Source organism: Sparus aurata, chromosome 22, assembly GCF_900880675.1.
Source record: "Sparus aurata chromosome 22, fSpaAur1.1, whole genome shotgun sequence".
In the NCBI taxonomy this organism is placed as follows: Eukaryota; Metazoa; Chordata; class Actinopteri; order Spariformes; family Sparidae; genus Sparus; species Sparus aurata.
This window is the reverse complement of record NC_044208.1, coordinates 20,972,706-21,041,982: the sequence shown is the minus strand read 5'-3', so window position 1 is coordinate 21,041,982 and position 69,277 is coordinate 20,972,706. Positions and strand designations below refer to the sequence as shown.

The window sequence follows — 69,277 nt, the reverse complement described above, 5'->3', positions numbered from 1 at the left end:
TTAAAGAGTGATGGACGGATTAGTGCAGGGCGGGGTGCCGGAGCATCCCCCCCCCCCCCCCCTCGTCGAGAGATAACTCTAGGCTCGCACAGAGAGAGCGCGAGAGAGACACACAATGGAGGAGGGAGGAGGTGCAAAAAAGGGGGTAAGATTTATGCCACGATGAGTAAAACACGTGATGACACGTTACAGAAATGGAACCTCAAAATGGGCGGATGTGATTTTTCTGATAACGTCCGGGAACATTGTGCTGCCGCGACTAAATTGTCTGTGTTATGAAAAAAGTTTTGAGTTTTTAGAATTTTGAGCTTGAAACACAAAAGTTCATTTTGTTGTTTAACTCAACGACATTCATTAAGGCTGTTTAAATACAGGTGATAATCGTCATAAGCAATAGTCTAGACTTAGAGACAAATGAGTCCAAGCAATATCTGTTGTTGACAAGGTAAGAGGGAAGGGAACTATGGTTATTTGCTTTCCTGCTGAGGGGTGGATTAGAAGATCAGCCCCACTCTCAAAAACCACAAGCTGCTGATACATTTACATATTTGTGTGTGTACAGCTTGAACAAATGAGGTGTTCATTTAAGAGCTTTACAGATGTAGGTTGACAGATTTTTGTGACTTTGGATAAAGCCATCTGTTTATACTAAGCCAGGCTCATGCAAAGACGTGAGAGAGGTACAGATCTTCTCCTCAAGTTGCTTTATGTAAGAATCGACCACCTGCTGAATTTGTGCTTCAAAACAAACAGAGGGCCACCAGCGCAACCACTAAATGATAATTTTTGATAACAATCAGCCGCTAAATGTGTCACGCCATGTCCCCCCTTCCTCATGTTCCAACACCGCTGTCGTTCAAATTATCTGCCCCCTCGAGTGGTTGCCAGTTTCTGCACTAGTTAACGTTGCTAATGCTAGCTAGGAAACATTAACATTGCTTGTGCTAGCTAGTTAAATTAAGGCTAGGTAGTTAAAGGTCCCATATTATACTCATTTCTGCTTCTTGACATGGGTCCTTGATGTCTAAATGGAACGTTAGTAACATGGTTTGGTCGAATAAATCGATGGATTGAGCACAGCAGGGTTCTTTAAACACCCGTTTCACAGCCCTGCTCTAAGTGGCCAGTTTGAGTGCCTTTCGCCTTTAATGCTAATGAGCTGCTGCGTGTGCCGCCCAAAGACGGTATTTGCACCGCCCACCTCTTCCTGCCTTGCGGAAGACATGAGGACAACATCGTGTGACCATGGCAACGGTTGAGTTTGTGGAAGAAATGGCTGCCGGAACAACAAACTGGGGTGGAACCGTACATGTTCGAGCCGGAGTCCGACCCAGAACAAGAAGAGGCTCCAGAAGAAAGTCAGCAGCCAAGAATGAACATGAATGTTTCTCAGTGGTTAGTAGTTAAGTTTGTTACCTCGACATTACTTTTATGTTACTGCATAGACTAACGAAAGTTTTACGGGCTTACTGGCCGCCTCCCTCATGATGTCAGTGAATGATGCCAAATTTGACTGGCTCATCTGGAAACTGCAGGGAGACACTGTCAGAAATCTGTATCTCACTCAAAAAAGCACAGATTTATATGCGTGTGGCAGCACCATAGACCCAAATAACACCCCAAATCCCAGAAAAAGTGCGTTTTTCATAATATGGGACCTTTAAGATTAGGCTGCAGTATGCTGGCTGGATACTGCAGAACTCAGCCATTGTGTTTTTTTCCCCCCCCAAACTGGCAACTACCAAGACTATCAATCGCCGACGAGACTTAGCTACCACGTGACGCCGGCGGTGTTATTTACTTTGGTTGACAAACCTTGTTAGAAGTGCAGAGATAAAAAAACAATCATTTTGTACATACATTGTAAAATTATTCATTCACAATCATGATAATGTTTTTATTCTGAACCTTTCTACAAGCTCTGTATATGTATTTTTTTTATGATTTGTCTACATAAAAATGTTATCAACATGACCTTTTATCTCTACATTTGTACAAACTGTATTACACACTGTGTGATTAGTTGACCAGTCGCCTACACGTTGCTAGTTGGCACCAGAATTTACTAATCATTATTTGTTATGATTATTTTCTCAATGAATACATTTCAGTTACATATTGACATAATCTGCACTAAAAGGCAGGGTGAAATATTAACTTTTGTTAAGACACTTTGAACACTGCAGTTCCATCATTGTGGGACAACTAGGAGAGGAATCTCTCTGCATCTGTGTAGACTTCGACAGCACCAGCTGTGACCCCATGTTTGACCCCCGTGACCCTCCTACAGACATTTGACCCCTATGCCCACATCCAGATCTGCAGACAAGACGTGGTAAACAAAAACGTATGTATGTATGATACGATTGATGAAATAAATGTATGATACAGCCCATCACCACCAGTGAGAAGGCTAATACATATTTTCAGTCACTCAGATGAAAATAGTGTGTTCTGCACGGACACAACACAACTAACATGAAACCAAAACAAAGGGGGATATCCTGTTTTTCCAGAGCCCACTCCCTCCCAGAATAGCACAGCATGGCAGGGAGGTTGTTATCGCTCTTATCCCAGCCTGCATTATAATGGCCGATGTGGCGAGGAAACATCCCTTATTGTCCTCTCTGGGGCTTCCTTTCAGACAGGGGGTTGAAGTGGTCGAGAGGGTCCCGCATTAATGGTATCACTGCGGTTCTCCTCCCACACTGCCTGCCTCATTAAGACATTGTATCTTTGTGTACTAATGTTACACAAACCCCAACCCCCACATTATCTCAAGCGTGCATGGAGGAGGTGTACTGTGGGAACATGTACATACACACATCTATAATCTCATCATCTCCCACTTTTCCTCGTACAGTGGCACGCATATCTGCTTTGGTTTGGAGTGTGCTTGACTTGTGTCAGCAATGTTACAGGAGCTATAAGTAAGTAGCATAGCAACACACGAACTGACATGCCCCATGTGCACACGCAGTGCATACCTTACCGAGAATCCTGTGAATCTATATGCACTGCAGATTGCTTACACTCAGCTATGGTTTGTGTATCATAAACACACACACACACGAGACACATTCATTACCATCAGTTACACCCATATCTGTGTCACTCCCCCGAGCGTGCCACTTCTCGTATCCACACTCACTGATGGTTTGGTATGCGAAAGTATCGCAGCCTCATAACAAGCAGCTTTACGCAGCAGCTGCTGCCCTGCTGGCACACCTTACTCCATAAGTAAACCCACGCTCCAGGTATTTGCGGCATGCGATCCGGCCCAAGCCGTGGGCATTGTGCACTTGCGCGAGGGGTCAAGGCAAACCTCAGCAGGGGTCGAAGAGTCAGCAATTTGAACACCAAGGTTAAAACTTTCAGCTGGAGAGCAGGTTGGGCGGCGGGTTTGGGATGGGATGGTGCTACAGCTTCATTCCTTCCCAGTGGAGGAGATTCACTCTCTGCAACAGTGTGTGTGCTCTGCCAAGGCGAAAGTGTGAGTTTGCTGTGTTGTAAAGTTTGTTCTGGTGGGACAATAGAGGCTCTGGCGTTTGCTCCATTTGGCTCATGGTACATTTTCTATTTGTGGCGGTACAATATTTGCCCTCTGGTCTAGTAGACCCGCTGATGCCAAATTGGACTGTTTCCAGTGTGCCTATACACAATGTCCTCTAACCCTACGTGCACATTTGCAGCGGAAACAAACCGCAAATATCGCTTGAATTTAAAAAACACTGTGCTTTTCTTCAGGTTGGACCTTGAAGGATGTTGCATCACTGCAACACAACACAGGAAAAAAATAGGATTCTATTTTTTTAGCTTAAAGCAGCAAGTCATAGCTGGCATAGCTGCACTCTAAGACTGTTTTGTTTTTTTCAAATTGCAGTCAATGATGGTGTGTAATTTGATTTTTGGACAGTAATGTGTCTCAGCTGCTGTCTGAACATATAGTGGAACCCTAACCTTGTTAATCTTCAGTACATACAGGAACAGACTTCATAATCCTTGTTATATTTGTCCCCCAGAGCAAAGCTGAAGATCCAGACAGACCACACAATGACAGCTAGTGAACGCCTTCGCGTGCAGACCCTGTTCAAACACACTGGTGTAACTAAAGGCTAGCATTGAGTCCTGTAATTTTCCAATGTAAACATACATCGATTTAATGTGAACGCCTGTATATGCACACAGAGAGGTCCTCCCCGCTCACAAGTCAAGGTCATTATGGCGGAGCCGCTCGAACACCGAATGCACAGCATAGTGAAAGACGTGCACCTGTCTTGCTAACTGTCAGGGCCAACTGTCGAGGACAGACGGTCGTGGGAAAACTCGGAGCACGCCGGGCTGTGATGTTTTCGTTAGCCGGTCTCAGCTGAGTGAAGAGATGATTTGGCAGCTTAGAGACGTGAGCTAAATTTACCGTCCAGTGGAGTGCTTGACTTGCCAAATGTGCCATAGCAAGAATTATATTCTAATCTCGAGAGAGTATTTTTAGAAGAACTAATTTAATCAAAGAAGAACATCAATTGAGACACATATCTTAACAAAGTTGTTCCTGCCTCCAGAAGCTGTCCAATTATGATCGCAGGGGTCATGTGAATCTTAAGTGAATGAAGAAAATGTGTGCCACATTTACAAAACAGCGGAGGCCAGAAGAAAAGGCTATATTGTATTAAAGGTCCAGTGTGTTGAATTTAGTGATAACAAACTTAAAGCCCTGGTCTTACCTTCCCCACTTAAAAATGGTAAAGGATCTTCTCTAGAACCAAAGGTTGGCTTGTCCCTTCTGGGCAACTGCAGAAACATGGTGTTGCGACATGGCGGACCAGTGTTGGGCATTGAGTGTTGTGTACCAAACTTTAGTGTGTCTAAAAACTTTAATATGAAGCCAATAGTACGTGAATTGCATACTATTTATGTGGAAGTATTACAGAATAGGACAACAACACGTCAGATAGCGCCGGTGTTTCTTCTTCTTCTTATTTGGTTTGCGCAGAGTTGACACGGCAATGGCATACTGCTGCCCTCTACTGTTATTAATGTGCCTTTTGACATTTTTTTTACATGGTGCGCACATGTGCTGGTATTCCATCAGTTTCTTCATTTTAATCCAGTTACACAGGATTGAGGGACTTGCACAGAGTACAGTTCTTCGTCTTTGAACAGCTTCCTACGTTATTTTTTCACTTTTTTTATTAGAAATGTTTGATATTACAGAGGTAGTAAAGTTCTGTACTAACAGAACTGTTGGCATTACAGGTATCAGTACCAGTGTCATCAACTGTGAATGGTACCTAGCCAGCTGTGTATTTAAAAAGGTAATTTTAAAGGTAAAAAAAATTAATTATCAAAATAATCTCTGCGACCGTCAGCCCTCCGGACCGAGACTTCAGTAAACTTTCGGAAAACAGCCTCCGTCCCACGAGATTGACAGGGGGGTACACGTTACCGTCAGGCCTCTTTAGGAGCCGCAGCGCCGGCTTTCTGTGTGAATTCACGGCGGAGAACTTTCGCTCTGTGTGAATCACCATCGGCGGAGAATTGGCGAACGGCGACTGCGGCTTTTATGCGTCTTCTCCTGGTTCCTCTTCACTCCGGCGATGCTTCGCTCTGAGTGAACGACCATCGGCGGAGAATTGGTGAAACACCTGTGGTGTTAATGCGGCGTCTCTGTGTGAAAGGGGCTACTTATTGTTACTCATAGGGCTGGATCTGGACAGGAACTTGTGTTTGCGATTCTGCCTTCTCACACCGCGAGACAGGTTCGTGCATCTGAGTGTCCCGATTTCGGTTTTGATACGTGTGTCATTACAGCCCTATCTAAAACAGAGCTGAATGAGAAAAGGGATTTCCTGCACTTTTAATGTTGCCCAACACTTGTTATTTTCATTATGAGAATTTCTTTGAGGACAAGCAGTAATTGTTTTATAAAAAATGATAAAAGATTAATGATAAAAACAAATTACTTTGGTGTTTGCTGGGCAGAAACTACCTATTGTGCAACTTCTGTTCGATGTCAATTATTGTGGCTCAGCCGAGGACTGCCAACACGGTTTGGCACGCCACGTCTCACACTTTAACCACACTGTCTGGTGCCCTGTTTGGTGAAGGAGATCTCAAGACTGAGTTTGGCAGCACGTGGTCCACCACACCTTTCTAGCGAATTGTTTACATCTCAGCGGTGACGTGGTTTGAGGAACTCGAGAGAACTTTTAGGAGGCTTTCATGTTTGGTAACACTTGCGTGCACATGATGATGTGAAATAGTGTGTGTGTGTGTTTCTAAGGGGAAGTGGCCTGTTGTGTGGGCAGTTTTGTGTGGTCATGTTGTTTAAACATACAGCTCCACATTCTCACTCTCACATTACGGAGCAATATACATTCCTCCAGCATGAACAGATTATGTTACTGTGGTGTGTATCGACCCCCAACCCTCTAACTGATGCTGTGTGTCAAGCGTTATATGTGATCATTTTTATTTATTTGCCATGGAAAATTCAAAAGCAGAGAATTGCAATGATGTAAGTCAGAGGTGGCTAAAAGGAGCCTCTAAATTCTAACCGTCAAGTAGCATCCTCACCGGTAGATGGTTTATGTATAAGCCATGAAAATAATATTTCAAAGTACAAACAGGGTGAGAGAAACTAAAGAGATTAAAAAGCTACAAAGGTACTGAGCTCTGAGCACATTGTCTTTTAGAGGAAGTCCTTCTCTCAGGTTTCCTGCACAGGCATGAGTATTGATGTAAGGGGGAGATAGGCGCTTGATACAGGTTGGGCGCAGTCGCGAGATGTCACCACAGCCCACTTGGAGACAGTGTTTGAGCAAGGCATAGCCATACTCTGGAATAGGTCCATCACAAGTGCGGCTTAGCAGTAAAACTGGTGATGAAGGCAAATTGGCGCGGCTCGGTTTGACTCGGCACGGCCCAAAGTGCTAGTGGAAAGTCACACCGTCGCTTTGCTCTCTGGTAAGCTGGTTTGTCAGAAGATTTGAGCTTATGTTACAATGAATAAAAACACCTTTATATCCAGTCCTTGCACTATGGCTCTTGTGTTTTTGGCTCTGATCGGCTAAAAAAACGCACCGCCCTCAAATGGACATCCAAGTGAACTTATTGGCAAGGCAGCTAAAACAACCTGAACTTCACTGAAGGTGGAGGTCAAGGCAGGTCTCACAGCCTTTGAGATGATCTGTGCTTTCAGTATCACACTATTATTCATAAATAGCAGTGAGTCAACACGTCAGATCTGGCAGGAAGTAGGTGAGAATGTGAGTAACTAACTAAACGGCTTCATTAGTGCCAGTTCTCTCCATGGATCCGACAGAAAAAAAGTTTAATCATCAGAACCAAAGGTTATCACTTACGTGGCTTCAGATTGTTTTTTCTTTTTTTTTTTTTGTGACAGTATTTCTTAATTGGTCAGGGTGTGATGCCAAGACTAAATATGAGAATGAAGAGGTGAAGCGGTGCCAGCAGAATAGCCAGGCCGCAGGGGGAAGGAGTATTGTTCTTGGCACGGATCAGAAGGGACCAAATCCAAGCACCCAGATGGACTCCAACAGGCTCCAGCAATAATACACACACCGAGATAGAGTAGAGGTCACCTCAGGATACGCACACAATAAATCCATTGTGACTGGCTGTCTCTTTTCAAAGATATTTCACTGCGAGCAGACCTTATCTACCTCGGCTCCCCTGAGGACAACTACTTGATGAACAATGAGTTTAAAACCTGAGCCAGGCACTCAAAAACAGCATAAGTGGGGGTTTTTAAAGAACAGCGAGCTGAATGCATGGCTGTGCAGAGCTTTGACTGGTCTGAGTGGACCACAAACACACAATAACCCCTGCATTCAGGCAATCTGCTGCCTTATTTTGCAGTGTGTAAGCATTATTGAGCTTAAGTCATTGTTAGGCTCCTGTCCAAGAACCACTTCGGTGCCTCTTGCTAAAACTCATTATGTAAGTACACCAGCACTGCACTTTGTGAGCTTGAAAGACGCTTCTGTGCACTGTGAAGAAGCTGGTGCATTGGAGAAAATGTAAAAAGGGCTAGCATTATGGTGTGAGGCAGTCTACCATGCAGATCTGACTCATTACATACAGTAAAATAAATATTAGGTAAAAAGTCCGCTCCAGTCTAAAGTCAACAGCTCCGCAGGACTCTGTGTAAACTGTTAACGGGTTGCCGTTCATTCGAACGACACGTGTTTGTCAACACATTAGCAGACTGACCTGATAACAATGCAGTCAAATGCTCTTATCCCACAATATCTTGGCACCCTGTGGTTTTTATGTCTAGACAAATGGAGACGTACTGACAGATGAGTGCTTGCAAATATAAAAATAACATGAATGTGCAAAACCGCAAAAGAAGAAAGGTGCAAACTCCGCCCGTGCAAATTCACACGTTAACCCACACGTCATCTTCAAATATGACACGTTCACGTTCGTGCAAGCCAACAGTGGACGCGCTATAGTTCACATGTAACTGTACATGTGCGCATTAAAGAGTGTAAGTGAACATGTAGCCGATGCAAGCTGTACTGGACTTTCTCTGACTGAGAGGAATGTATCTCTCCATCTCTCTGTGACTCTCCTCTCTCCCTCTACCTCCGGGTTGTTTCTCGCAGGGAAAACAAAAAAACGCAGCAGCCATAGCGACAGAGAGCAAAGGAAGACCTGGCCCGGGCCTGTCACCTTTGGAGCGTCCTGATTGGTTGAGGCCTGCTGTGTGAGCTTTGTTGCCGTGTGGACGGCGAGGCAGGCAGTTCTCTGAGCGTTGCCGTGGACGCAGAGCTATCTCAGCAGTCCTGTCAGGGTGGATTTACGCCGCAGCCTCCGAGCTGATTTTTTCACTCCTGTGACACATTTCGTGGCTGGATAAAGGAAACCTCAGTACCACAGTTCATATTAATCACAACGACAGGGTGGGAGAAACAATCTGCTGACTTATAGACTGTTTATTGACACTGGAAATGTCACAGAGCCTTTTAGACTTGAGGGAAAAACAGACAGACTTCTTTTCATTTTTACATACAGAGTGAAAATACTCAGTATTCTGCGTGGTAATAAACCTAATGAAATGTCACGATTTAAACTAATTATGCAGAATGTTTTTTTGTGACAGTTGTGTTTTACTTGATTCACTTAGCAAGATAGCTTTGACCAGAAACGTGTCACCAGCAAAACCATTGTTTTTTTAATGTTACTGTGCACCATCCCTATATCTGTGATTACATCATTGATACAAATAGATCTGGTGTTATCTCCTTATCTAGCTGTGCCATATGCAGAAATTTGGCATTTATGGTGCTAGATTAGCTTTGCGTGTTGGCTGTAGGTCAGGGGGTAGAGTCCTTGAGCAAGATACTTAACCCCAAATTACTCCTGATGTGCAGTTGGCACCTTGCATCAATGTATGAATGGGTGAATGTGGCAAGTGTTGTAAAGTGCTTTGAGTGGTCAGTAGACTGGAAAAGCGCTATAGAAATGCAAGTTCATTTGGAGTCGTGTTTCATGGCCACCCATTGAGTCCAACATTTCACCTTTTAGCTCTGTTTTTGTTCTCCACCAACGCTCTCAGAAAAATACCTCGCTCTTTGGCTTCTTTGTTCATCAGCTAATTAAGTTTTTGTCTGTGAAGGTAGTGTACAGTGGGTTTATCAAGGTTTTTCACCGAAAACAGCTGCCTGCCGTGGCAGTGACTGATAAGACTGCTGAGTTGAAGAAACACAAAACCAAAACGAAATGCTAAAACGCAACGTAGCCTTCGGGAGAACAACAGAGTTGGGTGACAACTCTCCGCTGATTTGTCAACACAAGCGACCGTTTTTTTAAATTACATGTAGTCATTTTACCAGTAGTCAATATAAAACTATTGATGAGTGAAGCTCAAGCTGTTCCAGACAGACCCATTATTCTGAAAACCTTAATGGTAAGAAAATTGTCCCATTAGACCCAAAGCCTATTTGTCCAACAGCTGTTATCTGTCCCTGAGTGTCTGGCGATGGGACAATCCATCACTCCCTACTGATTACTTAGAGGAAACGGCCAATGTGAACTTATACCCCTTTTCCACTCGTCAAAAATCCCACTTAAACCTGCTAAAATTGAGCTTTTGTGTGCAATAGTAATGTGTAAACTTGGCATTTACGGGTGAACACAATAAATTCCGCTGCAAGAAGTTGACACATTATCTACATCCAGTGGTGGCCCGTAAACTAAGAAGGAAGAAGGAATTTCGGATGCGGTCTATTCAAGGACGTTTTATTACCAGCATGTTCTCCGCTTGACTCCCTGCTATGAAAGTACCTGGATCGGCGACCGAGACGGCAAACTTCAGGATAAGCGCCTGGCTAACTTGAAGGGGGATAAAATAATACTGTAATCGTGCGGCTCTTCTAGACTTTCCAAATGTTATTGGACCGAGTGGCTCAAATTGCGATTGTGAAACAAGTCATTTGCTGGTGCTGGTGCTGGTACGGAGAACTTTTTTTAGCCCGTCTGTGCTGTCTCATGGTGTCATGGCAGCGCAACTAAAGGTGTTGGATATCTCTTAGACAACAAGGCCTGATGATGAAGACACAGGTATGCTTGTAGCTTCTAGACAATTTGACCTTTACATATAACTCACAGTGGTGGCAACAACAGCTGTCTTGACTGATTTATCAAGCGGGGCTCTGTTACATGGTGTCTTAATGGTTTGAAAGCAGTCGCAGAGTGTGCAGAGCATACAGGCTAACCCGCCGAAGAAAAACATGTTTTTTAATCTTATGTGCCAGTGTCAGGAAATAACCACTTCAATCTAGAATTGAATTCCCATCCATCCATTTTTCATACATCCATATCCTGCTTAGGGTCACAGAGACCGGGACGACCGACCGTCATCAGCTCATCAAAGCGCTGCCTCTCATTCTTCCACTAAAGTTCAGGTAGGAAGCGTTGCAGATGTGAACCTGCTTTCATCACCATTGTTAGTCATCCTCCCCTCATTTGTTATTGCCCTGTGGCGAGGTGTTGACAGATGAGGTTAAAATACAGTGAATAACCACTGACAGTCGTTTCCTTCATAGGAAGAAGACATACAATGAGCTCTCTGATTCTGTTGTTTCCCAGACGGGGTCCAGATTGAGGCGATGACTTCCTATGACTCCTCTGACTCACTCGACTGCATCGAGGATCCACAGTATGTCGACCCGGGCCCCTTGTGTCTGCTGCAAATACCAGCCGGTGGCGAGAGGACTGAGCAATCGCCCTGTAAACACGATGCACATGTGATTCATGTGCGCACAAAGAACAACTAGTACACTTCGTTGCAAATGCTGAGAGAACGCAGCTGATCCTATATCGAACAAATTAACGTGAGGTTATCCTTTACATTCAATTCAGTATTCCTCCAAAGTCAGTGCCACTTGCAAAGGAACGGCAAAGAAAACCAAAACACGGCATGCAGAATATGATCGTATGGTGAAGTGAGTAATCCCGCGCTGGCTTGGCCGACGAAGCCAAACATGACAAGAACTGAACGTGCAACTCGGAGCGATCATCAAACAACACTGTTCCTCTTACCCTTTCTTATCAGAGACCACACATTCGTCACATATAGTGCACTTTCTTTTGTATTTTATGGATCAGAATGCACTTGTACAACATCCCTATTCGTGGCCGGCGTGATAAATGCACTTGTAATCGTGTGGGTTTTGTGTCCGCGTGCAGAGGCATGTTTCATACAGCTGCAGAGTATGTGGCCTGTAATTACCTGCTAATGTGTCACAGCATTAGACAGAGCTGTGACCCCTGGTGCTCGGTAGATTCCCCAGAGAACGGCCCGAGGCGTTCTCTCACCGCATTTCGAGCTGAACTTTCAACTCACATCAGCAACACAAAGGATAATGGCGACACACACGCAACCATACGCAGGCACACACACACACGTGCGCTCTATTCACGTGAACTCATAAGCACATGCATACAAAAACTCTAAGTAGTTACGACAATTATAGCAGCGACTGTTATTGACAGAAATGGCCAATAACTTGCTTTGGCCACAGGGGGCGGCAGGAACAAGTTGTGAACGCCACACTGACATAGCAAACTGTTGCTTGTTTACACACCCAGAAGTAACGCAGCAACTTTGTGTCAAGCTTCTGGCCATCTGGCAATTGTGAGTCCACCATCATTCTCTTTTAACCAGCCCAGTCACCCGCACATAATGTGAGCAGTTAATGTTTCTGCCGCCACAGATACATCAGGTTGACATTTGTAACGCAATTACAAGCCACAAGGCTGCCGTGCTGTTGACCACAATTTGACTCTGTTTGGAGATTTCTAGCTGGTTTTGCGGCGACCGAAGCAGGCAATTTGTTACGGGAAGGCGGACCATCTCCAGATGTTTTAGTAGCAACAAATCAGGTGTTTGTTTAAGAAGACCTGGGGACACTTCAAGACGTATTTGCGGCGACAAGAACAGGTAGGCTATTTAAGGCCCAACCATGATGTTTACCAAACCCTAACAAAGTAGTTTTTGTACCTAAACCCAAGCAGACCATAAGCACAGCTTTGTTACTAGAGAGGAAGAGAAAGATTTAACCTAAACAAATGTAAAGTAGCAACATAAAGAAAAACTATGTTTAACATGTGGCTTCGCTGAAATGTGCTTGGCTAACATTTATTCGAGCAGTTGGGTTGCTTTTGACTCTGTTTTGGTCTCCACCAACTTCTAAGGGAAATATGTGGGTCTTTAGCTGCTAAATGCTTCACTATGATTAGCTTTTTACTGTTATATAGCTGCCTGCTGCAGCTGAAATTGACGCTATGAGGCTGGTTAAAGATGAGGCGATTCCCTGTTTTATGTTGAAAGTTTTACCTTCATATGCCATGTTTTACTTTCCACTTCCTGTCTTTGTGTGTGTTTCCTGCTCACCTGTGTTCTGTTAGTTAATCACTCCCTGTGTATTTGAACCTGTGTTATCCCCTCACTCTTTGATGGTTTGTCTGTTTTCATCCCATGAATTTCATCTGTTCCTTGGTTATACTGGTTCGTAGCCTCCTTTGTTTTTCATTTTAACATCCTGTTTTGTTGCCTGCCTTTAGTTTTGGATATTGAATTTTGGACTTTATAGACTACAGATTTGGTTGCATGGAAGCTGACGTTCTGTTATGTTACCTGCCTGCCTTTGAGTCTCTTTTTAGGGGGTTCCATTTTTTGCAAAATCTTGACTACGGGTTCCTGAGGCCAGCTAGTGGCTTGCAAGACAAAAATGATAAGTAATGGTAAGTAACCCTAAACTGCTAAACAAGCTAGCAGCTGTTACCTTTTCTTTTGCAGGGATGTAGCCATTCAGTTCCTCACCTCCCAAAACGGAGATGTTACACCAAAATAAGTGCCCCCAAACACTATTTTGCAGTTGTATCCCTAGTTTTATTCCATCTAAGCACATTGTGATTGGTTTGAAGAAATGCAAAGAGTGTTTTCCCTACAGCAGAATGATAATGGCTGCAGTCAGTCCTTTCTCATGGGCTTAGCTAGACTTTGTCACGGTGTGACACCAAAACCAATGATAAATATTACATTATTAAAAAAAAAAAAAAAAATCCAAACTATTACTTTAATGTAATAACGGCTTTTGATGGTCTTTTTTTTTTATCTTTGTTCAGCCAGAGCAGGTATTCAGATGTGATTTATGTCCGGACAACTTGTAACAAGCTAATGAAGGAATTCCCCACTGAAGTCCCTTAAAATTGATTAAGCTAAAGAGTCCTGGGACTGTCCCCAGGGGGATTTCTTTTCTGAACATGAGACCAGGATAAAGGAATCAGGGGGACATCAGAGACATCCTTCATGGCACTATATGTAAGATTCTGTTATTAAGAAGTGACCTTTTGTAACAAGATTAGAGGGAAACGTCAGAGCGTATCAAAACAATTCTAAAGTTTGCAGAAGGGCCACGTGCACTGTCACTTTGAGGATTAAATGACGCCAAGCTAATGAATTATTTTTGAAAATATGTCATCAAAAGTAGAAGCCAGTCAGAACACACAGTTATTCTGTTATTAGAAATAATTTAAAACCCTGACAGAGTTGAGGTTGTGTCAAAGGAAACTGTCATTTCTGCTGTTAATAATGGCCGCTTGAAATAATCACTCACACGCCTGTTAAAAGCATGACCTCCATCATCAATTCGTAGAAATCCAACCAAACAGCAAGTTATTAAATCAACTATGTGTCGAAGTGGAAAAACAAAAAAACCTCTGTGTCACCAGACTCTGTTCCTCATCATTTAGCACCCGTAATCTCCCGAGGCGTGTCTAACCCTCCGAGATAACTGCGGCTCGTCAGCATTCGCCTCCCCTTCTCCCAGCCGTCAGGTGTAGTGTGTCCGACAGCTTTATTCATGCAGTAACACCAGCGGTGAGGTTCACGCAAAGGTAATTAATCTGGAAACCTAAGGCTGCTCCCCATTCACAGTGCACTCGCTAGATAATTATAGCTACAGGCCTTCGGGGCTACAAGGGCAATGAAAGTGCTGAAAGACAGGCTTAAACGAGAGGCTGAAAAGTTATATCTAAAGTTTTTTTTCTTTTTGTTTTACCCTCTAGAGTTTTCATTTGCTCCGTTGAACCAGCTGTCCTTTGGGGAATGGGGAATTATCATACTGTGAGGATAGAATGAAAAGCAGCGCTGAACTTGAGCTTTTTTTTTTTCATAACACAACATAAAATCATTACAAAGAAGCAGATCACCATATTCCTCCTCCTGCGCCTCCTGTGTTTGTGGCGATGCAGGTGTGGAGCTGCAAATAATGGTGCTGATGGATGAGTTAAGAGGACGAGGTCATAGATCAAATCTTTAGGCCATGGCGGCAGAAATGACCACCTTAACGATCGTGCTGTTTGGACAGTCCGCGACATCTGTGGGATTCCAGATCAGCTCAAATCCATCAGAAAATTCCAGACCTCTTCTGATTGCTGTTTTGTCATCACAACCGATTTAGTTTTCTCTTGCTGGTATCCAGCCACTGCAGCCTCCACAGCCTCGGCCTCATCATGTATAATGGCCATAGACTTATGCTCAGGCCTGACCGGGGACGATCATTGTTAAACCACCACTGAATTAGCCATAAATATTGAATGAATTGAGCTCATCAAATGCTTCCCCCAGCTGCACCACAAGGTCAGAAAAACACTGCTTTAACTTCATCGTGTGGGCTTTTCCTCCTTGGTCATGTGCCGACTTGTGGCCAGGATGTTAAATGCTTTTTTTATTATTATTACGAGTGGCTAATGTACCATAATGTAGGGGATTAAAAAAAAAAACTGTGTGGTAATTTAGGTGAATGCATAATTTATAGGCCACTCCTGAATACATTTATTACCACTGAGTGATTCTTTTATTTTTCAGACATGAAGCTTTTTCTTTTCACATTCTCTTTTAATCATTGCATGTAACAACATGACAGTTTATAATGGTACATGGTGATGTTAATGTGTGGGGTTTATTTAACTAGCAAAAGTGATTGCTGCACTCATGCACACAGCAGATTCAGAGAAGCCGTGACTACATGCGATGAGAAATGTGTTAAAGGGACAGTTCATCCAATAATCAAAAAGACATATTTTTGGAGGGATCTTATTAGCAGTAGAGATGTCTGCCTTCTCTCAAGTACAACCGAATTAGATGTCACCCACCCTGTATTGCTCAAAGGCAAAACAAAAAAGTGCAACAATAGCGTCTCTTTTCAGAAATCATAATCTAGCTACTCAAACTAATCCACAGACCCAGTTTTGGCCAGTTTTATGTCGGAACTATTTTCCTTCTACTGTATCACAGCGAGAGGCTTGTGGTCGTGACAGCATGCATGACTAACGTTACTTGGTTTCAGCGTTGTTTCCACTCTCTCCAAACTGCAACAGCCAATGAGGTTGGTGTGTTTACTGGGGAAACTACAGGTCACGATACCCTGTATTAGCACTGCAGCTGGAAGAGAAGCTGAAAATTGTCAAAGGTACGTTGGAGATTCAATGCAGAAGATAAATCAAGCTTCAGAAGTGATGCTTCAGGTACAGAACCACCCACCATTAGTAAACATATGAACAAATGATTGCTGCATTCTGAAATACAAACATGACTGTAACCGTATATATGGAGAGCAGGAGGGTCCATTAGGCTAGACAGTAGTCTATATGTAGATCTTGTTGTTAAGATAGGTTAAACATTAAACACATAGAAAAGGTGATTATCAGCCAAAACTTTGGATTTTGCGATGACAATGAGGAGTGTGTGTTCAGTGTGCATACAGTGCTTGAATACGTGTTACCACATCTTTCTCTGTGGTTTTGGAAGTTTGCAGAAATGTCTCTGTATTTACAGTGAGTCACTCGCAGTCAGATACTTCACACCCACGACCTGTCTATATTAATATTTCCTGTTGCAGGGAAAAGTCCTTCATGTGGGTGTAGTGCATCTCCATATGATTTAGTAGTGTTATAGTTCAGGATAATCAGGATCAGCTGTGAATAAAACACAAGTTACAGGACATAATAAACCTGTCAAACGCTGCTAAACCCATCAATAATGAATCTCTAGCCAAACCAGAAACACGGGTCGTGTTAAACTTTTTGATGAGAGCAAAGAAGGGACCACATACCGTCAACCATGTGCTGAGATATACTTATTTTGCAGCATAACATATTCTAAAGTAACATGTTAATTAGTATAAGATTTTCATTGAATATCATATCTCAACATTCACGGAGGAGATTAGTCTTATCAACATCAGTGATAAACGAGCTCCGCAGGGTATCTCATTGTGCAACTTCTCCCTCCTTTGGTCCTCTGATGAAAGGCAAAACTCGGCATCCTGCTAATACTCTAATTAAAGCCAAACAGCCGCGCAGCTTGCTCCACCACATAATCAGTCATCCCCTTCACCAAGATTCATTTTCACAATAGCACGCTTTATCTCCCTTATTCTGTCTTTCTAAGAAGATTATTAGTTAAAATAGCCTGAACGTGGTGTGCTTCGTAATGAAAGAAAGGCTTTGTTCAAGAAGGTCAAAGAAAACCTCTGGTTTAATCTTTACTGAAACTATAAAACAGTTCTTGAAAAAAACACTCTTGAAAGCTGCACTAGATGATGATGTTACTGGAATAATTTCTGATGTGTTATTTCAGATGCTCACTTTGTGTGATTTTATAAAATATTAGGAACCTCAGGACCAAATGTCAGGGGCCTTAGACAAATGTAGAGTGTAGAGAAAATCTGTGGTTGGACCACAATAAAAAAAAAAAGAGACACTCCACATATGTTGTCTATTCAAAGGGGAAAATGCACTTGTTGAAGCCAACCAGCTGCAAATGCAATCAGAGGACGTTGTTACACGACTCGGTGAGGTGTGCCAAGATGTGAAGGTTTTTTAACGGGCTGCAGCTGAAGTGTCTTGAGTGGCTGCAAACTGAACCTGGCACTGCTATTGATTCAGAAGACAATATATCCTCAGCAAATGCTCAAGTATACGTTTAAGGAGCGGGGTCAAATCATGTCCCAGAGAGAAGAGCATGTGGAAAAGTTGATACACTTTTAAAACATACGATTATCCTTGGCTTTTTGCGATGCATGTACTTGTCCTCAGACATGTGGTGACAAGGTAACACGTTCTTAAAAAGTACAGATTGAAGCATCAACCGAGAGAGGGGCATTCACACTGTGCTGCAAAACAGTTTTGTATTTTTAGAGAAAGCAATAAAAACTGAGAAAAACCACATGGTGAGCTTTAACCCGCGGGACTCTCTTAATTACCACACATCTAGGACACAAATGATCTTGTGCTCTGGCTGTGTTTTCCATCCTGTCGACCTGCTGCAATCGACAGTGCTGCTGTCGCCGGCTGAGATGACGCCTCATTATCAGAGGATTCTTTGTAATTTACAACCTCACTGTATGCATCTTCAGTCGGCAGGAGCAGCATGTAAATATGTGGTATTGTTGGTGTCTGGTTTCCTGTCAGGTCTCATTAACATGTGCACTTAAATTTACCAGAATTTTCACAGCGTGTCTTTCCACATAAACATAACAGATGCACCTGATGTTTTTCCTTTTAACAAGACTTGATGTGGCTTTTGCATCTGAAACCACTACATTTGTCAGACGTACTCTCTGTGCCCCCTGACCTTGCATTTTGCTCCTTAGATGCACATTTTTTATTCTATGCATTGACATTGCAATGAGTTTCTGCCAGACGGACTTTTCATTTTGCAATCTTCCTCTGCAAGCTAGAGTGTTGATCATTTACACATAATGGCTCAGAAAATGGTGGTGCTGGTTAACACAATTTATTGGGCCTGCAGCGTCAACACAAGCCAAGCCATAAAAAGAAAACCGCAGATCTTTTCTGTGGAAAAATGGTAAAATCTGATAATCAGAGGGGCCACATTTGCTTCTTGACAGCTGGGAACTTACTCTGTGAACACTCTGTTAGCCTCAATGTTAAATGAACAGTGCAACATTTGCTTTCTTGCCAAGAGTTAGCATTAAATAAAAAGAAGGAGACAGCTAGCCTGGCTCTTCCCAAAGATAACAAAATGTGTACTGTGGTTTAAGGGGGGGGGGGGGTATGTAGATTGTGTTTGATTCAGGCAAAGTTACTCTAGCTTTGCCCTTATCTTTGGTCTTTATGCTAAGCTAAGCTAACTAGCTGCTTCAAATTACAGCGTACAGACATGAACATTTTAAATTCTCGAAAATCAATAGGCCCAATTTGCGTCTTGTCAACCAAGAGCTTGCTCTGGCAACATTCATGGAAAATAGCTTATTTGCCTTCTTGACGGGAGTAAGCTAGTTGCTGGTTAGCCTAGCATAGAATAAACCAAGGGTAAGTAGCTAGCCTGGCTCTGCCCGGAGTACACAAAATGTGTACAACACACCCATTGTAGATTTGTTACCTTTTGGCGGAGGCACGCTCGCTGTTTCCAGTGTTTCCCGTCTTTATGCAAAGCTAAGCTAACCGGCTGCTGTCGTAGCTTAATAATGAAGCATACAGACATAAGAGTATGGTATCAAACTACCCATCAAACTCTCAGCAACAAAGCACATACATTTATTTCCCTGAACATTAAACAATTTCATTAAAACTCACTGTCTCTGTGTCCTCAAGAAACAGTCACGTCTGATGGCTACATAAGATCACAATGATGTTTAGGTAGAGATTATGCAGACATGTTCAACAACCAGCTCATATCTCTTGAAGAAGCTACTGTACCAAAACATACCCAGTGTGTGTGTGTGGGTGGTTGGTGTGTTAAAAAAAAAATAATAAATAAAAAAAAATAGGAAGAAGGTTCATAAAGACAAACAAAATATTCAGTCCTTACAAATTATGCTAAATTCTATCCTGCGGGCCAATTAATGATCAATCTTACAAATCACAGAGTTAACATATTACAGAGTGCAGTTCAAAAGGTCCTCACAGTTACTGTTTTCCAGGTTGCATTATCCTCTCAACAGGCTGTCAAAACTTGACCCGAACTCCTACACAGCCCAAAGATTGATATTTGAAAATGTTTCCAGCTGTGCAACCCGGACTCATCCGTGCTCCGTGCTGGGGAGGGCTGCAGTGACCCAGGTTTGGAAACAGTGATTCGACCAGCTGTAAATCTTAGTGGGCTTTCACTTCCTTTCCAGACTAACAAGTGAAAGCTTCGCCACTCCAACTATGTGCATCAAAACTGGGTAAAAACCCTCCACGGTCTGGGTGTAGTCAAACCTTGTCCTCGGATAACCCATTTGGGATTTCCTGATTTACTGCACTGCACAGAAGACAGTTGAAGGGACTTGCTGCATATTTGGATGATGCAAACGAGCTTTGATTGCGCTCGTGACTTGCATGTGCGTGCCTTTGCAGCGCCTGAGTTTTATTCTGACATCACCTCTGTGTCTGTGTCTCTGAGTGTTTGTGCACAAAAATCTGAGCGGCCGTCCTGCGTGATATGCATGTGAGTCTTCCTTTTCTGTGTGTGTGCAGGTTTATGAACATGCGCGTGTGTGTGTGTGTTTGTGTGTGTGTGTGTGTGTGTGTGTGTGTGTGGACACCCAGCTGCAGCAGCTTCATTCATACAGGTGTCATCCTGTGCAGGAAAGCCTGTATTAGGTTTCTGGACATTGTGAGAGCAGGTGCAGTGAATTATCTTCCTGTGCACGTCTTTGTCAAAAGCCCTTTTTCTGTAATCTTCTACCTTTCCGTCCTTTTCTTTTCGCCTTTACAACCCCAAGGCAGGATTCTTGACTTATCCCAACTGTAACGTGACACTAAAAGCATATTCGTTTTCTTAGCGGTGAGCAGGTTTCGGAGGCGACGCTTCACTTTGTCTCCAGGTCAGGCGACTCGTTGGCAGAACTAACGTCATCGCGGCACATGCGGTTGAAGAATTCGCGGAAGTTTATCAGCTGATTCACAACTGAAGTCTCTTCGTTTATGACAACATTTCACAGAAAGGGGAAGTAGAATTACCACAGTCCTCTGTGTAGGTGTGGGGGGAGACCGAGGCCGGCCGCAGGATGGTGGATTTGCGGTCACATACAAACAGTGCAGATGGTGTCTGGGTGTACTTGCTGTTGGAATAAACAGCAGATTTCTCAGAAATGTTTGTCTCGTGCTCTCTTATCTTGTGTTGGGTTGGACTAAGTGTCCATGCAAATGCACAATGTGTTACCTGGAATATTCTACAAACTGAAACCCCAAAACATTTTTTAAAAAGTACAGAGAGAAGTCCCAGGAGTGACAAAGCGTGCAAAACTGTCACATACCAGGACATCCACATTCAAATTACTGCAGGTTGTGAAGTGTTGTGAAGAGTGAATGTGCCAAATGTCACATCTTCAACAGATAATCATTACATGTTCTTGCTTAACTAGATTAAATGCAAGTAAACAACACAGATGGACACAGCACAGAGACCTGCTCCTTAAAACACGGCTCTGAAGCACCCCTAGAGGTCAAAAACTTCAAACTGTAGCTTTAATGTTATCGTTTCATGAGATATTCGTCCATTCCTTTAAAGCCAGACTTGCATGACATTTAGTCGAGTTGGCAAACTGCATTCCTCGGTGGTCTAGTACTTAATGGTTAAAAGAATTGTTCACATTTCGGGAAATATATTGAATCCCCTTTCAAAATTTGACGAGGAGACTTGACACCAACTCATGCCTCTGCACTAGGCAGGCAGGAGGAAAGAGCTAGCCTGTGTCCAACATTCAACACCTGTAAGTGCATGTTTGTCTAACCTACACTAAAACAGTGATGTAAAGAAGACAGTTTGGTTTCATTACGGGGAGTTATGTGCGGTAACCACTTTTACTTCCAGATGTTAACTTGTTTATTTCTGTTATCTGTCAGCTTCACATGGTCTGACCTATCCGACGTCGCTGATGTGCTCTTGTAATACACTGTGTTGCTTTGCATCTTTGATAAACCAAATGTACCAACCAATGATATCTCACCGCCACTTGGACTGAAGGCCCAGACACAGCGGGCTGACAATCAGCTGCCGTCCATTGTCAGGGCTGTCGGCGGCTTTTTGTCTGATTGAACGTGTAGAATCGGCGGCGCCGCGATGGCGAGACATCACTGTGACTGGCTGTTCAGGTAAGAAGATTAGTAAATGAAAAGAGAGATAGAAAAAGAGAGGGAAGTGTACTGCAATATCCATGATTTCACCCATGCAAGCACAACTTCTCCATATTTGTCTTCTCTGTCTCTTCGCCAGTGTTTTATCAAGACACAAGGTAACACTTCTGTCATTTTTTAAACAAGGGTTTATTAAAGTAAATAAAGTTTGTCCTGCTACATGACATTGGAGTGAGGAGGATAAGTTCATGAGTCTCACAGCCTGGGGTATAAAGCTGCTCCATAGTCTGGTGGTAAGGCACGGGGGGAACAGATTGGCTGGGGAGGGTGTATCTGCAGCTGTTTATCAGAAATATTCTTGATCAGAAGAGGGTATATAGGAGAACGGTGTCAAAAATGCTGGCCAATCATAACAACTGTGTGTATATCCCATGAGAGATATTTCCTTTCATGCAAGCGCAAGAACGTACAAGCTTGTTGGCCTGTTGGCTGAAGTCTATACGGAGTGTTCAAGTGCAGCCAAGACACAGGAGAAGTGAGTTCTTCAACCTTACGTAAGTAAAAGTGTTGTTAAAACATGAAAACATCAAATGTGTTTTTAGATGAATAACATGGACACACTTTTCAAAATAACATAATCAAAAAAACACTAAAAATCACACAATAACATTGAAGAACAGCGTACATGTTGAGAAATAAGCACCACCATCATGTCTCAGAATGCGCAGCAGGGCAGACTGGCTGTGTTCACTCTGCTGATGGATGTTATTGCAATACTTGTGTTACGGGGGTCGCTGAAGAGGTCCTTCCTCTGCCTTGATCATATTTAACAATCGTGAAATGAGCCACAATGGGACAGAGCACCTTTCTGCCCTGAGATAACATTTTTTTCCAGAGTTTCTATCAACGTGCTGCCCTCTTCACACACTCCAACTGATCCACTCATGCTTCCTCTTGAAGGTAAATGGAAAATACAGTAAGTCATGGTGCGGACGGCAAATTAGTAAAGAGACCATTAGGCTGCGGTTTGTGGGAAAGGCTTCCCAGCGGCTCACTTGGTTGAACCACAAGTGCCCATCAGCACATAGATTTGAATAAAGACATTTTCAGTAGAAAGGGTACATCAGTGGTGATTATATCACTGGTAATCATAAAGAAAGTATTTTGGAGATCCTTATATAACTGAGGCTTGACGTGAAGTGTCATAACATTTACGAAAAAAAAGATAAAGTGGATGTTATTAAACATTGAACGTAGTGCATCAGCATGACCTCGTGAACAAAGCAAGAAAGACAGACAGAGCAGGCGGCGGCGGCAGTTGAGAGTGTGTGTGACGCTTGTCTAGACGGCGAGCAAGATCCTTCCCGTCATTGTTGCTTGGCATTGAGGGGCTACAAAACAGGAAATAATCTCTGAGGGAAAACACACAGCGATGAAAATTAGAAAGCCAGAGACGCATGCTCTAAAATGCAGCGTCGGAAGATTCTTTCAAACCAAATTCAGTTTGAATGATCACACTGACAGAAATGTTTTAACAAAGCAGAAGCTGCACTGGTTCATTCACTTTTCATTGTCTTCATTATTCAAGATTCAAGATTTAAGAGGTGTTTTATGTCATTCCAGCCATATACACAGCCTTTTATGTGACCCATTAAAAAATGATGGACAGTATAACATCAATGATTATGTCAATTTAACAAAATTAAAACAGGAATATTACAACTTTAATCAGTTAGGTCTACTTTTTGTTCACCACCTTTTATTTAAACTGCAGGTGAGTTCAGTATTTTAAGGTTTGTCTGTGATTCCAGTTGTAGGTCTCCAAATTAATTCCAGTCATTGTTTACAGCAGTAAGTCGTCCATTACTGGACTATGACATTCCCTCTTGGTGGGATTTGTTCCCACAGTGGTGTGTACTTACTTTATGGTCTCTTGCACCATCTGGTGGCTAAGGCAGGTTTGAAATGGCCCAATACCACAGAAACGCTTGTTTTCTTTTCTTCACAAAAAGAAATGTGAACATATCAGGAATGTAATATAACATTTCTGGAACTGTTTCTGAAGAAATGTGGGTATCCACATTGTACATTACAACAAATGCCATGAAGAGATTATTGTGTCGTCTCAGTAGAATATCTTTCTTTAGTATAATTACTCATTTCAAAATACAACAAGGTCATGATGGTCCACTGCCCTAACAGATGTTTGCAATTATTCTGGCTCTTTAGACCCTGCTCAGGTTGAAGTTAGCAGAGCACTGCAGCAAATTACATGTCACCAATCACAATGTAACAATAAGATTAAGAAAAGACGTCAACTTCGGTATTTCAAGAATTAAATGATATAGTGGAAAATGGCTCCATCTTCTGATAGAATGGTTGTATGTCTAATTTTATGTGATGGCTTTATCTAATTCAGGAACACTCAGTATTGTTTCAAGCATACTAGAGCAAACTGATTTATCTCAAACCATAAAACTGTGACAGAGGACTGACACTGCAATATGCAGGAGCTTAATACTTCCTTTGCAATGTTTTGATATTTTTGAAATATTCTTAAAATGTTGACACAAAAAGTAAGGAGTTGATAAAGGGACACTTGTGACCTGGCAAAGATGAGGAAACATGATTAACTGTGTGGAGCTTGCAGAAAACACCAAACTGTGAAACACCTACGACTGGAATTCAACTGTTAAATGGACAAAGGACAAACAGGCCTTTATCCTGCAGAATCACAGCTGGGCATGAATACGGTTTTCACGAACAGCCTGCTACTTTACTGAGAATCAGTCAAGGATTAAGGCAGTCCTTGAATTTGTCAAGTAGTGTGGATTATGGAAATTAAATCGATCCAAACTGCAATCCAATGCTGCCAGAAAACCAAAATAAGAAGTCCTTGGCTACCTGAATTTTTGTGTAATAATACACATTTTATATAGCCTGCACAAATGTATATTTTCTAAAAGTTGCTCCATGTAATTAAGAATAGCTTGTTTTATTTTGATTTTAAAAAATAGGAAAACGAGGTTACATAGGCTTATGATTAAACTCCCCTAAAGTTAAATATATTTTTGTTCCAGTTTTATTCCTTTTGTGTTTTTTCTTCCTGTTTGTCATTTGAAGGGTGTTTAATAAAGTTTTTTTTTCAAAAAGCACCAGGCAACCGTTTTCGTCGACCACGTGATCAAACGTCATATTTGTCCCTGCTGTTCTTGCTAACGGTGTAGCCACAAAAACAGTCCCCTGCTTTTATAACTTTTTTAATTTGAATTAAACGAGAGCCATGGAGATTGGGACAGAGATAAGCAAGAAGATACGAGTGAGTATCATTATGTGGTGAACATGGGAGATATGTTCCAGCCTTGTCTAATGTCGGTGTGGCGGGGGAGTTGCTAGCTAACGTTAGCATGCTAGCGACAGTTGCGCTAGCGGCAGAATGGTACCTAGGTTTTTATTTACAAGGCCGAGGGAGGTGTTTTTTACACAACTTAACGCTGTATCCAGCAGGGATGTTTACAGACGGGTTGGCAGCTTTGTGTTTGAGTGTTGAGTCAACTTTTGCTGTAACGTTACGTGCGTGCTACGTTGTTGGTTGTTGAATAATGACGAATCAGTGTAGACAGCGTGCTGTCCACAACATGTTCAACCAGGTGTTAGCTATCATCAAAACTCTGCACTTTTCTGTCTGTTTCAGGCTGCTATCAAGGGCAAGCTTCAAGAGCTCGGTGCTTATATTGGTAAGTGAACAAAGTGCACATCTTCTTGATGCCATGTACTCTCTTTCAAATCAATCAATCAAACATAACATGCTGAACGCGTTTCATTGTTATATCCCCCGGTTTAGATGAGGAGCTTCCTGACTATATCATGGTGATGGTAGCGAACAAGAAAACCTCCCAACAGATGGCCGACGACCTTTCACTCTTCCTGGGAAACAACACCATTAAATTCACAACCTGGTATGATCAAAACAAACAAACAAAAATACACCTCTGTCTCATTAGATTGTGTTATTCTCAACACAACCCTCTATCTCTTCTTGCTGTGACTTGGGTTTGTTTGTTTTATTTTAGGTTACAGGGTGTCCTAGAGAAGTTGAGAACTGTTGCAGTCGGTAAGTAGTACTATGTTGAATATGTTCAAGTTTTTTGCCATGTTACAACCAACTGTAGTGGGCATTTATGGATTTAAATGGATCCTTGTAATGGTGGGCAACCTGTGATGCCTTCTGGGCATGCTGCTTTATTTTCAGTGGCATTGATGCTTGAAGTGAAAGCTTAAATGTGACCTTGGAGATGTTCCTCACTCCTCAGATTACAGTCATTGAGAAACAAATTGACTGAGAGTAATGCACATTGTTGTTTTTTTTCACCTCTGTGGTGACAGGAATGCACGTGATTCCATATTAGGTGTGACATATTATATAAGGCTAGGTGAATGCAACAAAGTTTTGTGTTATTGACTGTGTCCATGCGACCAGTTTCTCTCTAACATCAGATATGTGTTGCAACAAACTTACATAAAGTAAGGACAACTGAGGCGCATCAAGTAAATTTTTTTTATTATTAACGAAAGACTGACCAGAAGTACGCGTTTTTCCACACCTGAAGGGGTAACCGATTTATACTACTTTGAATGCATGTGACCTGTGGTATTAGTGCCTCAGAAAAACTCATATTTCCTTTCTCCACTTGTCTACATGGTTGTTACAGAGCCTGCATCCATGAAACATCAGCTCCAGTCTGACAGTGGTGCGGTGGCTGGGAAGAGCCGGTCATCTGTGAGTGAAGACATCAGAGCAGAGGAGTTGAAGGTGCTGACGGTGTCCAGCTCTCGCTCGGATAGGACTGAAGCACGTGTGTCCAGTTCCGCTCATGAAAACAGGTGCCTGATGCAAAGCTAGATATATTTCCTTTTCATATTTACTGTTAAAACATGTGTATTGTCTCTCATTGAGAATGTAAAAACACTTCCTCTGTTTGTCATCAGGAGAGGCACCATGGAGAGGAGTTCCTCCCGACTCACCTCCACTGTGAAGCCCCTCATGGAGCTGCTCCCCTCAGAGGCTATCATTGACATCAAACCGGAGATGGATGATGACTTCATCGCAGAGGACCCAGTGGAAATAGGTACCAGCCATGGTCGAACACGCGGCGCTGCTGGTAGACCCACAGCTGAAATCTACAGACCGGGTCAGAGCAAGTTTGCAAGCTCCGCAGACACATTTCGAGCCACAGAAGGATCCTCTCACAGCAGGCAGCAGGACAGCAGAAGCAGCAGAACCTCCAGAATGGGTTCCAGTAAGGTATGATTCAATGAGATGGATGCACAAACCAACAAAAAGTCAGAAAAGTGTAGGTAAAGTGCCGTAATGATAATGTTCTGCGTGTTTGTTCAGCAGGAGGAGTTGTCACGGAAACGTAAAGCGCCAGTCGCGAGTTCGGTGGTGCGAGTAAACCGAGCGGCAGACGAAGACAGCGATGATGTTGAAGAGGAAGAAACAGGCTACGGAGGAAGAGGCGTTTCCAGTAGAGTGTCCCTGCCCTCCAAACCAGAACGCAAGTCAGTGTTAACACCTCATACAGGATATGGGAACATAACATGTAGAGATGGGGGAAACAAATTGTGTTCTTAATTTCCTATTCTTTCTTTAAAGATTATTTTTCGATGTTGAAAAATCAATAACTGGAAATTTAAAAGCCAGATGCTGACATGATGTAACAATTTTGGAAAACTGAGCTTTAAATCACAAACGACTGACATGTTTTCTGGGCTTTAGCATTAATGTGGTTTCTGTTGTTTCAGACCTACTCTCCCTCCAGCCAAGCAAGCCAACAGGAATCTGATACTTAAGGCCATCTCTGAGGCTCAGGACTCAATCACCAAAACCACAGCCTACCCCACAAGTATGTTCAACATGTGACTATAAACAACTCAGTTGTTTTTATCACTTTCTTACATTGACCTCTCTTTTTCCTTCGACAGTACCACAGAGGCAGACTGTTCCCGTGGCACCTCGTACTCGCCTGGCCAGCAGTGAAGAGATGACTGCAGCCATCCAGCTGGTCCAGGATCACCTCCACAGCCTGGCCCCCAGGGTTCCTTCCTACAACTCCACAGAACTACCTCCTTCCAGAGCACCTGGTATGTGAAGAGTATTTTTACTATAGCATGTGGAGTGCCAGCAGACAAGGCTAACAACTCAAGAGTTTGTTTTTAGCTAGCTGCTTGTTAGCTTAGCATTGTGGCTACTTTCTAGACAAATGAAACAGCTTGAAAGTGTCAAAGAGCAAACGGATGTCTCTGAGGTGCGCCAGAGGAGTCCTGTAGACCACAAAATCCTCGCTCACCTAGCCATAGCAACCCACATGAAGGCCAGTAAGGTCAACGACCCACAGGTTGCCCTATCAACTCTTAAACTCAGAACTCACACGTGTCCTTAAACGATTGTGTAAGGACACTCCCACACAGAGTTTAAAAGCCTGCAACATTCACCTCCATTTAGTACAACTGAAGAAGCCTCTTGGATTAGAGAAACTTCAAGAAACTGAAACAAGTACAGTTGCCTACAATACAGCACCTTGAATTAACATGACCTGGATGACTGAGAACCTTCATCAGCATCACTTGATCTCATCTGCTGTCAAATTGCATATCTTTAACGTTGTTTACATTTAAGACCATGGGCCAAACTTTGTCATTTTAAGTGTGCTACACAGTAAATTGGAGGCAAAGTTAAGTATTCCTTTTTTCCAAGATTCAAAACGGTGAAATGATCCGAACGGTGGGTTTTGTGACCTGTTGCACTGCTAGTTCAATTAGGTCTAAACTAATTGTAAAGAGAAGAGTTAGACAGAATATACTGAGTCTATCATTTCAAGTGAACTAACATAAAAAATTGAGGGACATGGCAATGTTTTCAATCTCCCCTAGAAGAAAAGTCTGGTGTTTTTGTTTGGTGTTGTTTTGTTTCTGTTTTGATGCATGATATTACGCTTGCCTCCTCAGCTCCAGCGAGATCTTTAGCCTCCCGCCTCCAGTTGGACTTAGCAGAGAGAAATGACGGAGGAGAGCAAAGTCACTATGGTGAGTCATTTTTGCTCAGTAATGCATTTGTGTGGCAGTTTTAGATAAGTGTTTCTTCTGCAGATTTTTACACAACTTGGAACATTTTTAATGTAGTAACTGATCATAAACAATCCCAAAGATCTCACTTTGTTGCCTCCTGCATAATGTACCTCCAGGCGCTGAGGTTGCAGCAGGCAGTGATTCAAAGACATTTGACACCCGCTCCTTCATAATGAGTCGATCACAGCTGCAACAACCTGCAGCCGGAAGCCAGCAGCGTCTTCAGGCAAGAGAGGAAGTCCATTCTGCTATACCACGCACTGTCCAGGCCAGGTACACAATATGAGAGATGCTCTCAGATCTGTCTATCTATACAAAAGCATAAGCGTCAGCTGTTGTTGATTTGCCAGATGTTCACTATTCTCCCCCGTGCTCTGTGGATTTTCCCATTCAATAGTAAGGAGCGTGGTGACACTGCCAGCCCCAAGTTTATAGTGACATTAGATGGGGTACCAAGCCCGCTGGGGATTCTTGCTGACTGTGAAATGGAGTTGGATGACGTCAGACCACCCACAAAGGTCACAGAAGCAACGGTTCAGGTCAACAGGGAGCCCAAAGTCAGCGTCCTTCAGAGACTACAGGGAGTAGTCACACCATCAGAAGGTTTGGGGTCTTGGCAGAGCTATTCTGTCCTGTAAACTGGGGTTTTATTTTGGTCATGTTCCTCATGTCCTGATACTTTCTGTCCTCTTCTGACAGATGATGTGATGGACATTGATATGTCGGAGGAGGACGCTGTCCCTTTAAAGAAACAGAAGGTGTTGGAGCGTTGCAAGTTCTGGCCTGTGTGTAAAAGTGGAGACGAGTGCTCGTACCATCACCCTACTACACAGTGCAAGTGAGTATTTTTGTCTGGTGATGGAGTTTTTGCTCAGTACATACAGTATACAGTCATACATCATGATTCAAGATTTTTATTTGTTTTTGCTTTTCAGGACTTTTCCCAACTGCAAGTTTGGGGATAAATGCCTTTTCGTTCATCCTAATTGTAAATACGACGCCAGGTGTAGCAAGCCGGAGTGTCCCTTCACTCACGTCAGCCGCAGAAGCACAGCTGCTCCTCCACCCAGGCCAGGTATGCTCTGATGAACACACATTGTTCAGCCTCTCCCTGACCATAACACTGTTTAGAAAAATGATCTCTAACTTGACTCTTTGTGTTCACAGCGATGCAGCCAGTGCAGAATACTACTGTGTGTCGCTTCTTCCCAGACTGCAAGAAGATGGAGTGTCCGTTTTATCATCCCAAGGTAAAATAATGTGACGTGCAGGTGTGGAGATTCGTTTCTGTAACAGTAGAGTTGTAGTCGAGTAAAGGATTTAGATTAAAGCATGCACTAAACATTCAGGCATTGTGATTCGCAGGTCATTCTATCATTCAGGACATTCAGCACAAGCCCTACGGTGCAGTCTTTCTAAATGTTGTTCCTCTCACCTACAGCCTTGTCGCTTCGCGGGGCAGTGCAAACGAGCCGGATGTACCTTCTACCACCCGACCACATCTGTGCCTCCGAGACACGCCCTGAAGTGGACAAAGACACAGAGCAGGTGAACAGATGGAGATCACACAAAGTGAATTTCACATAATAATATTCCATATATCCTCCGTCCTGCGATGAGCTGGCGAATCATTCAGGGTGAACCCTGGCCTACGCCCATAGAATGAAACTGGATTTGGCCCCAGTAAGCCCCACAACCCCTTAGGGGGGAAAAGCAGCAACATCCCGCGACCCTCACGGATAAGCGGAAAAGAAAACGGAACGGAATATTCCATATATTTGAAAGTGATTATTCATCAATTGATTTAATCGCTGTTAAGGATCTCCCAATGTAGAATACTGTGATTTTTGCATTAAACAAAGATCATATCAGAGGTTAAAATGGTTATCATTTAAAATGGTTGTCTGACATTTCATATATTACTTATGATTAACCAATAATGGATTAAGACAGCCAGCTACCAATTAAAGAAAACACTTAAAATTTGTATCCCTAGGTTGAATGTTTTAGCCTGTCGGTGAAAGGGTCTCCTGAATGATAATGATAGAATCTCCAGCAAAGGCTGAGCTCATGCATTATGTAAAAAAGCCTTGATTTAAGTAATGTCAACATCTATATCTGACTTGAGAATGTAGTTAATTTCTAAATGCATGTGTAGTCTTTGCACCTACTGAATGATCTGTCTGTCTCTCTCTCTTACAGCTAATAAAGTCCCGGGAGTCTGGCAGGAATCTGATAATGGTTAACATGTGAAGCTGCAGAAGATGCCCTGTATCCATGTTCATGGATTTTCATTCATTTGACTGTTGTTTTGTTACATTTTAATGTATGGTGTGGACTGCTTTTAAAGAGAAGTGTTTTGTAAGATGAACCGTCAGGTTTTTGCTGATGCTCTCAGAATATTAAATGACACCGTATTGAACTTTACGTCATCTCATCTCATTATTTGTCCGTAGTTGGTTCATGGAGATGTTTCAGCGCAGACAAGCGATCAAGTTGTTTGATAATGTAATGAGCAGGTCTGTGAGGGTAATTGTTGGCTGTTCGCTGGAGCTTTTTGTTAACCTCTCGAGGAGAAGATCAGATGCAAGACTCATGCAGCAGCACAGAGCAGACAATGAAACACAGAATATAAGACCAGGCAGTGAAATTTGCAGTTACATGTTACCCTAAGATTAAATTCCCTGTAACGGTGGCGAAATTAAGTAGATGTTCCCCACTGATAAACCATAAGAAGCTGACACTGATAAAACCTTTTGCATGAACATTTAATGAGGAGTCAGGCTTTGTTTGAGATGATGATGATGGTGAGCCTTCAACACTGAATCTCTCCTTCCACTAAAGTCAGAATAAACTTTCTCCATCTTTTACATTTCAAAACAAAGTTGCAAAGTGCTTTACATGGTTGAACTTTTTCTGCTAATGCAAACATTAGAAAAAAAAGGGGGTTTCATTTCTTGGATTTTTTTCATGGGTGTCATGTGTTTATGACTTAATCACGATGAACACTGGTTAGAGGGGCCCCTGGAGCCCCAACAGAATAATGCCACCACTGCTGAAACATCAGAATTACAGCCATATAACATTTGATAGAATTTGATGGTGTGGTTTCTGTCCGTGTTAAATGAAAGTGGAGGTGTGAAAGTTTTTTTTTTTTTTAAGATTTTTTCTGGCATAGACACCTTTATTAAGCAGTAGACAGATAGGAAATATGGGAGAGAGAGGGGGATGTGACATGCAGCAAAGGACCTCCAGCCGGAATCAAACCAGGGTCGGCTGCATTTATGGCATGCGCTCTAACCACTCGACCACCTGCGTGCCCGGAGGTGTGAAAGTTTTAATAAAATCTGTGTAGTTTTTATTTGTATTTTTGTCTCCTGATGCAAATTACTGGGGGTCAAGAAGAGGTCATCCACTTCCCGTTTTGCATACTTTGGATACAGCAAGGTAAAACATGTTTGAGTGAAAATAAATATTAAGAGATGTTGCCAGTAAGATGTGATTCAAACAGGCATGAAGAAATAAGCTAATTTCCTCAAGATATCATTTAGGTTTTAATAATAAACTTTACTGATATAGCACCTTTAAAAACAGAGTCCACAAAGTGCTTTGACAGTCAAGCAGAAGCAGGAAACAACAGTGAAACCAAACATCGTCTGAGGTGAGTGAAAACAAGAAGGCAGAACAGAAAATGTCAGGCAAAAGATTTAATAAATAATAGAATGAAATCAATACAGGACGACAGGAAGACGACATCACATGAAAAGAATTAAGAACAGATCAAAAAGATTATGTGCAGTAAAAAGAGCAGTAAAAGGACTTCCAGAAAGAAAGAAAACATCACAAGGGAGGAATTAAAAACAGATAAATAGTCTAAGAGCAGTTAAATGAATAAAAGATGGAAAGATGAGGACTCTGACTGAGAACCTCTGATGAAGAATGGACCAGAACAACGGCTGCATACGAGAGTGTTTAGTTCAGGGGAAAATTGTAGTCATCTGTTTATTTATTGCGATCATTATATTGTCTATATATATAGTTTGTTGTGAGGAGTACTCACGCAGACATATGATAACGATTATTTCTATTGAATCTCCTGCCAACTTGAGTGTAAATCCCTTTTTGTGACTGTTTGTAGTGGTTAAAAAATGTGCATTATAAAAAAAAAGATGGAAAGATGAAAATTAGCTGTGAAAATGAAGACGTCACGTGAAAACAAGTCTATAAAATTGGGTTTGGAGAAGTCATTTAAAAGAAATTCCCTGATTCAGCCTTCATCTCTGCAGCTGTAATGTAAGAGCTTACGTCATGCGTGATGACGTCAAGTTCGTCCAAGTCAAAATTTCTCGGAGCACCTCGGATGGTCGCCGGGTGCGGTGGCGCGCGCCTGTAATCCAAGCTACCGGGAGGCTGAGGCTGGCGGATCGTTTGAGCTCAGGAGATCTGAGCTGCAGCGGACTATGCTGATCGGGTGTCCGCACTAAGTTCGGTATCGATATGGTGCTCCTGGGGGAGCCCGGGACCACCAGGTCGTCTAAGGAGGGGTGCACCGGCCCAGGTCGGAAACGGAGCAGGCCAAAGCCCCCGTGCCGCTCAGTAGTGGGATCGCGCCTGTGAATAGACGCTGTAGTGCAGCCTGAGTAATACAGCGGGACTCAGTCTCTTTTACTGCCCGGGACACCACTAACACAACACACACACTCACACATCACTTCTGTCCAACAAACAGCGACTTCTACATCTTCTTATCCCCGCTGAGACCTCCACACACCTGCTGCTCCGAGGGTCCTACACCGCCTCCACCTGGAGGACACCTGCCACTACACCCAGTCTCGTTAACGTCCTGCAGGTGGAGGCAGACTAAAAACTACACGCGGTCAACAGCTTCCTGCTCAGTCACTCATCAACAGTGTGGGGGGTAACGCGTCACAGTAATCCATTACTTTTAGCAGTAACGGAGTTACGTAACGCGTTACTAATAATATTTCAGTAATATATTACTTGTTATGTCACATAGCCGACCGAAGTGAAGAGTTTACTGTTGGTTTTTCATCCACGCCAACATGACCATATTAATACAGGCTGTGTGTGTAAGTTCTATAGTTTCTATAAGTACTTTATTGTTCCTCTGTGTGACTGGAATGAGCCTGATGATGAACCTTATCCTTTAATTTACATTGTTGCAACAGTCATGTTCATGCATTCCCTGTTGTGTGGACTAAAATAAAAAGCATTGAAAACAGATGTTTGTCTTCTCATGTCATCATAAGCTACATTATAGAAGGTCTATTGTGTTTCACATGACTGAGCCTACGACTAAACAGATTAATTCCTATCTCATAATATATCAGATCCTGTGTCTGCCTGCTCACTCCTGTCCTGCGTCCAACACCATTTTTTTATTTTAAAAAATCGAGGCTATTTCATTGTTCTATACAGGTTATCTTGGCTTTTTTTCAAAGTAACTAAAAAGTGGTGTAATAAGTAATATAATCTATATTCTACGCAGAACATAATACTGTATCAGAATCAGATTTATTTTGTTAGTCACGCAAACGCAAAGGACAGTACAAGTTAAAAATAAGCAAAGTAATAGTAAAAAATAAACAATATAATACAAAGGTAAAACATAGAAATAGACTCGTATATACATAATCTGTACTATTGTTTAAAATGAAGGTTTAATATATTGCATTTTGAAAGGAACACTGCTCATCAGCACACTTTCCAATTCAGCCTCGTTAAGCAGCTGTTCACACTACAGAAACACAGAGGGGCCTCCACACGCTGCAACACATGCTTATAGCTTCATTGATCCAACTAGTATCTGAGATTGCTGATAATAATAAGTAATTCGAATAATTTGCATTAAAAACACACAATGCAGATGTATAAACGATTTCAGGCTAAAGGCAGGCACTGGTCAATGTGTCCTCTATTACCTGTGTCACTGCACTGAATACTTCCTGTGATGACCTGCAGGTGGAGACTGTCAGCATCCCTCACTTACAGTAAACTGTTGAGAAAACAAACTTCAGGCCATCATGAGTCATTTACTGTTAATAGGTCATTCAACTGAAAAGTGACACTGCAGCAACCTTTTCTCAACCTTTTCAGCATCACTTCTCCACATCTGATTCTCTCTATTACACAAGAATCAGGCACACAGCAGACCCTTGTGTGTTCTGTTTTTAAATAGGTTCAGTCGATGACACAGAAGAGGCTTTCAATTTGTTTTTTTCACTTCTTCCCACGTGATAAAAAAGCCTGAATCATTTGCCTCTCCTCCGCCAGCTTCCCTGGAATACAGATGTGGTCACTCATAATAAGACTCGACTGTCAGATCCGAGCAGCTGCTGCCGCTAGTGTAAGATTATAATCTAGGATTCCCCCCCTCCCCCCCTCCAGTCATTGCAGAACCGCAGATTGTAAACCGGACTATTTGTGGAGCGAATTCGAGGACGCCCTCGGTCGATGAGGAAGTGTTTCATCACACGCAGACTGACAACACTTTGGAATAACCTGAGGAACTGTTTCCTGGCTGAGACACTGTGTCTTAAAAGAAGAAAAAGCACAGAACAACCTAAGGTGTGTTTCTTAACCTGATGTGAAACTATGCGAGGGTGGGAATTTACCACCATGTTGTTTCCCACATTGACAGAGGGCCACGCTCTTTTTTATTTTGTTGTTGTCTTATGAGAAACGGGTCAACCACAAACTCTGCCGGTGGTGAAATAATGACCATCATTTCAGCTGCAGTCACTGTTCAAATAAGTGTATAACAGACAGCATCTGAGAGGCCTGAAACACCTTCACATCAGCAAAACAGACTGGACTTCACACCTTCAGTGAGTCATGACCTTTTTAGAAGTGAACATTTTCAGTGTAATCAAACCCACGGTATGCGTACCGGCGTTATTTTTTACGGTCAACAGCGTCTACTCGCTTCTTCTTCACTTTCCCTCAGTAATTCAGTGCTTATTAGAAACCTCCCACGGTCATTTCCAGGGAAGAGAGGCCACAAATGAGGGCATCTCGCTCTGCTATCTAAATCAAAAATGGCCCTGAAGGGGTTTTTTTTTTCTTTTCCAAGTGTGAGCGAGGCCCGACGAAGAAGAGTTGACAGCAGCAGTTGACGCACATCCACGCCTGTGCTTTTTCTGCCGTCGCTTCTGTGAAATTGTTTGTTCAGGATTTACACTGTCTGATCAAAAGTGTGTCGCGCATCAACTCCATCTCGCTGCTTCTGCGAGCTCGACTGAGCAGCGGAAGCAAAAGAGGGAAACTCTCCTTGTTTTAAAGCGGACTCAGACGGAACAGAGCATGCAGAGGTCAGACTTGAATAGATAAACAAATGGAATAAAAAAATTGGTTTGTTGTTTCTTACTTTTTTCACCAATGTTGAAATGATCTCAATCCACTCAACTTAAAGATGTTAAATAAATAAGGGTTACAAATCATGTGCTTCCTAATTTTTATTCTATTTTATTGATTTTGTTTCTCAGGCCTCTCGTCTTTAGTCCCGGGGCTCGGTGCCTAAAATCAAGAAGCATCGGCAGCAGAAGTTGAGCATATCACGCTGCAACAAAGCAAGAACACGCAACAACGAGTGAACGCAAGTGAGCGCAGACATGACATGTGAGGCACTCGTGATTATTCAGCATAAAGATCGACCGATTAATCTTTGTTCAGGCGACTACTGGAGGAGCCTTTCTGGAGAGAATGTAGACTCTGCTCTGTTTCCACAATTTCAAAATTCTGGCTTCTCAACTGGAATAACTGACTCTGAGGAAAAATTACAATAATTGTTGTTTAATTAAATGTGAAATATAACTGTCGTTATGTTATCAACTGTCGGTCGACGGCTGATTAAAGTATGAATTAATGCAGGATATACCATGAACTGCTGTTACAAATAATCAGGGTTACTGGGACTTGATTTAATCAGTTCACACCAAATAGATAATCAGTTAACGCTCGTTGATTCACAGTTGAGTTCATACATGACTTGATGTGCGACCGCATTAGCTGGATTCCACAAACAGAGACGTCTTTCTCCTCAGCCCCTCTGACAGCAGGACAGCACCTTTTCTCGGTCAACCGGTTGTCGGATGCAAACATTCACATAATAAACACAAATACAGCAGCGTAAACGGACCTTGAAATCTAGCCAACTTGATTGCACGCCAGTTTTTTGTTTGAGTTTACATGCATTTACCCAAGGCTTTACCTGTAATTATTTCTTATTTTTCATAATCTGAGCACAGCGAGGGATTGGAGATCTCTTTTGCCATTTTGCATTTTAACATTACAATTCAATAGGTGGCTTGATTGTAGCCTATTAAGTTTCAGTCTTGACACTCAAAAGGAAAAAGTTTGCTCTTACTGATACCCTATTAAACACACGGTATGTAATTTCTGCTGCTACGAGTCTCTCATTCAAAAGCAAATGATGTACTTAGCTAAGGATCGTGGGAGTCATTGCTGGCTTAACGGACGAGGTAACGTTTAAAACGTTTTATCCCAGTCATGTTTAGTCTCGCGTGCTGACGTCCTTCCTCGCTCTCTGACTCTCTGCCGCAAGTTACAGAGACAGACGACCTCGGAACCAAACTGCAGGTTTCTCTGAAAATTGTTGGACACATTCGGGACGATGTGAGTTCACAGCTGATCATTATACGCAAGAAGGGTCTAGTTGATATTTTGATGCAAAAACGTTACATATGATATCTTTAAATGTGAGCTCATCACATAAAGCTGCAGCAGTGTTAACAGTGAGCAGCAGGAGTTCATGCATTAAACCATCACGAGTTGCGAATTAGCAAACTATATGATTTGTGGTGTTATTATAATGTGCGGCCTGCACCTCGAGGTCATTTCACGTTTGGAAATGAGCTGAACACAGAAAACGTGCCGCACTAAGTCCAAGCCACCGCCTTTGTTTTGTTTTTTTCTATATTTGTACTGGGATTGTGTCTGAGTCCTGGTTAAAAGCCGCAGAATTTGACTAATCAGCTTTCCTCTGCTGTTCTCTCTCTGTTTTCTTTTTACAGTCTCAACTCTTTTTTGGACGCCGTTAAATGCCAAGCATTAGAAATGTCTGCCCTTGCCCAAGCTCTTCAAAATTCCTGTGCTGGTAGAACATGTTTTTGTGTGGGAGGGCTGTTCTGCCAAGCAAAGCTGTTTTGGTCCTGATTCGTTTTTTTTTTTTTTTTTTTTTTCTGTTTTTTTTTTCTTTTTTTCTCCTCGAGAAAATCTTGCTCTTGCATCACCAAATGCTACCTCGTGATGGGGGCAAACAAGACGATAATACGCGAGCTCACATATGCAGAATTTAGCCGTCGTCACCCCTGATTTTGAATGCGGATCTTGTCGACGTTAAAGCTGCATGTACGTGTCAGACGCATGCGCTAATGCTCCTTGTTTTAGCCACTGGTAAAAAAAAATAAAAACACCAAAAATTCACTAATAAACCACTGTGTACATTTAGTGAATTCCACCTCCTCAGGCTGTACATTTTCTTCAAGATCCCCCCTCGTATCTACAGTCATTTACAGTGAAAGGCTAGGAGGGATTTTTGGGGATGGGGCTTTGGGGAGCCCCTTGAGCATTTCTCGGCGGCCGGGGGCCCCTCGGGCCGCCTGCTTCACCCTCGTTGCAGCTGGCGTGTCGCACACAAGAAAGCGTGGTGGAAATCACCAATACTCGAGAGGCAGTCATCCATGTGGAGTTTTAGGATGCGGCGTCTCTGGAGGATTTAGTCAAAACTCGAGATCACGCGTGGCTGCTAAATAAAGAGGAAGAGGGAATGCCCGCCTCGAACACATGCACCCATACACATGAACACCCCCCCCCCCCACACACACACACACACACATACACATGCACATTATAACATAAAAAAGGGGCATCAAGTTCAATTTCTTGTCTTTAAGGAGAAAGTTACATTTTCTTGTGTAATCTACAATTGTAGATTCACTGAAAGATACATCTTTAAAATGTTGTGTTTTTTTTAAATGTAGTCTGGTGGGTAAGTGTCTGAAACTACTTCCCCGAGGTGCCATCCACCCATATGTATTCAAAAGGCCACTTGTACCCCATCAGCATGTTATTTTTCTGGAGTTTACAAGATTACCTTATGTGCCTTAACTTTCCACCAGACATGTGACTTCCAGTCTAATGCAACTTACCCAGATTCTTACCAGAAGCCACATCAGATACAGCTAATTAGGCAGACAGCTAGTCTCACAGTGTGTGTGTGTGTGTGTGTGTCACAGCAGAGAGAGAGAGAGAGAGAGAGAGAGAGAGAGAGAGAGAGAGAGAGAGAGAGATAAAGGAAGAGAGCGTGAGCGAGAGAGTGAAAGAGAAGGAGGAGTGACAGAAAGGGAAAGAAAAGAGGGAAGAGACTCATTAAGGCAAGTTCTTCTCAGCACTCGTTCTGCTACACAGACTCTCTCTCTTTTCTCCCTCTCTCTCTCTTACACACACACACACACGCCACACACACACACACACATATACTCAGAAAAACACAAAGCAGAAGTGGACAGAGACACACGGTTTCAGTCGCCGCGGTTGGCTATGGCTCAGGGCTCTGACAGCAATGACACAAGTTACAAGTCCCCATCTCCTGGAAGCAGACCGGTAAGTGTGCGCCTCCACGTTCACTCTCTCTCTCTCTCTCTCGTGTAAAAATGTAGCGCTGTTTTTTGTTCCACGTGAGGAAAGCCTACAGATGTACATTTTTGAAGCGTAAACATCAGATGCTGCACGTTTTTTCTCTCTCTCTCTCCACCTGAATCTCTTGATTTTGGATGCAGCGTTTTTTTTGTGTGTGTGTGTGTGAAGGCGCACAGCAACACGCTGCGCTCTCTCTGTCCTCGCTGGGCTCGTTTTTTTTTTTCACAGCTTCTCTTGAGTGTTTCACTTGCACACATGGGCTGCAGGCATGACTCGCTTCAAGTGTAGGCTTTTGTGAATTGCGAAAAAAAAAGAAGAAGAAAATCTCTCATCCAAGCGGTGGGAATCCTTTGTTTTGTTTTTTTGCAAGTGGCCAGAAACTGTGAATGATTAGAGAGCTGACGGGAACACACAGTGTGGTAAACACAGTACGTGCTGTGCTGATTTCTGTGCATGTGGGACTCCTCAGCATCCTGAGTGCTGACTGGTTTTTCACGTGCTGCTGTGTCCCTCAGACCAAAGCCACACTGTTGCTCCTCTTCTTACTCACTAAACTGTTTTTTTTGAATGCCCTTTACGAGCTGGGAGCCTCACTTCACAGCCATCTCCAGCAGTGTCAGTTGTTTTTGGGGTTTTTTTCTTCTTCAGCGGTGCGTTAACGGACGTTGAGATTATTAATTTCTTATCTCTTTGATGTACAACTGACTTGGCACTTTTTTTGGTGAGATGTGATTAGTTATTACGATACCAAGAAAATCGAGCATTCAGGACATGAAACAGGGTGTGCGTTGCAACTAACCGATGACTCAGCCCCTCCCCGACCCGGCCCTTCACATTAGGGTGTCATTTTTGAACCCATCTTCTGCCAAACTGCCATCAAAAACGGATAACAACACTTCCAACTTCACACGAAAAGCCCACCACCGCCAGCAGCAGCAGCAGCAGCAGTGGCAAGGGGCTGACGACATAAAACCACCACAGTGTGTTCTCGATCAGTACATTCAGGAAGCTTTCCGGCTCGGTGTTTACGTCACGCTAACAGTCAACAATCTGTGTGTTTTTCTCTCAGAGCTCCTCAGACGATGCGAAGAAGGTGATGCGGCGGGAGAAGAACCGGATCGCCGCTCAGAAGAGCAGGATGAGGCAAACCCAGAAGGCGGACAGCCTACACTTGGTGAGGAGACTCACGCTCAATCACCGGCGACAGCACACTATAACACTGACCTCTGACCTTTGGCAGAGACACAAGCCAAAACACATACAGAGAGCTGCACATTTTCAGGAGGATAATCAGAGATGGATTACTCGGAGGCTTATAAATAGCTTTGAATGTCCTGTGGTGCTGTTTACAAATCAGATAATGCACAATAGGTACGAGGACGCTTAGCACATACTTCATTAATCCGGGTATGTTGCAAAGTTCTGTAACAAAAAAAAAAGAAAGAAAAAGCAAAGGGGTGAATTTACAACTCGTTACTCAATATTTGGACCAGCTTCCAAACTGACCGCATGACATATACGAGCAAGAGCCTCCAGTCACTGCCTGTTCTGCTTTCTAAGTGTCCTTTTTCCAAGCCAAGCGGGACCGGCTTTGTACTATATTTACAAAAAAATGCTACCTGACCATGTGGCGCATGTGTCATGGCTTCTGTTGGGCTGCACATTTGGACACTGCTCTGTGTGTTTGCAGAAGCTTAAGGAATAAATTAACACGTGTGGGCAATCGCTCCCTTGTGCAGCAAGAATCCGGCACCTGGGGACTGCGGCGCTGAAAACGGCACAGGCCTGGCCGCTTTCGCTCAGCGCACCGATTGTTTTGTTTCATGCAGCTCATTTTCATGTGAGAGCTGCTCGTCACTTGGGCTTTTTTAATTACCTAGCTCTGCACATTGATGATATCGATTAGCAGAAAAATAGCAGAAATAAGCCTCTGAACATCTGGATTGGTCACCCAAACTTGTGTATGCGGCGTACTGTGTGCATTGTGTACTGACCACATATCCCCTCAGTGTGACGTCCTTGCTCAGGCCAAGACGATTACAAAATGTAAGATTTCATCATGTTTTCAGAGCAGGTGCTTCTTTGAACTTTATCAGATGTACTGAAAAAGATTTTGACCTACAGAAAAAAAAGCCACACCGTAGCGTAGGCAGTAGTAGATCCAGCGATTTGACTTGCTGAGAATCCTCCCTTTGTATTTTGCAGTATATTATCAATCGTCTTTAAATACTGGCGCAGACACAGAGAGCACTGGGGGGGGGGGGGGGGACCGCAGAGTTTAGTCTGTGGTTTTGCTTTCATCGCCTCACTAGATAAACAGGAAGGCGAATTTTCCCTCTCTATGACACAGCGGCGTGTTTCCTGTTTCTTCAGTAGTATTTTTTTTTCTTTCTTCCGTGTAAATGAGCTCGAAATCGTGTGTCGTGGGCAGCAGGGGAGAAAGAAAGGCAGTCACTTCTTGTAAAGCGCTGATAGCAAGTGGGCTGTATTTGGCTAAGTGACGCAAGTGCAGGGGTTTGCCCAGAGGTTCTGTGACAGTAAGGCCCCACAGCTCAGTGTTGTGATCTCTCGGCCACGGTGCGATGACCTTTATGTTAAAGTGGAAGAATTTCTCCCCTGCTATTCCCACACCAAAGAGACAAAAAAAAACATTTTGACGTACGGTTTGCTCTACTTTTATCACCTCAGACTGACGAACTGTGCAAAAGACAAGCGACACAAGGGCCTGTTTTGGAAAATGTAGCGCGTAACGTGTTAAAAGGGCAACTTTGCAGGTTATAGGTGAAGGTTAGGGTTGTTATTGTAAAAGTTAAAAAAATACCCGACCTAAATCTAGAGTAGCCATAATGCAAGCTAAGCCAATTTGTGTTTTTGCTTACTCCCAAGTGACATTTGGTCCTTAATTCTGTATAAAAGGAAAAACAAGTTGAATAGAATTAAAAGTTACGTGTAATACTTCCTCTATAGTGAAAATAATCTGGTTTTATTGCTTAAGTAAATTTATTGTTCTCCAGTAAACAACAATCAATGATCTTACCTGCAATACCATCTGATTTTAAGGCGACTGAAGAAAAGCACATGCATAAAAGTTAGGTTAATCTGTTACTCTAAATTGTCCATAGGTTGGAATGTCAGCCTTGTGATGAACTGGTGACTTATCCAGGTTGACTTATCCCTTAAGTGGTTTCAGATAATGGATGGATGGATGGATGGATGGATGAACAAAAGCATGTTTGAGCAAGTGTTAAAATACATTTTAGCCCGCATTAATGCCGACTATCTTCCAAACAATACTTCATCTTTATTTTTCTTATATGCACAGTTTTCCCAGCGACACTGCTCTTCGTCTCCAGACAGCCGATCACTATCATGCGCAGACTACATCTCGTTTCTGTTGAATGATAATTCACCCGAAAGCAAACGTGACCTGGTGCATCTGCATACGTATCTCAGAAAAATATCTTCATGTTCACACCCACAGAGCTGAATGGAAACTAATCGCTGCCACGAGTTTAAAAAAACAAGACCATGCCAGCAGCTCTGTGAGGCCCCACACAAGTGCTGCTTTCAGCCCAAAAACTAATGCCAGCATGCTAACATGCTAAAATGCTAAAGCTCATCATGCATAGGATAACCCTGCTGAAAAAAACAGCATAGACTAGCACCAAAACACAACATATGCTGGTCTTGCTATTGACTGGTCCCCATCAAGACCAGCATGTTGTGTTTTAGTGCTGGTTTTAGTGCTGGTCTATGCTGGTTTTTTCAGCAGGGAATTGAGTTCACCTTTTCATTTTACTGCATCAGTATGCTACTATTTGCTCATTAGCACTTAATGAATAGTACAGCTGTAACTGGGAAATGTCATTAGTTTCATGCTAGAGTGGCAATGCTAACATGCTAGTGCTTATCACATATAGGATTATTAAGTTCAACTGTGTATTTTACTGTCAGTATGCTAATTGAGCTAATTAACAATAAACACAGAGTACAGCTGAAGCTAATGGGAATGCCATTAGTTTCATGCTAGACTGGCAATGCTAGCATGCTAATGCTTATAAGGCATAGGATTATTAGGTTCACCTTTTTATGTCTTGGTGTCAGTATGCTAATATCTGCTAATTAGCACTAAACACAAAGTACAGCTGTAGCTAATGGGAATGTCATTAGTTTTTATTTCAGGTTCATGGCACACTAATCAGTAGTTGTGGAGACCACAAATGTCAGCCTCATACGGGTGCTCCATGATAAGTCAGAGGATCATCAGTAGGAGTTAACCTCTGAGTAACATTACTGTGTGTACAAAATGTCATACGATACTTCTAGTAGTTGCAAAGACAGCCCTGTTGCCTTTATACATGTTGTCGCTGTACATGAGGACAGATATGTTGAAATTTTACGTTTTCTTTATGTTTTACTTTGATGTTGGTGGTTTAAAGGACAGCACAAACCAAAAATACATATTTCCACTTACCTGTAGTGCTTTTTACCCATCAGGATAATCCACAGTCCTTGTTGTGAGCACATTCACATAGGACCTATTTTCTTTTTGTATCACCGAGAAGAAGGAAGCTAACAGCTAACATCATAGCCCGGCCAAGGAAGGCGCCATCGCTCTACCTCTTGTCTGCGCAGTGATACAGTGTTAAACAAAAGAGTTCCTACATGTGAATCCTCACAACAATGTCTGTGGATTATCTTGAGTAACCAGGTCATGATTTTGTTTTTAAAAAGATGTTGCTGTTGAGTTTTAAATGTACTTTGAGCGCCGCAAGCCGAGTGCAATGTAGTTCTATTATGTTCAAGAGGCGGCAGACAACTCTACGGCTGATATCTCCAAAACTATGCAACCCGCACCAAAACAATCTAGATGGATGAATAGAATGACAGGTAAAAGGAAAGATGTGCAATTTTGATTTTGGCGTGAACTGCCCCTTTAAAGTCTGGTCAGGAGATTCCGGTAAAAGCGTTCTCAAACGTCTGGTCTCTCGCTTAGCAGCAGTCTCGCCACGACCAACACCTGCTCCTGCATCCAATGAGAAAGTCAGCTCACACATATGTAATATGATACATGTTGTAAAAATGATGATATGATTCCTATGAAATGTACCAAATCTGACGTATCTGTGGTTTGCAGAAACATGTCATCCTGGCAACAGGGCCAAAAGGAGGTGGACCAATAGTTAGACTTTGCCACCGATGACGCGAATACAGTCAAATGTTATCTTTCTTTGGAAAATCATCAAAAGAAACAATATTGTTTCAGTTTGTGGTTTAAGCACTAAAACATAAAAAATAAAAAAAAACACCGGTATGGAAACAGGATATAATGCTGCAGATTTGGCTCCCCGATAACAGTCAATGAAACTCACTTTTATGTCATCCAACCTGAACCTTAAAACACTTTTATCTCTTAATGAAAGCATTTCCGCTCACACGTCCTCTCCCCCCGTGTGTTTCCCCCCAGGAGAGCGAGAACCTGGAGAAGGAGAACGCCGCCCTGAGGAAGGAGGTGAAGCAGCTGACCGAGGAGGCCAAGTACCTGTCGTCCGTGCTGAGCAGCCACGAGCCAATGTGCACCGGCCTCACCCCTCAGACCCCCGACCTCCTCTACCCTCCTCACCACAGCAGCTACCACCACCAGCACATCACTGTACCACACTACCAGCACTGACCTGCGAAAACGACTACTGAAAAAAAAGGAAGACGTGAGGCGGAAAAAACGGACGACTGACCTCAATGGAGAGAAAAAAAGACTGACTGGAGATTGTGTGCCTGACATGACAGGCCGACATGTCTGCTAAAACAATGACAGTACGGAGCCCAAACTGTACCTCGGCAGTGTTCACAATTATTTATTTCTCGCTCTGCTCATCTCTTTTGCTCTTACCTGATTATGAATATCAGTGATCTGTGTGTGAGCTTAAAAAAAGTACAAAAACGGCTCTACCAGTCTATGTTTACATCGGGACACAAAGAAAAAGAAAAAGAAAATGTATGTATGTATGGATCATGTGACTCAGACCATGCAGTATTTTTTTTGTTGTAAATTTGCTTATTTTATTTTTTTTTAAAGTGTCAGGGATGAAGGGAGAAGCCCGTCGTCCCCGTCGTGTTATTTTTATTTCGAGTTGTTTATATAAATGTGATTTCAGTGTGTTCGTGTAGTTCGATGATGCTCAGGAGCTTTTTATTTTATTTTATTTTATTTTTTTGACAGATTTGATTGTGGACAAACTAGAATGTAAAGTCAAGATCCTTGAAAATAAACGAAAGACAACAACAGAAGAAAAAATGCTCCGATTGTACCAAAAAAAAAAAAAAGAAAAGAAAAACGTCTGGCAGTGATGAGTGGGCATTCAGAGGGGTCTTGACTTGTGTGCTGGTGATGATGATGATGATGATGATGATGATGATGATGATGATGATGCTGGTTTTGTGAGGAGACCCAGCAAAAATATTTATTAAATGTGATGCCTTTTTAGGTGATTGTTTCTGTTTTCCAGAGTGATTTTCTTTATTCTCTGTGTGTGTGTGTGTGTGTGTGTGTGTGTGTGTGTGTGTGTGTGTGAAGTCTGTTTTGTGTCTTTAATGGGGTGGTGTTATAATGTGGGTGGTGTTGGAGGGTGGGAAGGGGGGGGGGGGGGACTCTAGATGGCGCTGTTCACCATCATGATGGAGGAAGCTGCTGTGGCTGACATTGGAAAAGAATCATTCATAGCCCGGCGGCTTGTGTGTGTGTGTGTGTGTGTGTATGGGTATGAATTAACTTTTCGTCCTTGAACGCAACTGAGGCGTTCAAGTCGAGTCAAGTCATGCAAACTTCGTGCAAACACTCATTAGAATCAGGCCTGAGGGCAGACAGCTCATCTGATACACGCTATTTTTAGGCCATTTGTAATCAAGAAGTCATGAGGAGGACTTTTTACTGGCTTTGTTTTTTAAAGGAGGGGACATCGCAGACACTTTTTTAAAGACGTTTCCCAACTCCAGCACTGTGAGATATCTTCGCGGTACAGGCTGGTAAAGATAACACAAAAGAGCCGTGAGTGAAACTCCGCCCTTGTGCCCTCAGTTCTCCTGACCGACGCGATTCAAGATCCCCGAAGCGGTCTTTTTTTTTTTTTCCGGTCCGGGCTGGAGGGTCACAGCAGGCGCTCCTACACGTGTAAACACTCGGGGACAGCTCGTTCAGAAAGAAAGGCTCATATTCATTCATGAATTTGTCTGTAACTTATGTAAGCGTCGGGCGAAAGTTCGGCTCCTGAACTAACTTCAGGGGGAGGAAATGAGTGTACGGACGCGCTCGAACCGGGATTTTTGACAGAGCGCCGCCTGACAGATCACCAGACTTGACAACATAGGCTCAGATCGAACTTCTGCTTTCTTTTTGTTCCCGCTGGAAACATGACGTCGTAGGCTCCTTCAGCCCGCTTTCAGTTCAGTTCGCACGGTAGCTGAGTGAACTCTTATGTGTGTACTCGGGAGGTTAACATGAGCGAGAAACGAGCGCTAGAGGACACGAACGCAAACGTGGATCCAACCAGGGTGCTGACGGCGGGTGACAGTGACAGCCATGCGAAACTGGAGGCGGGAGACGCGGAGCAGCGAGCCGCCGAGCAGAGCCAGCTGGACGGTGATGACGCGCCGCCGCCGACCCGCCTGTACAAGCGGCGCTGGCTGTTCGTCCTCCTCTTCAGCTCCTACTCGCTCTGCAACTCGTACCAATGGATACAGTACGGCATCATCAGCAACATCTTCATGAAGTTCTACAGCGTGGACGCCTTCACCATAGACTGGATGTCCATGATCTACATGCTGACGTACATCCCCTTCATCTTCCCGGTGGCCTGGCTGCTGGAGAAGAAGGGGCTCCGGGTCATCGCGCTGGTGGCCACCGCGCTCAACTGTGCCGGGACGTGGATCAAGGTGGCCAGCGCCAGACCCGACCTGTTCGGCGTCACCTTCCTGGGGCAGTTCTCCTGCTCGCTCGCGCAGGTGTTCATCCTCGGGATGCCGTCGAGGATCGCGTCGGTGTGGTTCGGCTCGGAGGAGGTGTCCACCGCCTGCTCCATCGGCGTCTTCGGGAATCAGGTATGTCTTGAGGCACGGATTGCCCCATAGTCAGTAATTGGGCCAATCCTGTCAGCCCTGCAGCTACTTGATCACCGATTGAAACGGTTAGTTACGTGACTAACCATCGATCGCTTGGTCCTCCCCACGTCTTTTGGGCACGTGTGCGTAATTACGCACCTTCTAGCAACCACAGAGCCTTCAAACCACAACTGCACCCTCAAGCCTCAACAGTGCCTGCTGAGGATGAATGAAAGCATGCGAGACATACATTTCCAAATCGCATCAACAAGCTCTATTTAACTAAATCTGTATGTAACCTCTCTTAAAGTTATTGTAGCTCATTGCAAATCGTGATGAAGACAAAACAGTTCATGATCATGTCAGATGCATCTGAAACCAGCAAAGAACCAAGTCTCTAGACACTGACTTGTCATTCATCAAAAAGAAACAACAACAAAACACGAATAAACTGTCAAATTGTGTGTAAATCACTGATGATACAGTGAGAGTTAAAAGGCAGCACATGGACAATTTAAGAATTGATTACAGATGAGTCTGTCCGGAGAAGAATGAGCAAAGATGTCTGTGCCCTCTGATGAGGTTTAGGAGCCCTCGGGTCCTCGGATCTGTGCCACAGATGTTGGTCCTAGTCCGGGGAAAACCTAAACGAGAAAATCGCAGCATTTTAGAAGAGGGAGCGTGTCTGACACGTCTTCAGGTACTGGTGCATTGTGTGTCCAGAATTCAGTCCAAAAGCAAACCAGTAGCGCGCAAACCGTATTCAGAGGCACATTGTGTTCCTCTCACTACATTTCATTCAAAGATTTCTTGGTTAGACCAGAGATGAGAGCACTGCAGTGATCAGACATACATCAAGTGAGCATTTCATCAGAAACAGAAATGAATGGCTGTGACTTGTGATGGTCACTTCACACAAACGTCACACCCAGTCCTTCACACACACAATGCTCTTTTTTTACTCTTAAGAAAATGCATCCACACACGACAGCAGCTGCGAGTGCGATGCTGCTGCTTTTAAAAAAAAAAAAAAAACCTCTCGAACAGGAGTGCAGAGATCAGCCTGGCAGCCACTGTTTGTTTAGACTCATCAGATTTAACACTTTCATTTTCGGGAACAAACAACACTTGAGTCAAGGTACAGTACAACGACTCCCAGTAAATGTCAGGGAAAAAGTCATCACTCAGCGCCCGAGAATGTTCGCTTGAGTAATCCAGAGCACGAGCTGGGCTTGTGGATCCGAGTAAGTAGGAACAAACATTTGATAATCGACTGCAACGGATGTCCCTTATCTCTGATCGTGATGGCTCAATTTGGTTGTCAGGGTTTATTTTATTGCACGCAATCTGCCGTCATATCACACCCTTTAATGGCCCACAAGAAGCAATATAAATCTGAGCATGACATTCTTCCAACACGTCACATTCCAGCCTGTATTGCTTTATTTCCTCTTATTTACAGGGTCTTAAGTGGTTTGAACAGCAGTTAATTTCCGGCACGGCCCTATTTTATGTTCTTAGGCCGATTCCTTTCTGCGGCAGCCAGGGTGCAAGTCCAACCTGGGCCCTCTGCTGCATGTCATCCCAGCTCTCTCCCTGCTGTCCTGTCAGCGTTCGCCTATCACTTTCAACAAAATAAAGGCATGAATAGCCCTAAAAAAGTTTTTAAAGTAATATTTTCCTAACAGCATGCACACTTGGCTCAGGACGATATTAGATATTATCTAATATTTACAGTCATATGCGATATTTTTCACAATATCAAATGTCAGCTGTTAAGCCACCTTCACGCATCGCTTTAACGTACAGAGACGACGGACTTCTTAGAAGAACGTCAGCTCACCAATGTGGTGATTTTTGAAATGATTCCTTTCACTGTCAATCAATCACGATGCTTCTTTTGTCCAACCAACCGTCTAAAACCCAAAGACGCTTCATTTATTATCATAAAGTCCAGAGAAAAGCAGTGAATCCAAACATGTCGTACCATGGAACCAGCAACTGTTTGACACGTTCCCTTGAAAACTGATCAAGATTACTCAATTAACAAAAGAGTTTTTCTCTATCTATAATTAGTAATCTATGTAATTGGAGGTAAAGAGTATTCTGGGTATTATCCCCAACAGTCCAGGTATCCTTCGGTGATCAGTAACAAAGACTTCAAAAGTTTAGCCTTTGGCAGAAACCCAAAAATTCTCCTCAAGTTCAAATGAGTGAACCTTCACATGAACTTTCAACAGAGAAGCATTTTGATTCTCACACTTTAACTACAGAGATAATACAGGGTCTGAGAGATAGTGGGAGTGGTTTGGGCAGGATTGGAAGATGGCTTATATTAACATCACATGACAGGACTGGAGATACGTGCAGCGAGTTGTCAATGGGCTCCAGTATCTCCAGCTGCGCTCGCTCTCCGGCTTCTCTGAGAAAACGCACCTCTCCGCAACGGGCAGTTTGCACTGAGGACAGAAAGCTGTTTAAGGACACAGGCTCTGAGATTTCAAGACCTCTCACCTCCCACGTTCCAGGGGCCTCGCTTCAGGAGAGTTTTAAAGAAAAATGCCACAAAACAAAAAGCTGAAGGGCAACCATGAAAATTCTGAGCCCGGTGGTGAAGGGTGGCCGTGGTCCAAGGCTGCACAAAACCTCGCTCCGAGCCTCGCTTCGCCTCAGTGGAGTCCAGGACCTTTGGGCAGAGCCATCTCCATTGGCTCGCGGTTAGATACTGACCCTTCACAAAGTGACCGTTCAGAGCTGGTCCCCAATGCCAAGACCAAACTCTACCACCGTCGCTGGATCATGCTGTTCCTTTTCAGCGCCGTCTCAGCCAGCAACTCCTTCATGTGGCTTCAGTATGGTATCATTAGCAACATATTCATGCGCTTCTACGACATCGACTCTCTGGCCATCGACTGGCTGTCCATGATCTACCTGCTCACGTACGTCCCGCTCATTCTGCCCGTCCTGTGGCTCCTGGACAACAGGGGGATCCGGGATGTTGTCCTCGTTGGCGCGGCCTTCAACTGCATTGGTGCTTGGATAAAAATTGGAAGCGCCGATCCCAATATGTTCCCAATCACCTTTTTTGGCCAGTTTGTGTGCTCGGTGGCCACAGTGTTTGTCCTCGGCATTCCTTCTTACCTCGCCTCAGTGTGGTTTGGGGAGAAAGAAGTTTCCACAGCTTGTTCCATAGGAGTTCTGGGAAACCAGGTTCGTCTGAATACCTAATTAACAGCCCTTTTTAAATATCTTCTCCTGCCGCAGGGTCCATTTAGCGAGGCTGTCTGACAGCTGTTTGTAGATTATGCAGGGCTGCACTGGATGCCAGAATTGCATAAGACTTCTAGTGTCCTGGTGCGAGAGTCCTGAGGAAATTGTGTTAACTGTTTGCTGAGACGTCCTTGTCACACTTTGTCTGTCCAGCTGTCTGAACATGAAGCACTCTTTCCCAATTCTGCTGTAATGGATGCTGTTAAAACAGCTTAATAAGGCAACCGGAATTGGTAATAAGAGTCTTACATGGTTGTCTCGTGGTATGTTTCATTGTCCTGCACATGCAAGTTTCAGGTGAAACTTGCATGTTCTTTAATTCTGTTCTCCATGTGTTCATTGTCTTGTAGCTGGGGATTGCCATCGGGTTCCTTGTGCCTCCTATCCTGGTGCCTAACGTGGAGGACATGGACGAGCTGGCTCACCACATCCAAGTCATGTTCTACATCACAGCGGGCGTGGCCACCTTACTCTTCATCCTCGTCGTCTTTGGTAAGATTTGTCTGGTAGCAGTGATGATGTCCAGTGGAAATAGTTAAAGTTACGTAAATACAATCTCAAATGGATTAGTCAAGGTACCCCAGGACCTTGTTTTGGGAGTAACAGAGTGATGTCTTTCTTTGTGTTCAAGTGGCGGGAGTGTTGTCATCTTCTGCAGATAAAACCGAAACTCTCTGCATGGGTAGACACTATGAATGTGTTTTTTATTTTGCACTTTCGACAGTTTTTTAAATTTACATAAAATGTAGATGAACTAGAACTGATTAAAACTGATTCTGCTGAACCGCGTAACCCCAGATTTTTTTGTGAATGGATAAAGAGGTGTGGTGGTAAATGAAGCACTGAATGTGTCATCACCTCCGTCTCTAAACTCCTCTACTTACCATAATTTTCTACTCTCCCTCAAACATTGACTCCTTGATGTGAATTATCTCGACCTTTTACCCTCAGGCCGGTGGGAATGTTTTTATTCAGATGATCTACCTGAGGACGGTTTTACTGTACAGCAGCTTTCAACTCTGACAAGAAGTCACCATTCAGTGGACGGGAAAAGTGCTGACCTGCAGGTTTTGACCAACACAAAACCCTCCCTGGAGGGGGACGCTGACAAAAAAGATACTGTTGTGGTGCAAGTTAGCTGGGGAGAAAATGTCACGTGAAATGGGCACAGATGTGCTTCAGTGTGCTACTTTGTTAAGTATGAGTAAAGGTGATTTAGAAATGTAAGGACTGTGATCACACAAGGACTAAAGATTTCCCCACAGAAGGAAGTTGCGTGACTTGACTAGTTTCGCAGGATGTGAGTTGTCAGGAAAAAATGCTTGGCTGCATTCTGATTTATTTCAGCTACACGCACATTTTGGCCCTCTTTGTCTCTTTCCTGCTGTTCCCTTATATATAATCTGAAAATTATGTTTAATTAGCAACTTAAATTTAGCAATTTTGTCCATTTTCAATTGTTTATTTTCATTGTGGAGAAACTGGAATCATATGCCGCGTCGTTCCGAGGGAAGGGTTAGTTACGGGAGTGGTTAGTCAGCATACAGTAACAATTATCTAGGTATGTGGTACTCCTCTGTAGAGAATATGGGGCTGAGTAGTCGTCAGAGAGGAGGAACAAGTTGGATGAAAAAGCTGTTGTCCTGTCAGGGCAGGGGGAGGGCGAGGGCGCTCGTAAGCGTTGTGCATTCAGGGACACAAAAGGATGCTTGTGAAGGCATTCCATAGTAGCACCAAGTGTAACATTCAGACCGACTGTCTGTCAGTGCCGATAGTATTTGGACCATAGTCTCCCTATTGTAAATGAAGCACCTTGAAATGCAGAGTTCAGCTCATTCTCTGCTCACATGACCAGTGGGACAGTATTAGCATTTTGGAATCTGACGTTGAACATTTGATTAGAGAACACAAGTCAGCTGTATTGAAGCTTTTTCTGATTTCATCCTTGAAAATAATCTTTTGACATTTTTTATTAATCCTCTTCTGGGAGAACCGTCCCTCATGTTGGAAATCAATGATTTATTTAAGGCACTAGTGCACTTGAAAGATAAATTAACTAGATTTAAACTAGATTCTGAATTTTACCCACATCCGGAGACTTATTACTTCCAGACTCTTCTCTGCTTTCGGCCATGTGATGGAAGGTACTGGGCGAGGGACGTGACTTATGCTGCTCTTGGTTACTCCAGCGGGTTGATTCACGGCAGTTGGCAGCAGCGGTTCCATGATATGACACATATAATCACACATATAGCACACCCTCACACATACATGCAAGACGCCATGTGTGAGGGTTCTCCTGCTGGCCGGGCCATCTGTAGCCCTGCAACAGGCCTGTGAGTCAGCAGGGCAGACAAAGTCCCAGGATCCAGGGATTTGCATAAACTGTGTGCAAAGGGAGGTGAGAGAAGAAGTTTGGCTGCCGCTTCCCTTCTAAACAAATTGTCAGCCAGAGTTCACCACAGAGAAAGTCCGCATTAAGACCCGACATGAGTGGATGTGGTTGACTGAATGAGGGGAATCCCTGAAGGTGTTCAAGTAAAATTAGCATGCGGGCACAGTTTTACAAGTTGTCCGTCTCAGCGCACTTTGTTTCATTTTGTAAAATGTAAAATGCAGCTGAGATCATTTTAACTTCAGTCCCTTCTCAGCCTGTGTTTTCTGAGGAGCCGGAAAACAAAGAACAGGTTGGTATCAGAGGACCAGTGACGACTTGTTACTGGACACAAACCCTCAGGTCAGATCTGTTGGCTCAGCTCCAAGAGCCACAAAGAAAAAACATCTGCCTTTCCCCATGAGGCCTGAGGGCTCATGCTCTCACCTAGGAGGAAGACCAACCTGAACAGGTCTTCCAACTCTGGGTTAAAGACCAGCTGACTGCCCCCGTGAGCAGGTTATCTACTGTACATCATGTTTTGTGTGTACAGCATACTGTGCATGTGTGGACCTGTCCGACTGTGTGTGCCCCATTCGGCATGAAATCTCTGAAGCTCCTCAGGATAATACGGCTGACAATCAGGCAGCATTTAGGCAATCCTTATTGTAAGGGTCGCAAATTCAAATGGTTTTGTGAACAAGCAGAACAAATACGTTTTCTATTGCGTCGCGTGCGGCCCACGACAGTGCTGGTTATTAAAGAAGTCATATTGTGCTAATTTTCTGGTTCATACTTTAATTTAGGGGTCCTATTAAAATAGCTTTACATACTTTAATTTTCAAAAAAACGTGTTATATTTATCAGATTGTGCATTGCTGCAGCACCCTTTTTCACACCTTGTCTTGAACGCTTCGTTTTAGCTACGGCATGAGAACTCGCGCCTCTGTTCAACCTTTGGCGAGAGTTGCACGTGCACATTACTTAGCAGGCAGGATGTAGCCAGTCAGAGGCAGAGTAGGTCCGGTCATGCCGAGCGAGGTAGTGTGATCCAAAATAACACAGTTACAGCTGGTAACCATGGCTGCGGAACAGCCAAAACTTCTTTCTTGGTATAAAAGTAAATTTGACATGGACGTGTTATTGGTTTTAAAACTTTGGCGTGTATGTTTTTGAACATTATAAGCACTTTGAAAAGTGTGGTCATGTTCCCTGTTCGCCTGTACAATGGCTGTCAATCATTTCCTCACCTGGAGTTTGTTCGATATTTGTGTTTGTTTGTATTGATTGTGGTCTCTCCGTCTGTCAGTCTTCCAGGAGCGTCCTGAACTTCCCCCGACTCAGGCCCAGGCCACGGCTCGTAGCATCCCACCAGAGCAGTACTCCTACACAGCCTCCATCCTCAGGCTGCTCCGCAACAGGGCCTTCATCCTCCTCATCATCACTTACGGTCGGTCAACAGAATTTTCCAAAGTACTTATGAATTAGACTGACCAAGGTCCTTCATCAGTTTTTAAATAGGATGGTGATGTAAAAATGTAAAGGCAGCTTGAAAAAGTGGGGAAAGTGACCTTAGTTGATTTTTTAAGTTTTAATCATTACTTTGACAGTACAACTCTTTATCATATTCAGATATTTTCCAACACATTACCAGTCAGTGATCCTCCTGGATAATATCTGTTATATTATCATCAATTGTTGAAGATTGTCCCAAGAAAGCCTCATCACAATCTCTTTAAAGGTCGATCTCGCTGTTGAATCTCATAAAAATGCACACTAGTCTTTAGTTATTTAAAAGCTCACAGTTTTTTTTCCTGCTGGAGTTCAAAGTTTGTCTGCGGTCTGACAATGTTTAACAAATGGGTCTGATTATGGAATGGAGGCCGCAGGGGGAGATTGAGATCTTTGCAGTTGGGCAAATTTTTCTAATGTCACAGCAACAATGTCAAACAGCTGTGAGCAGTTTAGGGAAACACTTGCACCTTGCTCGACCTCACCGTGTCCCTTCATGTGACTCAATTTGTGCGACTATTATTAGTATGTGTGTGTGTCACTCTGTCCCTCTGTCTTTATGTACATGATCTTTGGGTTGGCAGATAAGCACGCAGGGTTCACTGGGTCTCAGATTTACCTGTGATCGTCAGCGCCACCTGTCGCTCTGAATGTCCTGTTATAGTCAAGGAACGGGATCATTTACACTTTACTATTTGCAAATATTCCATAACTGTTGTCACTCTCTTCCTTCCTGACTAGATTTTTTCTCTTAACCAGCTTCAGAAAGTGTTGTTTACAATCTTGAGAGTGATTTAAGAGTGTTTTTTGTTATGCAGACATGTACTCTTTCTATGTAGTTAATGTCTGAGTTATGACGTTATTTGAAACCTTTGTCCAAGTAAAAACAACTCGGAGCAGATGTTCTATCCTTTTATAGAAGTCTTTGGTTTCGGGATCTCTCTGTTTAGGAAACTGACGAGGTTCATTGACACAAGTGAAAACCAAAAACCCCTCTGACCGCTCCCGCTGCAATATTTTGAAGATTCGCTCGAGGAGGTCGGCTCAGTGCCTCCTTGACATTGCGAGAAGTTTCCTGAAAGATACTTTTTGTCCAGCTTGTTTGTGATTTGTGATTGACAATGTTTCTCAACTCACAGGCTTGAACGTGGGTTGTTTCTATGCCGTCGGCACCCTGCTGAACCGCATGATCATCGAGCATTACCCTGTAAGTTCTCCCTGCTGCGTCTCCATACAGATGTATGTGCATAAAGTGTAAAACTGTGTTTTGCTTTAGTGTATTTCCTCTTTTCCTCTGTATTGAACTCGAAGAGTATCTCTTACCCAAAACTCCCATAGTTTGATATTTCAGCGTTTGACAGGCTGCGTTCAGCTCTAGGGGTGTGCCAAAATATCCATACTACGATATATCGCGATATTTCGTCTTGAGGTACCTTATCGATAAACTGGTGCCAAATATCGATATTTAAAAATGTTAAAAAAAAAATATATATATATTTTTTTTTTCTTTGGCCCACCACCACCACCCCTCTTCGGAGGACAGCTTTATCTTTATTCAAACATAGGTATACAACCAAATAAAATTAAAAAAAATGGTTTCAGTAGCTCTGAAACCCACACACATAGATATTTAATGATAGTTGTAGTCAGTGTGTGTGTTAAGAAGAGTCACTGTGCAATATACTCTTTGTTTACTTGGCTGTCATTCATGTGAAATTGATTGACAATGTTTTGTAATTCCTGTGAAATGGATTCAGTGCAGTCAATAAATTCTGAATTTCTTCAGTGACACAGATATCGTGATGTATCGTGGATGAAATTCCTTGCAATATATCGATTATCGCAGAATCGCTGTATCGTGATATTATTGTTATTGTGGGCAAAATATCGTGATAGTATCGTATCGCGAGGTACCTGGTGATACCCAGTCCTATTCAGCTCGTGTATTTCGTATAGCATTTACACCCATCAGCTTCACATATTGGCACGTACAATATGTGATATGCGTGAAATAATTCTATTATGTCTAGACGTCTATGTACTGTGTTGCAGAGATGTTTACTAGAATTGTCACGCGAACCAGCTAGCCACGCCCGTCCTATCTTGTTTACCACCTTATCCGATAGTCTGGTAAGTATATAGCCCACTATAGCGTTCAGCTGAGAGATGCATGCTCGCGGCATTTTATCTACATTTCACAATCCTATCTTTTATAGTCTAATGGGGGGAGCACATATCCTGTGTGTGTGTGTGCGCGTGTGTGTGTGTGTGTGTGTGTGTGTGTGTGTGTGTGTGTGTGTGGCAGCTACGATGTCGATATGACCGTCTGAAGGTCGATTTCAGGTCTGTTTTTGCAAAAAACCCCAGGATATGTGGATGATTCCTACATGTTGCACATTTTGATACCCTTAAAGGATCAACATCAGTGAACTGAGCTGTGGTAATAGATTAAGACTAAAAAATCCAGATTTCCCCGGACATAGAATTTATTCATTGCTAATTAAATGGGTTTTCTTTTCAATCTTGAGGTTCTGTTTTCTGTAGGAGGCGTTGTAGTGTACATAGTGACACGATTTCATACAGGACAAGACTGAAACTATGGGGGAGTGTGAAGTTTTGAAGTATCACTACAGGCTGCTGCTAAGATATGTGCAGAATTTTATGAAATAATATCCCTTCCTTGCTTTCCAGAGAAAGTATCGATGTGACAGCGCGTTGTTGTAGCAACTCGCTTCACCTCAACCTTCGTTGCCTTGAATGATGACTGCTCTCTCTAAAGCCGCCCTGCCTTTCCTTGGTATGTAAGGCCATAAGGTCACCAATCTAAGCCCTGTCTTCTTTGACCCCCTTCAGGGGGAAGAGGTGAATGCTGGGAGGATTGGCCTCACCATTGTCATTGCGGGGATGGTCGGCTCCCTCATCTGCGGCATTTGGTTGGACAAAACCAAAACCTACAAGTAAGTTGTCAGAGGGGGAGACAACCTTGACTCATTCATCAACATAAGACAGCAAAACGAGTCTCTTCATGTTCTGTTTATTGTCATTTGGCTCCACATCTCGCTGCAGCTCTTGTTTTGTGCCTATGTGTCGCCTGTTGGAGGCTCTGTGTCTGTTTGTCCAGGTGCAACATGGGGCTCAAGCACTGACCTCTTGTCCCTTCCTCGTGGGTTCCTCTGGCTGTGTAGTCAGAGCGGTGGCCACCCCTACGCAGGGGGTGGGGGGGATGTCACCCTCACAGACTTGTTCTGCAAATGGTGGAGTGCTTGTATGGAATTCATGCAGTCCCACCTGGCTTTGTTATCGACTGCAGACATGTTGATTACTCTCACCACACTCCGGTGGAAAAAAGTGATCCTGGATTGATGGTCTGTTACATTTATTCTGTTTTCTGACAGCCGGAGGAGTTAACCAGAAGAGACAAAATAATGAATTACTTGGCAAACAATACATGAGCTTAAAATATTATTATGTTTACACCAAAATTATTTCTCGCAAACATACCTTGTAGCCTCTTTCAACTGAAGCTGACCTCCTGTTATGCTTCTCTTCCAGTTCTTGTTAAGCTTTTATGTTTTGTATTTGTGTTAATGTTTAACCCATTTTTACAGGATAAACTGCTGGCTCCACAGGAAACAACACGATAAGAACAATATACAAATACAAAAACAAACTTGAGTTCATTATTATGAATCTTATACTGCATTTTTTATTAGAGCTGTATAAGATTCATTGATTTTACGTGATATAAAAATGCAGTTTATTAATTTACAGTACATTGATTTATTTTAACTCGTCAAAGTTTAATTAAAATGTCAGAAAGCAGTTTTAATTGGCTTTCATTTGCTGTGAGAAGAAGGAAATTATGTTTTTTGTGGCCGTCTCACGTGCTCTCTCCAAACATTGGCTATTATGTAGTGAATTAAAAAGATACCCTGTGCAGTTTCGTTGAAGCACTGTTTATATTTGCATTCAGTGTTGCTCCTTTTGTGAACGCTTGAGGTCTCACAAACATGTCAAATGCATCTCCTTCCTCAGAAAACACCTGCCGAGCTCCATTTTAAAAACGCTGAGGATCTTCATCCACATGACTTGAAAAATGCAGCGACGCTCTGAATTTCTCTCGTTGATGACGATTCTGGTGTCTTGTATTTCTCTCGTGTCGTTCCAGGCAGACGACACTGGCGGTCTACTTCATGTCTCTGGTGGGGATGATAGTCTACGCTGCTACACTCAGCCTTGGGCACCTCTGGGTGGTCTTCATCACCGCTGGAGCTCTCGGGTAATCTTGTCATTCATTCATTGTTTTGTTTTTTTTGTTTTGTTTTTTTTGGCGGGATAGATGTAAGGATTTAGTTATTTTTAGTGTTTTTGCTGATGTGTCTGATACTTGATTCGAACTACAGTTGATTTGTTCACCCAAGGAACAGAAAACGGAGGGAAAAAAAATAGTTTATAGGGCTCAATTTAGTGCAGAGTCGCCGAAAATACTCTCATTCCATCTGTAATGTCACATTTTAAGCTTTAACCATTTCTTATACAGTGGCCACATTTCTGTGAGAACATTCTATTGACATTTGCAGCCATGCTTGTGAAGCATTTCGCACATACGCCCCTGCAGTCAGACCTAAGGTACAGATTTGCCTTTGCACATATTTGAACTCAGTAAATGGGTTAACTTCTACAATGACCCCGAAGGCTTCACATGCGTTTTTCTTTCCTTTAAGCCCGATTCAGAAGTACTTGTACATCCAGTTTTAACCTTTATGTGGCTGGTGTGAAATCATTACACCTCTTCGGGGGCACAGATCGGTCCTCCAGATTGTGTTCGCCTGTCCTGTGAAGGCACACCTACATAGTATGCCATTCATGCACACGAGCATGCCAGACAGTGGACACGGCTCGTTCGACATGTGACTCATGCTCAGTTGTGAAACAGCACACAGAAAGCTTAATATTTTAATGGCACACAGCTCCACATTCCGCTCCACAATTTCTGGTATCCAACTGATCACGTTTTCTCCGCCTTGTACAAGGTTCTTAGAAAGATTTCTATTTCTTTATGTATCAGTAGCAAATCCCTAAACAGACTCCTGTTGGATTTTGAATATGTCGTGTGTAACAAAGAAAAAAGGAGATAACTGCTCTCTGCTCTTATCAAAGCGTGTTTATAGGCAGAGGAGCGAATGTGTCTGGAAATGCGTTCAGTTCTGACTCAGGTGTTTCGCTGCTGTTGCCATGCAGGAGCATCGTAACAGAGTTTCACTTGTCGTCACTTCAGTGGAAGGACGACGTGGTTTTGAAACTGGCTGTTCCTGTATATCACCAAGGTCATTTAGCCACAGACATGACCGTTTGTTTTATATCAAATAGGTACCAGGAAGCTTGTGGTTAAGTTATTAATGTTCATGTTTTTTCTTCCTGTGTGTGTGTGTGTGTGTGTGTGTGTGTGTGTGTGTGTGTGTGTGTGTGTGTGTGTGTGTGTGTGTGTGTGTGTGTGTGTGTGTGTGTGCGTGCGCCCCAAGATTCTTCATGACGGGCTACCTGCCGCTGGGCTTTGAGTTTGCGGTCGAGCTGACCTACCCTGAGTCAGAGGGAACCTCATCAGGACTCCTCAACTGTTCAGCACAGGTACATCTCATGCCTAGTCTACACTTAGACGGGTAATTTTGGAAAACGACACACCTGAAAAAGCACAGCAAGTGGCCTTTCACGTACGACGGGCGTGCGCGTGCTGTTGTAAGCAGAAAGCAGATTGCCTATTGTGGTCGGTTGCTAAGCTGCAGAAAATACAACGAACGAGGCTGAGAAAAAAAAACGTAACCACTCTCCGCTTGCTCTCTCTCTGCTCTTATCTTCTCGGGTAATTTGTCAGCAAAGCTTTGTAAGCAGCCGTTTTTTTATCTCTGTTTTCCATCTTTTCATTTTCAGTGTCCGTGCGTGTCTTTCTGAATACGATGTCAAACAATATGACATCGGCTATCTATCGCCAAATGAGGTAACACAATGAAGACTGAGTCCACTGCCCACTGATCAAAGCCCTTGCATTTGCTGTAATACCAAAGATGTACACTGGGGGTCGGGGGCGACTTTCCCGGGAAATATCACAAGCGCAGTTAGAGACGTGATCACCCGGCAGTGGTTGGTCGGCCAGAAAGAGCAGGTGGTTTGCGCAAGACTTAACAGTTTCGTTTGACCTGGTCTCTGCCAGCATTGACAGTCAACGCTTAACGTTACTGTTAACGCCCAACTGGCTGATGTCACACAGGCGACACTGGATCTCTGGGAAGCAGTGAGGTCCAAAAATACACCTGCATTAGCCGCTTAAACAGAATCTTTTGAATACTGCAATATCGTAAGAAATACTCCGAGCTTACTTTGTCAACGATTCTGCAAACACTGATAAACATTGTGTCTTCATCATCATTTCCCAAAATCTCTGATATAATCACTATAAAGGAGTGTTTCTGAATATGTCCACTCTGGTCAGGGTTTTCCAAAAAACTGTGTTATCAGTGACCAGAAGCGCCTTTTACGTGTGTACAAACGGCCAAAACGCGTACAAAAGGCCAAAACGCATACGAAAAGCTTTGTTTTAAGACACAGCCACGTACGTGTGGAGAGATCCTCGGTGGCCTGTCGATTCACTGACTACATAATCGTGTAGAAAAGCCCAGCATGTCAGGAAAGAAAGTAGGATGAGAACAAATATTGAGAATGGGTCATTCACCTTCTTTTACTCACTAGCGATGCAGGTGCACGTGTCGTAAAACAATACAGAGCTCAAACAGTAATGGTCTGGAGAATCAGTGAAATGTGGCAAAATGCAGCAGAAAGGCAGAGACGTAGTTTGTTCGTTTTAAGCTTAGAACGTGTTTCACCCAATTTGCATGCAAACTTCAAGCATGAGTCAAGACAAACACAATACTTGCAAGAGAGAAACCCTGCAAGACATTTTGAATTTCAGCAACATGGTGTCACTACTATTCACAATCTTTGTCTACAGTAAGCGTTGAGTACAAACAGATCCTTGGAGAGCCGGCTGCAGTTTGTGGCTCTGCCCGATTCCCTTGAATGCAGCATTTTCTGGCTGCGGGAAACGTATTATGATTAGGGATGCAATGGTGTGGGATTTCCACAGTACGATCACCATCTCGAAAACAGTCAAAGTCTTACATTATCACATAAATATTATTGTTATCATCAGCTACAATAACTCATAAAATAATAACAACAGAGGGTTTGTCTGGTTGAACAGATGCATCATATGAATATCCTAAAATATCATCTCCTGACAGACATGAAACTTTATTAACCTGAAATATATATATATTTTTTTAAGAACACTTATATGGTAGATTTCAATACCATTGTTAATTAAATGTACACGCTATGAGAACCTCCAGTGGCTGCAACCCTGCTTCTTACAGGCCTCAGCTGCCGAGTGATGGAAGTGAGGAGAAGCACAGTTGTTTTGCATTTTGTGTTGCTGTTGTTGTCGAGGCTGTTGTGCTCGTGGTTGCAAACCCACCAGCTTCATTCCTAACACTCCTGCATGTGCTGCATTCGCAGGTGTTTGGCATTATATTCACCATCTGCCAGGGGAAGATCATTGACAGATTCGGCACGCTGGCAGGAAACATCTTCCTGTGTGTCTTTCTTCTAATCGGCACAGTAATGACAGGTAGGACCCGAAACACGAGCAGCGTGGAGTCATATCGAGCTGCTCGTTTTATGTCACGCACGGCAATACACAAGAATCTCGCTTGTCACAGTTTCTGTTATGAGTTCATTCAACGTTCCTGTGGGAAAAATGTCGGATTCCAAGAATGGAGACGGCGGTTGGCTTGTAACCTCGAAGGACTGTTTTTTTCAGGTTTGATTGTTATGATTTCTGACACAATGACAAATGTGTTTTTGTCGTCGCGTGTGCTTATCAAAGAATTCAGCCGCCTCCTTCACAGGAAGCCATTTGATCCTGGGAAGCAGCTGAGGGTTCAGAGTTCTTAGAAAACCCTTTTTTTCTCATTTCCTTAAATTGTTCCTTTTAAAACTGTTGAATAGAAACAGAAGGCTGTGTGAAGTTTGTGGAAAGACAGTGTGCAACCGCAAACATTCTGTCCTCCTCACTCTGTAAAAGTTTCTCTGACAAACAAGCCGGGGAGGAGGGGGTAAACATTTTGTTGTCCATCGACTGAGTAATGGAAAATTTTTGCGGCAGGTAATGGACACACGGCCGAGCGCTGTGCACAGGAGCGGTCTGCTCTCCGGCGTTAAATGTGAAACTTCAAGCCACTTTAGGTCCATTTGCATGGCCCATTGGAGGGCTCATGAGCAATGTATAACTTTTTGGAAATGCTTGAGCCACTCGAGCGCTAAACTTTGTTGCATGCTAGGAAAACACTGCGAGACTGTCTAATGAGACTTTTTTCTGCTCATAAAGGTCACCAGACTGACTCACCGTCTCCTGTAACTCACTCAGCGTTTAGACGTATGAGTGGACTTCTTATCGTGGGCATCGCGCCCATTTTAGTAAAGGAAAATGAACAGCTCTTGTGAGAGAAAAAAACACAAGAGAGACTCCCGCTTCTACTGGTGCGTCACATACCGCAGAGTCCCTATGTGATGCTGCAGTCAAAACATGTGTGAGAAGCGTCTGCTCTCGGTTACAAAGGTTATCATTTGTTTTCTGGTGGCAACTGAGTTTAATGATTAAGTAAAAATCAAGCTGGGGCTCAGTGAGGATGGATGACTCGTGTTCCACTTACTGTATTTTCACAAGATTTGCATTCGTTGCCACACAGTCTTGGCAAATACTTTAAAAGGCGCATTATACTCAAAAAGAGCCGCAGCTGTGGCCGTGATGTGTCTGTGCACAGGAGCCATCTACTGGACAGTGTGAGAAATGACAGTTTTCCGTTCAGTAAGCAATGTGCTGTAAAGAACAATTCAGGGTGTGAGAGGAGGAAAGGAGAAAGGGGGAGTAATTGCCAAGTGTCGTAAAAGTATGTGAACCCCCACTCTGTTGTGTATATGTCAGTAACATTTGGAGGAGAACGTTCTGGACCTTCCCTCCATGCTGCATTTATTAAAGAGTTCTGATTCATCACGCCCAGCCTAAAACATCTTCGGAGAATTAGCAACTCTCTACCTCACAAAAGGAGAATTTCCATTACAACAGACACCTTTATTACATCATGTCAGTCGCCCACGCTCTTATTTCTCAATCTCTGGGTTCAGCTGGAATTGGTAACATATAACTTTAATATTTTATTTGGTACCTGAGAAACCTCTCTGATTCTGTTGCGATTCCCTTTATGAGCATACACGTTGGCAGAGGTAATGTTCAGATGGTTTGCACCTGCGTCATTTCTTAAGCATTTAATTCTAAAATTGTAAAATAAAAAATAAATAAATAAAAAAATAATCTTAAAATGCTGTGTGCCGCCTTCTTAACCCGGACCCAGTGTTCCCTTCATTATGATACCTTGATTATTCAAATAGACCTTGCAGCTGCAGAGATTCACTCTGTTAAGTCTCGAACCGAGACACAAAATGGAGGCCAGTTCTTGACAGGTTGGGGTAAATCCAGATTCGGAGAAACAGATTTTTCCCTTCAGCGGATCAACACGTGGAAGTTGTTTGCTGCAGACCCCAAACTGGAATCTTGACCTGGAACATTTTAAACTCAAACTGAAGCTGTTTTTGTTTTTCATGAATGATCTGGTGCTGCTTGTTTTGAGGTGTTTTAGTGTATTGTATTACAGTTTGTGTCTTACTTTGCTCTGTATGTATTTTCGCATATGTATTCGTTGTCGAGTCCGTGTCCGTCTCAGAGACTGAGCACGAGCATAATATGTCTCCTTTAAATAAATTAATCGAAATGAATCCACCTTTTCAATGTATTTACAGCAGTGGGTTGGACTCGAGAAGTTAGCGGCGGCACCATCTCATCCAGTCTTTGTTTCCCTGCAGGTTTGATAAAGTCCGACCTGCGGAGACAAAAGGCGAACCAGTTGGTAGAAGAAGCAGTAAGTGTCACAACTCCTATAAACGAGGTTAAGCTTGGATTGCTGGGCATGCAATGTAGCAGTGGGAGCAAATTGTGGCCTTTTTCACAGAGGACAATCTGACACGTCACAGCAGGAAGAAGCCCAAGCGTAAATAATTACATCCACATCGGCTGGCTTCCATTTAGAAGCTTCAGTTTCAGGGCTCTGTCACGGCTTACTCAGATTAATGAACAGAACAAATCCATTGTCAGTGTTATTTGTGACACATGTGTTTTCCTTCAATGACAAGGCAAAATGTCTGTTGTGAAAAAGGCCCATGTGTTATTTGTTTGTCATTAGTCAGTCCCATGTGCGACTTGTGCTGCTCCAGAAATAACTCGCTCTGCTCCCCATTGTGCCTATTTTTTGCTGTTGCCTCGAGTCGGCCCGCTTGTCTGCACCAGTTTTCCGTGTCATTGTCTTTAACCCGATGCTGCTGCTGCTCTGTCGCAGCTGCGCGTTTGCATGTATCTGCTCGCGCATGCTTGCGTGTTGAGAAATGTATGAACTCACAAATATCTCAGTAGCTAATTGGATTTGTCTGGATGTTGTCAACAGGAAGTCTTTTATTGTTGTGATTTCTTAAAGCATGCTGTCTTGTTTTCTGTCACAAGTTTTTTTTATTTCACTGCTGTATAACTTATCGTCCTTTGCTAGCAGGTTGCTTTGAGTTGGTTGCTTGAAAACAATGTCTGAAAAAGACACATTGAGCCGAATTGAAGGTGTAAAAAAACCAACAAACTTATGACACAAATGCAACCAAAGCAACACTGCTGCAAGGAGGCGACGTCTCTGTGGATAAGTGATTGATTATTGATGCCTGGGTGGGTCTCCAAGCTATGTGGTGAAGCTGCTAATGAACAAGAAAGCAACAGTCAGACGCCTCACATGTAACAGAAAAAAATTGGTTCACAAATTCACGTTCACGTTGGAGAGTTAGACGAGACAATCGATACCATTCTCACATCTGTCCGTTAGATATGATAAGCTTAGCTTAGCAGTAAGAATAAAAACGGGGGAGGGGGGGAAACTGGCTAACCCGAGTCATTCGAAGAGCACCAATGAACTCATTATAACTTGTTTTGCTAAATCTGCATAAATACTTGATGATAAAATATATAAATTCAGGTTTACATGCTAAGCTATATTTTAGCTGGGAGCTAAGCTAAGCTAACTGGCTCCTGGCAGCAGCTTTATGTTTAACTGACAGGCGTGAAAGTGGTTTTAAGCTGCCTTCAAATGGGGTCGTGTTTGTCGTGCTCACAAGAAGAGTTCACATGGATGAAAGCGCAAGTTGAATTCCGAATTCATAAGCATGTTCAGTAACATTTTCAGAAAGATGCCACGGAGGTTAATTTTAAGTCGATGGTATGGTTATATAAGCATGTCTGAGGAAAATGTTGATATTTCCAGTGGCCTCATCTCTTGTATTATGTTGCTAGATAAATAAAATAGCATGCTAAATTGTTAGCCTCTGTGGCTTCTAGAAGCGACCACCTGCTAAGGATACCGTGTGCTTACAAGACTCCCATGTCGTCACCACAAGCTCACGAGCTCCGTTTGAAGGCGGCATGATTCTCTTCTTCTGATTCTTCTGAGTTTGATGCGTCAAGTCTGCGCTGGAACGTAGCGTCTCCAGAAAACTAGCCATATGCTCGCACAAATTCAAAACTTAAAATACACAATTTAGATGCTCAAAGCCATTTACAGCACTGTGATATCAGTTATCGCGTCTAACTCTCCGAAATGAAATCTCTAAAAATCCTATTTCTTCCAGCCTAGAAATCCACGCTGGATTTAAAACACAACTATATGCATCGCAGCAGCCTCACCCCACACTGGAGACCCACGCCCCTATGAACACTGAATGAGAAGTGATCAGTAGCTGTTGTTTTAGGCGGCGAGGCGGAAGTTGGGTGAGGACTACGGAGCCACGGCGCTAATCTCCAAGGCGCAGACTCCCCCCTCTCAGGCCTGATCAAAAAAACACAAAAAACTTTCTGCTTCCACAAAAACAAATCTGCTCAAATCTTAGCGCGACACGCAGACGCACAAAGGTAGGAGCACTGAGCAATCAGCACACACTGCCAATCATCACCTACACCTGCTGCACACCCTTTTCCACCTGTCACTGTTCAAACTGCCTCTTCCTTTCTCTCTGACGTTCTCACCTGACGTGCATTTGACAATAACCATAAATGTTTCTGCCACAGGGCTATTACATCGCTGTCCGGTTTGATTTTAGAACCGCAGCGTATTATGTATTCATATACTGGTTTGTAATGTATCCGTATGCTACAAGCAGGAAGACGAGAAGACAGTTTGACGGGTGAAAGCGCAGGTGTAAATAATGACGTTAATATTGGCCGGATTGAATTTAGCTGCTCCGGTTTCGGGGTCCCTCGTGCTGACCGTGTTTCTGGGTAGAAAACAAACGTAAGTGGTCGAGAGCTAATGAGAAAAGTCATCGGAAATCGTGCTCGAAAGGGAAACCTCTCAGCTGGCTCCGAGTACAGGAATAGAAATTAGCTGCAGAGAGCCGGTCAAAGGTCACATTGTGTGAAGGCGGTGGATGGTTGGAAAGTGCATCACACGTTTTTAAGCTAGAAACAAATTTTACAGGTGCTGAGTCTCTTAACGATCCTATTTGGCTGCTAAATATGAGATTAAATCCTCAAAAAATCCTTAAAACACAGTGTGTAAAGAATGAAGCTGTGTCTTGTATATTTAGAGGAAACAGCAGGATTTTAATACGCGGTGATGTCACGATTTATCCAGAATGAGGGCAGCTGTGCTCTAATCTTGAGTACCGACTTTCTTAATTTTAGGGGCTAACGTTACTGACGGGAGGTGGGCTTCTGTCTCCTCGTTGGTACGGTTCTAAAAAAAACATTTGTCATTTATTTTCCTATGTGGAGCAGAGTTGCCCTTTCTCAGTGGAATATGTGTGCTAGCTAGCTGCCTGATGTCTTTTAAAGTTGGCATGTTTAAAGAAACGCCTTTAAACGTTAATTTAAGCGTGTCCAGCAAGTTGCTTGATTTTTATTTTTTTTTTATACTGAAAATGTCCATGACTAAGCTCTCGTGACACTGTGGCAACATGTTTCAATGTTTTACTCCCATTGAACAGTTTATTCTTAGAAACAAAATAGCACATATTTATATCTCAAGAAACAAGCAAATGAAATCTCCTCCCTCAGTCCTTCAGGGGATCAGAGTGTCCAGGAAGTCCGTCCAACACGCTTCTCTCTGGAGGAGGTTCACTCCTTCTCCGAGGCGTCCTCACTGCCTCGGTGCCCACATACTGAAGTTCACTCAAACTATGATTATGACTGTTGAAGTACCGAGCCACTCGAGATTTAACATCGGAGTTACGAATAGAGCACTTATGCTCACAGATTTGAGTGTTTTAGCTCACGTTTTGTTTTACCTCCGTATCACATGGACATTTTAAGGTGCACCACATATCCAGTGTTACATATCATCCACAAAATGAAAAATATGTATGATATATGTATGATAGTGAATGTGTAGAGAAAAACTTTTTTTGTTAACCTGTTTCAATTGCCCTAGTTGTGCTCGTGTTAGATTTCTTTGTGTCAGGTCAACGTTTCCTCTTTTAGGATGAAGCTCAACGGATCTGCAGCTCCTGCGTTACCGCTGAATTAACATGCCTGTTTTGATCGATAGGGACCTTCCGACAGCCCTGATGGAAGCCTGGCTGCACCGTCCTTCGTCGCTGAAGCCAGGCTTTAGACCCGCACACTAACATTAAAGCCTTGAAAGCGACACCATCAGGAAGTCTTCCTAGGAAGCGTTAGATGTACAGTGTTGTAATAAGTATTTATATAAAAAAAGAAAAGAAAAGCTGAGATTCTGAATGAAATCTGTTTTAATTCAAAATGTTGAGGTCGATGATTCACTGCTGAGAAATATTTTTGTATGTTTGTGTAAATGAAGTGCTCTCACTGAATCTGCAGGACAAGTCTGTGAAACGAAAGTTTTGTCCCTCGTCAGTAATTTTTAAAAAAAGTGTGCAGACGATTGTGTACAGCATACGTAGGTACATTTGTCATAATTAATTGACACTAATTTTGTTATCACATACGACAGTTAACCCGTGTAAATAAACCTGTTTTTATGAGTGATTGTTGTGGAGGTTTAAATAATTTATACAGCAGCATGTTAAAGGGTTTGTAATCCATGGCAGTCAGCAGTAAGCGATCGGATACTGATGACACACACTGGTGTAATGTTGTAACAGAGTATGTGTTATTTAACATGAAATAAACCTGTTTTGTAAAGTTTCTCTCCTTCACCTGGTGTCATGTTTTCACAGCACTGTGTACCTCACGCTGCAACAACTTGAGCGAAAGCCACAGATTATATCAAGCCGTAACCAAATCGGTCCAGATGCACAACACCCAAAACAAGACAGGGAATCAGAGACGTATCGCGCATCGTCGTGGCATCCTGACCGTGACGGTTTGTCGCTCCGTTATCGCAGAGCAGATTTGGCTGATTAACAGTTTCAGGCACGTTCGCT

General features: G+C 43.1%; 3 protein-coding genes across 8 annotated transcripts; all 3 read left to right on the top strand.

Annotated features, from left to right (window-relative positions):
- Positions 1–24,787: 24,787 nt before the first annotated feature.
- zc3h14 (zinc finger CCCH-type containing 14) lies at positions 24,788–31,179 on the top strand. Of its 2 annotated transcripts, none has more exons than XM_030406303.1 (17): positions 24,788–24,943; positions 25,319–25,361; positions 25,469–25,583; positions 25,698–25,738; positions 26,337–26,508; positions 26,614–26,929; positions 27,026–27,186; positions 27,430–27,530; positions 27,610–27,768; positions 28,633–28,710; positions 28,869–29,025; positions 29,150–29,355; positions 29,452–29,590; positions 29,688–29,827; positions 29,920–30,002; positions 30,194–30,300; positions 30,955–31,179. In XM_030406303.1, the coding sequence occupies exons 1-17, from the start codon at positions 24,908–24,910 to the stop codon at positions 30,956–30,958; spliced, it is 2,058 nt and encodes a 685-aa protein (XP_030262163.1). In that variant the 5' UTR covers positions 24,788–24,907; the 3' UTR covers positions 30,959–31,179. The 2 variants fall into 2 exon arrangements, with proteins under 2 accessions (XP_030262163.1, XP_030262162.1); XM_030406302.1 differs by having other exon boundaries at positions 27,023–27,186.
- A 7,994-nt stretch (positions 31,180–39,173) lies between these two features.
- batf (basic leucine zipper transcription factor, ATF-like) lies at positions 39,174–45,926 on the top strand. The gene is made up of 3 exons (XM_030405281.1): positions 39,174–39,396; positions 40,502–40,606; positions 44,900–45,926. Exons 1-3 carry the CDS (start codon positions 39,334–39,336, stop codon positions 45,104–45,106), a joined length of 375 nt encoding a protein of 124 aa, XP_030261141.1. The 5' UTR covers positions 39,174–39,333; the 3' UTR covers positions 45,107–45,926.
- Positions 45,927–46,220: 294 nt separating this feature from the next.
- flvcr2b (FLVCR choline and putative heme transporter 2b) lies at positions 46,221–69,040 on the top strand. 5 transcript variants are annotated; one of them, XM_030405278.1, is made up of 11 exons: positions 46,221–47,526; positions 51,147–51,288; positions 54,480–54,620; positions 55,822–55,889; positions 57,536–57,639; positions 58,851–58,961; positions 60,205–60,310; positions 62,252–62,363; positions 64,655–64,710; positions 66,629–66,788; positions 68,422–69,040. In XM_030405278.1, exons 1-10 carry the CDS (start codon positions 46,927–46,929, stop codon positions 66,707–66,709), a joined length of 1,521 nt encoding a protein of 506 aa, XP_030261138.1. In that variant the 5' UTR covers positions 46,221–46,926; the 3' UTR covers positions 66,710–66,788; positions 68,422–69,040. The 5 variants fall into 5 exon arrangements, with proteins under 5 accessions (XP_030261138.1, XP_030261140.1, XP_030261139.1 ...); XM_030405276.1 differs by lacking the exon at positions 46,221–47,526 and adding an exon at positions 49,892–50,736; XM_030405279.1 differs by lacking the exons at positions 46,221–47,526; positions 68,422–69,040 and adding an exon at positions 49,889–50,736 and having other exon boundaries at positions 66,509–66,639.
- Positions 69,041–69,277: the final 237 nt, after the last annotated feature.

Bases quoted from the DNA above. Each gene is read 5' to 3' on its own strand.
- zc3h14 (XM_030406302.1), top strand. From the start codon at position 24,908: ATGGAGATTGGGACAGAGATAAGCAAGAAGATACGA. The intron at 27,187-27,429 runs GTCAGTGTTAAC...CTGTTGTTTCAG, and splicing joins CCCTCCAAACCAGAACGCAA to ACCTACTCTCCCTCCAGCCA. The intron at 27,531-27,609 runs GTATGTTCAACA...TTCCTTCGACAG, and splicing joins AACCACAGCCTACCCCACAA to TACCACAGAGGCAGACTGTT.
- batf (XM_030405281.1), top strand. From the start codon at position 39,334: ATGGCTCAGGGCTCTGACAGCAATGACACAAGTTACAAGTCCCCATCT. The intron at 39,397-40,501 runs GTAAGTGTGCGC...TTTTTCTCTCAG, and splicing joins CATCTCCTGGAAGCAGACCG to AGCTCCTCAGACGATGCGAA. The intron at 40,607-44,899 runs GTGAGGAGACTC...GTTTCCCCCCAG, and splicing joins AGGCGGACAGCCTACACTTG to GAGAGCGAGAACCTGGAGAA.
- flvcr2b (XM_030405276.1), top strand. From the start codon at position 50,086: ATGCCACAAAACAAAAAGCTGAAGGGCAACCATGAAAATTCTGAGCCC. The intron at 54,621-55,821 runs GTCGGTCAACAG...CTCAACTCACAG, and splicing joins CCTCCTCATCATCACTTACG to GCTTGAACGTGGGTTGTTTC. The intron at 64,711-66,628 runs GTAAGTGTCACA...CTGTTGTTTTAG, and splicing joins ACCAGTTGGTAGAAGAAGCA to GCGGCGAGGCGGAAGTTGGG.